Source organism: Coregonus lavaretus, assembly GCF_964263955.1.
Source record: "Coregonus lavaretus genome assembly, chromosome: 32".
Classification (NCBI taxonomy): Eukaryota; Metazoa; Chordata; class Actinopteri; order Salmoniformes; family Salmonidae; genus Coregonus; species Coregonus lavaretus.
In genome coordinates, this window is record NC_140019.1 from 36043619 (window position 1) to 36115707 (window position 72089).

At 42.8% G+C, this 72089-nt stretch overlaps 2 protein-coding genes across 6 annotated transcripts; one reads left to right on the forward strand and one right to left on the reverse strand.

The window, feature by feature from the left end:
- Positions 1-3976: 3976 nt before the first annotated feature.
- On the reverse strand, positions 3977-53905 carry LOC311107529 (proton-coupled amino acid transporter 1-like). Of its 4 annotated transcripts, none has more exons than XM_084150033.1 (13): positions 53838-53905; positions 52663-52770; positions 38549-38647; positions 35998-36148; positions 35615-35705; positions 34316-34404; positions 32900-32989; positions 32526-32610; positions 31351-31569; positions 27996-28094; positions 27658-27824; positions 22908-23077; positions 3977-7924 (listed from the first exon to the last, which is right to left on the reverse strand). In XM_084150033.1, exons 3-13 carry the CDS (start codon positions 38577-38579, stop codon positions 7650-7652), a joined length of 1467 nt encoding a protein of 488 aa, XP_084006159.1. In that variant the 5' UTR covers positions 38580-38647; positions 52663-52770; positions 53838-53905; the 3' UTR covers positions 3977-7649. The 4 variants fall into 4 exon arrangements, with proteins under 4 accessions (XP_084006159.1, XP_084006158.1, XP_084006160.1 ...); XM_084150032.1 differs by having other exon boundaries at positions 53772-53851; XM_084150034.1 differs by lacking the exon at positions 53838-53905 and having other exon boundaries at positions 35998-36124; positions 52663-53024.
- On the forward strand, positions 53280-59760 carry LOC311107530 (copper transport protein ATOX1-like). Of its 2 annotated transcripts, none has more exons than XM_084150036.1 (4): positions 53280-53605; positions 58140-58212; positions 58397-58553; positions 58692-59760. In XM_084150036.1, the coding sequence occupies exons 1-3, from the start codon at positions 53597-53599 to the stop codon at positions 58522-58524; spliced, it is 210 nt and encodes a 69-aa protein (XP_084006162.1). In that variant the 5' UTR covers positions 53280-53596; the 3' UTR covers positions 58525-58553; positions 58692-59760. The 2 variants fall into 2 exon arrangements, with proteins under 2 accessions (XP_084006162.1, XP_084006163.1); XM_084150037.1 differs by having other exon boundaries at positions 53493-53605; positions 58714-59323.
- The last annotated feature ends 12329 nt before the right edge of the window (positions 59761-72089 follow it).

The following is a 72089-nucleotide window of genomic DNA, read 5'->3' on the forward strand; positions in this document are numbered from 1 at the left end:
TTTGATGTTGTTATAATTTCTTTTCATTATAGTTTGATAAATTACAATTAAATCTGCTTCGATTCCATTTCAAATCAAAGTTGAAGAACAAGACTTTCTTCTTGAAGAAGATGCGTTAACTGAACAATAACAAATGCCTTTCGTGTATTCACTGACTGGAAGGACATTTAGCTTCAACTCAATGCAAGTTGTCGTTGATGGCCGGGGGGGGGGGGGGGGGGGGGGGGGGTCAAACTGTAGAACCCAGTTCCTACATTTTAATATAAAAATTGATTTTATCAAACAAAACTATGCTAGATTTTATCTCTGGGACCCTCAGGATGACAAATCAGAGGAAGATTACTGAATGTAAGTACATTATTTACCTTCAGAGGTGAATGTATCAAACCAGTTGCCGTGACAAAAGTGTTTTGTTGTTGTGCACTCTCCTCAAACAATAGCATGGTATGTTTTTGCTGTAATAGCTACTGTAAATTGGACACTACAGTAAGATGAACAGGAATTTAAGCTTTCTGCCCATATAAGACATGTCTATGTCCCGGAAAGTCACATATTGCATATTGAGCAGCAACCGTCCCGGTATTGGGACACCGATCCCTTAGAGGTTAAAGGATGAACTGAACATGGTTGAAGGAATTGTGGCCCCTAGAAACTCTTCTTCACAAGAGGATGGCGGGGACACAGAGGGGCATCCTTACCCGTTGGCGGTCACCCTACTGGCAACAGTCCTGATCATAACTATTCTGGGGAACCTGTTGTTCATCTTGTCTGTCTTCAGGAAGAGCAAACTCCTTTTGCAAGAAGCCTCCCAGTCTTATTTTCCCTATGTTGTTAGTATAAGACTAATTTATTATGTGTTTTTTCTGTGTTGTTAGTAGTACTACAGTACTGAGGTATCTGTGTTGTTAGTAGTACTACAGTACTGAGGTATCTGTGTTGTTAGTAGTACTACAGTACTGATGTATCTGTGTTGTTAGTAGTACTACAGTACTGAGGTATCTGTGTTGTTAGTAGTACTACAGTACTGAGGTATCTGTGTTGTTAGTAGTACTACAGTACAGATGGTAGCTGTGTTGTTAGTAGTACTACAGTACTGAGGTAGCTGTGTTGTTAGTAGTCCTACAGTACTGAGGTATCTGTTGTTAGTAGTACTACAGTACTGAGGTATCTGTGTTGTTAGTAGTACTACAGTACTGAGGTAGCTGTGTTGTTAGTAGTACTACAGTACTGAGGTATCTGTGTTGTTAGTAGTACTACAGTACTGAGGTATCTGTGTTGTTAGTAGTACTACAGTACTGAGGTATCTGTGTTGTTAGTAGTACTACAGTACTGAGGTATCTGTGTTGTTAGTAGTACTACAGTACTGAGGTATCTGTGTTGTTAGTAGTACTTTCCTCTATGCCTGCAGTAACTGCACTGGTTAAAGTGCCATAACTATATTCCAGTGGGTCAGAAGTTTACATACACTAAGTTGACTGTGCCTTTTAGAAGCTTCTGATAGGCTAATTGACATCATTTGAGTCAATTGGAGGTGTACCTGTAGCCTCCTGTAGCTCAGTTGGTAGAGCATGGCGTTTGCAACGCCAGGGTTGTGGGTTCGATTCCCACAGGGGGGCCAGTATGAAAAATGTATGCACTCACTCACTGTAAGTCGCTCTGGATAAGAGTGTCTGCTAAATGACTAAAAATGTGAAAATGTACCTGTGGATGTATTTCAAGGCCTACCTTCAAACTCAGTGCCTCTTTGCTTGAGATCATGGGAAAATCAAAAGAAATCAGCCAAGACCTCAGAAAAAACATTGCGGACCTTCACAAGTCTGGTTCATCCTTGGGAGCAATTTCCAAATGCCTGAAGGTACCATGTTCATCAGTACAAACAATAGTATGCAAGTATAAACACCATGGGACAACGCAGACGTCATACCTATCAGGAAGGAGACGTGTTCTGTCTCCTAGAGATGACTATGGTTTGCAACTGCACATGGGGACAAAGATCTTACTTTTTGGAGAAATGTCTTCTGTGTGGCCATAATGACCATCGTTATATTTGGAGGAAAAAGGGGGTTGGTTGCTTGCAAGCCGAAGAACACCATCCCAACCGTGAAGCACGGGGGTGGCAGCATCATGCTGTGGGGGTGCTTTGCTGCAGGAGGGACTGGTGCACTTCACAAAATAGATGGCATCATGAGGAAGGAAAATTATGTGGATATATTGAAGCAACATCTCAAGACATCAGTCAGGAAGTTAAAGCTTGGTCGCAAATGGGTCTTCCAAATGGACAATGACCCCAAGCATACTTCCAAAGTTGTGGCAAAATGGCTTAAGGACAACAAAGTCAAGGTATTGGAGTGGCCATCACAAAGCCCTGACCTCAATCCTATAGAACATTTGTGGGCAGAACTGAAAAAGCGTGTGCGAGCAAGGAGGCCTACAAACCTGACTCAGTTACACCAGCTCTGTCAGGAGGAATGGGCCAAAATTCACCCAACTTATTGTGGGAAGCTTGTGGAAGGCTACCCGAAACGTTTGACCCAAGTTAAACAATTTAAAGGCAATGCTACCAAATACTAATTGAGTGTATGTAAACATCTGACCCACTGGGAATGTGATGAAAGAAATAAAAGCTGAAATAAATCATTCTCTCTACTATTATTCTGACATTTCACATTCTTAAAATAAAGTGGTGATCCTAACTGACCTAAGACAGGGAATTTATACTAGGATTAAATGTCAGGAATTGTGAAATTTTAAATGTATTCGGCTAAGGTGTATGTAAACTTCCAACTTCAACTGTATCTGTATTCCCAGTCATGTGAAATCCATAGATTAAGTTCGAATGAATTTATTTCAATTAACTGATTTCCTGATATGAACTGTAACTCAGTAAAATCTTTGAAATTGTTGCATGTTGCATTTATATTTTTGTTCAGTGTAGTTATGGCACTTTAACCAGTGCAGTTACTGCAGGCATAGAGGAAACATGTTGTGCTGCTTCATAATTGCTCACCAGCTGCAGGTTCCCATACTGTCATCACCCATCATGACGTGTCGCAACAGGCAGAATTAAATGTGCTTCCTGAAGTGAGCGATCCCTGTTCATTACTGATCATGCCACTGCTATACATTAATTTACCGTACAGCACATCTGTGAATGAATGTATCAATGAGTTGAATTGGCCATTCAGTGTGAACTATGGCGAAGCATAGATATGACGATGCATTACTTCTGTAAAAGTGCTACTCTTTCTTGCACTGTGGACAATAATCAACCTACCAAGTTACACCCTTGGCAGCCCTCAGCTCAAAGCACACGCCAGACATCTGAGTACACTGTAGTTGTCAAAGTTGGCCTTAATTAACTCAGTTTTCAATTAAAGGAATAGATTTTCTAAACAAGACAATAAGGCTGCGTTTACACAGGCAGCCCAACGCTGTTCTTTAGTCACTAATTGGTGTTTTGACCAAACAGATACATTTGAAAACAATTGGTCAAATGATCAGAATTGGGCTGCCTGTGTAAACGCAGCCTAAGACACATCAACTACCCAGGCACACTGTAAATTACATTTACATTTACATTACAAAGTTATAGGGAGAGGGGAGCTATTTCACGGAGTTCTACCCCCTTGTTTTATAACCTTATTTGCCACAAGGCTGATTTCCTGGTGTTTATATAGTTTTTTTTATGTCCAACAATGAAAACGTTTTTAAAAAGTGAGAGAGACCAAAAATAAATTATGTATTATTTTTTGCTCAGAAGACTTGGGGGGCCAAATAAAACCACCCGCGGGCCGCAGTTGGGGAACCCTGATGTAGCTCATTTGAATAAGTTACGGAAGCAGTCACCCCAAACCACTCTCTCTATGGCACTCATCAGTTCAGTCAAAACAGGATTATTAAAACAGAAAGCATATTTAGAAGCCCCAACAACTTAAAGTGGAAAGCATTTTAGATAGTGAGGAAATATGCACATCTTTTCAATATACACACTAGCTTTTATTTTTTCTGAAATTACAGTACATGCAGTGACTCAAATGTACAATATCGCACTGGCTTAACAAACCCCAAGACAAGCTGTGATGATAGTTGAGATATTCATGATATGTAAATATTTATTTCCATTAAAAGACATGTTCCGGTACTTTGTTTCTTTTACTCCCGCTTTGGGCTGGATGTGTCAATGTGTCGTTCATACATGCATAATATATGAGCAGAATTACTGTCTTACCTCAATTAGCCATAAAATCCCTAGCTTGAAAGCGACTGTTTTCTGGAAACTGTACAGCGCCATTTACCCCCCCCACGTGGGCCAGCCCCGTAGCAATTAGAGTTTAAACCCCTCGCCATTTGAGTGACAGCTAGCAGGACACTCACACAGTAGAGTGAGGGAGAGAGAGAGAGAGCAATCATGTGGTGGGCAATATGACGTAGTACGCAATTTTCGGGGACCACTTTTGGCCAGAACTACTGGCTAACAAGTACGCAAAAGTACCGGAGAGTATCTTTAAGTGAGTTCTATAATGGGTAACCTCCTAGTCATCCCCCTGTAGCTAATTGCTAGAGAGACATCAAACTAGTGAACGAGACTGTATTGCGTCCCAAATGGCACCCTATTCCCTATATAGTGCACTACTTTTGACCAGGGCCCATTGGACTCTAGGTCAAAAGCAGTGCACTACGAAGGGACAGAGTGACATTTGGTACGCATCCCATATGATGAGTACAATTTTTAAGGGATGTAAACATCTGAATTTCCGTCAACACCACAACAAGCATCAAAACAAATCAAATAAAAAAAATGCGTATGTATAATTTCCAGAAGTGTGAACTTTTTCATTTAGGCTGTAATGAAATAAAAACAATGAAAAAAAAATAATTACACGTTCATGATCATGAAAAAAATACCTGTTATTAAATGCTCAGCAGTATTTTCTCATAGGAAACTCAGAATACTATATTTCATTTACAATAAAGTGCAAACAGCAATAGTTCAAACCTTCCATGATTCAAAGCTGGTCGAAGAAAGCAACAATCAGTTATTCCAATGCCATGTGATATCACCATGATATACAACCCACTCTAAACTGGGCCCATTCAGTCCAACCCACTCTAAACTGGGCCCATTCAGTCCAACCCACTCTAAACTGGGCCCATTCAGTCCAACCCACTCTAAACTGGGCCCATTCAGTCCAACCCACTCTAAACTGGGCCCATTCAGTCCAACCCACTCTAAACTGGGCCCATTCAGTCCAACCCACTCTAAACTGGGCCCATTCAGTCCAACCCACTCTAAACTGGGCCCATTCAGTCCAACCCACTCTAAACTGGGCCCATTCAGTCCAACCCACTCTAAACTGGGCCCATTCAGTCCAACCCACTCTAAACTGGGCCCATTCAGTCCAACCAACTCTAAACTGGGCCCATTCAGTCCAACCCACTCTAAACTGGGCCCATTCAGTCCAACCCACTCTAAACTGGGCCCATTCAGTCCAACCCACTCTAAACTGGGCCCATTCAGTCCAACCCACTCTAAACTGGGCCCATTCAGTCCAACCCACTCTAAACTGGGCCCATTCAGTCCAACCCACTCTAAACTGGGCCCATTCAGTCCAACCCACTCTAAACTGGGCCCATTCAGTCCAACCCACTCTAAACTGGGCCCATTCAGTCCAACCCACTCTAAACTGGGCCCATTCAGTCCAACCCACTCTAAACTGGGCCCATTCAGTCCAACCCACTCTAAACTGGGCCCATTCAGTCCAACCAACTCTAAACTGGGCCCATTCAGTCCAACCCACTCTAAACTGGGCCCATTCAGTCCAACCAACTCTAAACTGGGCCCACTCAGTCTAAAAACTCAAATAGTTGGTACAACCGAGACAAGTGATAAAACAAATGAAATAGCTGTTGTGATATCTGGAAGCTTTTAAATAAATAAAACAATGCTGCCTAAAAAGAATGGAGTAAATCCAGTGCCCAACTTGAGACAAATGTAATAAAATGAAAACACCTAAATAAATGACATCAACTGAGGAATAACAAATGGTATTAGCTCCACAATAATACACATAGTTTTGTATTATTTCTTTACAGTCCCTCAAGTTCATTAGTAGTTCATTAGTATTACAGTAGGTGGGGCCCCGTTTAGCTCAGTTGGTAGAGCATGGCGCTTGCAACGCCAGGGTTATGGGTTCGATTCCCACGGGGGGCCAGTATGAAAAATATATATATATAATGTATGCACTCACTAACTGTAAGTCGCTCTGGATAAGAGCATCTGCTAAATGACTAAAATGTAAATGTGATCCAGACAGCTTGACTTGAAAATGTAAATTATGCTTTTTAAACAAAAAGTTACCTTTCAACTATTAAATCTTGTCTCTCAATTTGTAGTTCGTAAACTGTATTCAATGTCAATATCATAGCTGTATGTGCAGGAGTAATGATGGTCATCAGACTATAGGTTGTTGTGTTCTGATAGTCATAGTAAACACTGTCAGTCATTTAACATTCTTTTGAAAATAGTCTAGTTACTCCCTGGTTAAAACATACATATTCCTCTTCATAAGGCCTATAAAATTATGATATCATTCAAAATGGCACTTAACTGTTATTTAAATTATATTATAAACTGGGTGGTTCGAGCTCTGAATGCTGATTGGCTGAAAGACGTGGTATGTCAGACCGTATACCACGGGTATGACAAAACATTTATTTTTACTGCTCTAATTACGTTGGTAACCAGTTTATAATAGCAATAAGGCACCTCGGGGGTTTGTGGTACATGGCCATTATACCACGGCTAAGGGCTGTATCCAGGCACTCCGCGTTGCATCGTGGATAAGAACAGCCCTTAGCCGTGGTATATTGGCCATATACCACACCCCCTCGTGCGTAATTGCTTAATTTTATCGCTTAAACAACTTTAACCACTTCCAGGATGTATTTCAACAGAACATCTGACAAGTACTTGTATTAGTACCTTGTTTTAACAATAATAATACATGTTACGAGAATGTGATTGCTCAATATTCAATGATTTGGTTAAACTATTCAACATAAAATAATAAAACATGTAAGATCGAAGGTGCGCTTGCGGCATGGCAGAGTTTAAAATTTAAAAGTAGGTAATAAAATTAAGAAGTTAAAAACATCGAAGCTCATGAGGCAGAGAGAGAATGGAGCCCACGGGGGGGCCAGTATGAAATAATGTATGCACTCACTAACTGTAAGTGGCTCTGGATAAGAGCGTCTGCTAAATGACTAAAATGTAAATGTAAAATGTAAGAATGTGTTCTCTACTTGGCTACACAGTTCCTGTAGAAATTAGTTGATTTCCACTTATATTCCATTACATAAATGCTCCACAGCGACCAATAACTACAACAGTAAGCAGACTCACAATATCAATACATGTGTATTCAATGGACAAAGGAGCAAGTGAGGAAAAAAAAAACATGTCTGAAGCCAGGGTGAGGACTTCTGTGTCTGATTGTTTGACAGCCGTGGAGGCTGGTGTCACTTTAAAATCGGAGGAAGGTACCATCCGTTCTACAATGAACCTATCCTCAGATTTCTCCACTCACCAGCCTCCACTGTTTGCCAGACCAACCACTGTTAAGATATCCTCCTCTTCCTCACTAGATCGCTCACTGGACCTGGAAGAAGTTCACATCCAGATTGTCATGTCTGCCGTTGCGTTTGATGATCTCTGTGATGGATATATAGGTGCCGGTAATGAAGCCCATGAAGCCAATGACAGAGATCAGGGAGTTCTTGACGATGACCCAGGGAGACAGACCTTCGTTGTGGTAGGTGAGGATCTGGAGGAGTGGTGGGAAGATGAGAGCCAGGAAACTGCTGCTGACGGACCCGACTAAAGAGATGACCAGGTCCAGCTGGGGGATCAATATGGCCAGGACACCTGGGGAGAGAGAGAGGGACAGAACCATTACATCACCTGGGGAGAGAGCGAAAAATCATAGCTTTCACCTGAATTCACCTGGTCAGTCTGTCATGGAAATATAGTAGGTGTTCCTAATGTTTTATACACTCAGTGTATATTTCCACATTATGAGGTTGGAATTATACTGTGAAATTGTGAAAATTCTGATAATGCCCTTTTAGTGTAAGAGCTGTTTGAAAAGACCATCTGAAAGTTCAGCCTGTTTTGGTTGGATGGAGTATTGGGCTTCCATGGTTACATCACCATTCAGTGAATTAGTTAATAGACCAATAAGAAAGAGTTCCAAACCTCTCTGCCAATAACAGCTAATTTTCAGTTTTCCCCTCCCCCTTAGGCCACTCCCAGACAGTCCTAGTAAAATTCTTGCTTGATTAATTGCTCTTTGCTAAGAAGTTATTTTTGTTTCTTTTTGACCATTTTAAATTTAAACAATCACAGTAAAAGGTACTTAATTATTCCCTACAAATGATTTGATGTTGAGATAAAAACAGCTGCATTGAACCTTTAAAGTCTGTTGTATAACAAGGGTCTCGAAACCACAGGAGGCTTTCCAGGCAATCGAACAAGACAAATTGTCCATGGAGGACAGGCTGATGTACTTAGTGTTGGCCTAATGTACAGAACACTATCCACAAAGCCTAACTGCTAAGTCAGATGGACCTCCTCGGAAAGAGAGAGAGAGGCTGTAGGAAGGATCATCAGACAGCTTCTAAAGGGATAAGAGAGAATGTTTGGAGCACACCAATGTATGACGTCCCAATAGACACCAAAAGAAAGAAAAAAAACTAAAATACAGGGAGTCATTTTCCATCAGCTTTCTAGAATGTTTGATTTCACTATGCCACTAAAACCCTAGTAATAGAACCCGAGCAGAGACCGTGGGTAAAAGGAAAGGCCTCATCAGGCATCCATCCACAATGATAACCTTCCGGCCCAAGGGTCCCTGACTGACTCTCTTCAGCAGACTTTGGACATCCTCCTTACAGAGGCACACATTTCCCAACAAATGTTCCCCCAGTAGCATAACTCCACTGAACAGCCTAATAGTACCTCAAACTACTACCAACATTCTTCAGGAGGATGACGTTGCCAGAAGAGGGCCTTGGAATAGTCTAAAAACGCTGCCCCCCGGGCCTTGGAATAGTCTAAAAACGCTGCCCCCCGGGCCTTGGAATAGTCTAAAAACGCTGCCCCCCGGGCCTTGGAATAGTCTAAAAACGCTGCCCCCCGGGCCTTGGAATAGTCTAAAAACGCTGCCCCCCGGGCCTTGGAATAGTCTAAAAACACTGCCCCCCGGGCCTTGGAATAGTCTAAAAACGCTGCCCCCCGGGCCTTGGAATAGTCTAAATCCCCTCTTCTTCACTACGAGGCCCCAAGCCTTGCCTTCTCTGGCTCCCCTTGGCCACTCAGCCACTGTACTGAGCCTAACCATGGCCACTCAGGAGAAAACATAGCCAATTGTAGCTCAAATGTCTCGATTAATGATGCTATGCCACTTCCTTTCAGGTATATTCTTTGAAACAGAAGCACTCTACAAAGCCAGAGGACTTTGATTTGCAAGTCTCTCTCTCCACAGTCAAATTTGATTGAACATGACTTCAGGTTATTTGGGATTAGAGGTGTGTTGGTTATTACAGGTGTGAATGCATTGCTTCTTGGTTTAATCAAGAGCAAATATTCAGCTAGTGACTGAGGTCATATTTAATTTGAGATAAATATTCTGGTGTTGTCTGTACTCAAAATATTTTATATGATTATGTTAATATGAACATGAAGCTGTAGCTAGATACTATTCAAACAGTTAGCCTACCAGATTCAAATTCTCACCAAATATGTTGTCTTCCCACAATCGAATACACACTTTATGAAGGTCTCAGCCTATAGAACACACGTTGCAAACATAATTTGAACTCCACACATATTTTGGAATTTCTGTGCATTCTTGACAATCAATATCCCAAAACACTTTTTTCCACGGTAGTCGAGATAGTCTCAGTTCGGTTTGCTTCGCGGGCTCTTTTGAGGGGTCGGAGTTCCTTTGGAGTGTTCACAATGCACAAAAACTGTCTGTAAGGGACCAAGTGTGAAAACACCCAAAAACATTTTAGCCTAGTTCATTTCAGTAAAAACAACAAGAAATTGAAATCACAGAGAAAGTGTCTTTTTTTTGCCGCTCTAAACATACAGTACCAGTCAAAAGTTTGGACACACCTACTAATTCCAGGGTTTTTCTTTATTTTTACTATTTTCTACATTGTAGAATAATAGTGAAGACATCAAAACTATGAAATAACACATATGGAATCAGATAGTAACCAAAACAAATGTTAAACAAATCAAAATATATTTTACATTCTTCAAAAGTAGCCACCCTTTGTCTTGCCACCTTTGCACACTCAAGAAAAACCCTTGAATGAGTAGGTTTGTCCAAACTTTTGACTGGTACTGTATATCAAAACTGTTGCTGAAGTAAAACTACAGAAAAATTCAATATTTGAACTAGGAACCAGGAATAATGGTTCTGTTCTGTGAAATCTGTGACCAGGATAATAAGCACTAGTTTATGTTGTGCCTGCAAACTGGGACATAACCTTCCTGTTCTGCAGGGTGACAACAGCCCAACAGGATCGCTCTTCTAAATGATCAAACTCTCAAAGGGAGGGAAGAATAAATCAAATGTTCGCTGCTCAGCGCTCGCTTATTGCCTGGTTTAATAAATAAATCCACATATTTATTGTGAAACCATGATTGAAATAAGTGCATGTACACATTTTAGGTACTATGGGTAGAATAGAGAAGAGGAAGGCAGAAGCAGAAACAGTTTGTGAATGAGGTTCAGAGACAGGTTCATTAGTGATTTTTATTTTGTAGTTATTTATTCAGAGCCTTCCATTCTCATTTTCTCTCAACACAAAGCTTTTAGTCAGGTTTATTCACGATACAGAGAAATCCCTTTTCTACAGCTACTCTACTCGTTACAGCTTGACTTTCAATCTACCATGGCTGAGAGAGAAAGAGCGCCTGAGAGAGCGAGAGGAGAAGAGCGGAGAAGCAGGGGTGAAAATCAGTTCAGGTCGCTTGCAATATGTACGTTTTTCAAATGCAGACACATTCTCTAAAAAATGGGCGAATAAGAGCCACACAGTAATCACAGTATCATCAACGGACACATGGAGGCCAGTAAATGCTTTTGAGATGCACCCAACCAACCAACACAACATATCATTTTCATCAGATCAGATGCACAGCTATTACTCACAACCTCAACACAGGAATGCCCATCCACAGTAGAACTGAGAACACTAGATAGGGTCACATGAGGGACCTTTTACCTTTATCTCCCCGGCATTCTCTGAACCTTCAGTGACCTTCCGTGTTCTTTAACCCAGGTGTCACTTTGAGCTTGGGGTATTTTCTCTTTGTGAGGGAGGAAGACGGGAACAAATGAGGAGGGATTGGGTTTGAGAGCAGAGGGTCTGTAGGGGGGGGTGACAGGGTCTGTGTGGACACTATCCTCCTCAGGCGGGTCGATCAGGCCCAGGATGGCAGTACGCCCCCTCTGGTCGCTTGCCATGGCTCTCTGCCCCGTGCTCTCAGACAAGGTAGAGGACTTAGGAGGCTCACGCAACGTCCTCTCCTTTTTCCATCAGGAGACACAGCAACAGACACGCTAGCCTCATCACCCTGGGGCCTGCAGCACAGAGGGGTTTAGGATCCTGGGATTCGTCGCTTTCCTCATCTGCCGTTTTACAACTCATCCATTTGTTCATTCATTAAAATGTGAAGATCCCTTCCAACATCTGCTTGCAGCACTACTTTGGCTGAGGCCTACAAACCCCAGTCATTTTGGACAACTTTAAGACAGAATGCATTAGGCAAACGTTGACAGCTGAAGACAAGAAGTATCATTATACATCCGTCCTTACTGTGTGAGTTAGATAAATGATTAAACACATGGATGCATAAATAAACAGTTTTGGCTACAAGAAGCAACAACCCACCAACAATTAGATCTCTATGATGCACTGGAGTAGAGAGCTCCCTTCAAACAAGAAATATAAGAATGAGGACTAGTGGTGGTGGGGTCCAGTGGTCCAGCCTACTGTTAGTGGTGGTGGGGTCCTGTGGTCCAGCCTACTGTTAGTGGTGGTGGGGTCCTGTGGTCCAGCCTACTGTTAGTGGTGGTGGGGGCCAGTGGTCCAGCCTACTGTTAGTGGTGGTGGGGGCCAGTGGTCCAGCCTTCTGCTAGTGGTGGTGGGGTCCAGCCTTCTGCTAGTGGTGGTGGGGTCCAGTGGTCCAGCCTACTGCTAGTGGTGGTGGGGTCCAGTGGTCCAGTCTATTGCTAGTGGTGGTGGGGTCCAGTGGTCCAGCCTACTGCTAGTGGTGGTGGGGTCCTGTGGTCCAGCCTACTGTTAGTGGTGGTGGGGTCCTGTGGTCCAGCCTACTGTTAGTGGTGGTGGGGGCCAGTGGTCCAGCCTACTGTTAGTGGTGGTGGGGTCCAGCCTACTGCTAGTGGTGGTGGGGTCCTGTGGTCCAGCCTACTGTTAGTGGTGGTGGGGTCCTGTGGTCCAGCCTACTGTTAGTGGTGGTGGGGTCCTGTGGTCCAGCCTACTGTTAGTGGTGGTGGGGTCCAGTGGTCCAGCCTACTGTTAGTGGTGGTGGGGTCCAGTGGTCCAGCCTACTGTTAGTGGTGGTGGGGGCCAGTGGTCCAGCCTTCTGCTAGTGGTGGTGGGGTCCTGTGGTCCAGCCTACTGCTAGTGGTGGTGGGGGCCAGTGGTCCAGCCTACTGCTAGTGGTGGTGGGGTCCTGTGGTCCAGCCTACTGCTAGTGGTGGTGGGGTCCAGTGGTCCAGCCTACTGTTAGTGGTGGTGGGGTCCAGTCTACTGTTAGTGGTGGTGGGGTCCAGTGGTCCAGCCTACTGCTAGTGGTGGTGGGGTCCTGTGGTCCAGCCTACTGTTAGTGGTGGTGGGGTCCAGTGGTCCAGCCTACTGCTAGTGGTGGTGGGGTCCAGTGGTCCAGCCTACTGTTAGTGGTGGTGGGGTCCAGTGGTCCAGCCTACTGCTAGTGGTGGTGGGGTCCAGTGGTCTAGCCTACTGCTAGTGGTGGTGGGGTCCAGTGGTCCAGTCTATTGCTAGTGGTGGTGGTGGCCAGTGGTCCAGCCTACTGTTAGTGGTGGTGGCCAGTGGTCCAGTCTACTGCTAGTGGTGGTGGGGTCCTGTGGTCCAGCCTACTGTTAGTGGTGGTGGGGGCCAGTGGTCCAGCCTACTGTTAGTGGTGGTGGCCAGTGGTCCAGTCTACTGCTAGTGGTGGTGGGGTCCTGTGGTCCAGCCTACTGTTAGTGGTGGTGGGGGCCAGTGGTCCAGCCTTCTGCTAGTGGTGGTGGGGTCCTGTGGTCCAGCCTACTGTTAGTGGTGGGGTCCAGTGGTCCAGCCTACTGCTAGTGGTGGTGGGGTCCAGTGGTCCAGCCTATTGCTAGTGGTGGTGGGGTCCTGTGGTCCAGCCTACTGTTAGTGGTGGTGGGGTCCAGTGGTCCAGCCTACTGCTAGTGGTGGTGGGGTCCAGTGGTCCAGCCTACTGCTAGTGGTGGTGGGGTCCTGTGGTCCAGCCTACTGTTAGTGGTGGTGGGGTCCTGTGGTCCAGCCTACTGCTAGTGGGGTCCTGTGGTCCAGCCTACTGTTAGTGGTGGTGGGGTCCAGCCTACTGTTAGTGGTGGTGGGGTCCAGTGGTCCAGCCTACTGCTAGTGGTGGTGGGGTCCAGTGGTCCAGTCTACTGTTAGTGGTGGTGGGGTCCAGTGGTCCAGCCTACTGTTAGTGGTGGTGGGGTCCTGTGGTCCAGCCTACTGCTAGTGGTGGTGGGGTCCAGTGGTCCAGTCTACTGCTAGTGGTGGTGGGGTCCTGTGGTCCAGCCTACTGTTAGTGGTGGTGGGGTCCTGTGGTCCAGCCTACTGCTAGTGGTGGTGGGGTCCTGTGGTCCAGCCTACTGCTAGTGGTGGTGGGGGCCAGTGGTCCAGCCTTCTGCTAGTGGTGGTGGGGTCCTGTGGTCCAGCCTACTGCTAGTGGTGGTGGGGTCCTGTGGTCCAGCCTACTGTTAGTGGTGGTGGGGTCCTGTGGTCCAGCCTACTGCTAGTGGTGGTGGGGTCCTGTGGTCCAGCCTACTGTTAGTGGTGGTGGGGTCCTGTGGTCCAGCCTACTGTTAGTGGTGGTGGGGTCCTGTGGTCCAGCCTACTGCTAGTGGTGGTGGGGTCCTGTGGTCCAGCCTACTGCTAGTGGTGGTGGGGGCCAGTGGTCCAGCCTTCTGCTAGTGGTGGTGGGGTCCTGTGGTCCAGCCTACTGTTAGTGGTGGTGGCCAGTGGTCCAGTCTATTGCTAGTGGTGGTGGGGTCCAGTGGTCCAGCCTACTTCAGTAGCCTAAACAAAGTTAATTTGAAGTCTTCAATCAGAATAGACGCAGTCTGAAATGACCATGGATCTGCGAGAATAAAAGCGTTGCTTCTTGACATTTTCCCACTGCTTTGACGTCACATCTGGCCATTCAGATATATCGACTGACCGTTCATTGAAAAAGAAGATTAAGAAAACAGTGCCATGAAGTTAAGTGCCATTTTTTATTAAAGAACAGAGCCTAAAGCTGAGAACATTGAGATAATGTGACTATCGTTCACATTGAGTACTTTTGATCATTGCATGGAAAATAACTGGTGTGTACCGTCATGCTTTAATGGACACTAGTGATTGGGTGGGGTTCACTGTTACAGCGCTTCAAAAACGAATGGAGCGATTCTTCTGGGATTTCAAAATTGAAATTTTTTAAAATCATAAATACTGTATCTGCTGCCTCCTCAAACTTCAAGACATCACAGTGTGTTCTTTATTATGTGCACAGGTTTAGAGTTAGTTAACTAAATCTACCTCAAACATGGGGGTTGGATGTGTACTATGCCTAAATGAGGTTAGACTATGGTGGTGACGTTTCAACGATCCCATTCAGAATACCAACTCAAAATGATAAAGTAGCCTAGTCTGGAGTTTCTGAGGTCCACTGACTAAAAATATAATTCGTGAAGTCACCTAATCTTAAAAAGGAAGAACTGATGTGGTGGCTCTTCAAGCTATATGACGTTGTAAAGGTCATTTAGAACATTCTCTGTGCCAGAAGGCATCGTCCTCCATTTTAAAGCATCGTCCTCTGGAAAGGACCAGTGATTGGACCTGTTTGCGGAACTATGATTAGGTGATGTAGATCCTATCCACATACAACACAAGGAGCAAGAGTCTGGACTCCCGAGTGGCGCAGCGGTCTAAGACACTGCATCTCAGTGCTTGAAGGGTCACTACAGACCCCCTGGTTCGATTCCAGGCTGTATCACAACCGGCCGTGATTGGGAGTCCCATAGGGCGGTGCACAATTGGCCCAGCGTCGTCCGGGTTTGGCCGGTGTAGGCCGTCATTGTAAATAAGAATTTGTTCTTAACTGACTTGCCTAGTTAAATAAATAAAAAATAAAAGTCTGAAGTTGGTCTGATAGCCACTACTAAACATTTAGTTCTAGAGATTGCTACTCATAGTCAGAGATTGTAGGTCAGCTGACTAAGTATCAATCCCAGATCTCACACCAAGCAACTGATCCTCAGTCTCAACTGTGTTGCATGCAGACAGAGTGATATTTTTTTTTTTTTTTTTTTAATGACACCATTTCCCCCCCAGATTTTGGTTGGGAAATTCTATAAGTGGCATCTCGGCTCCTAGGAGTCATGCTGCAACGGTTACAATGCTAATATCAGACAGACAGTCATTTTTGGTCCAACATTTTGCATGACTACACCTGCTGCCATTGAGCTATAATTAGGCTAGGGGCAATGCAAAGTTTGGCAACAGAAAGACGTCACAAACAGCACAAACCGTCATTCTGTTTCCAAACTTTGCATCTGCACTGTTCTTCCAAGTAAATGTGTTTTTGTCAAATGTTCTGTGGAAATTGTTAAAAGTAGTCTTTGTGCATAGAGTTGTATGGTTTGTTTAACTTTGCAATCATTGGTTTTTGTTTGACAGACATTTTAAAAGTGAAAAATCTGAGTTTCTGCTTCATTCAGTTACCGTGGAATTTCCCCTAGGTCAATGTTTGATGTGGAGCCTAACCATTTGGAACACACAACCTCTGTGCCTTGAACCTCCTTGTCTTTTGATTAACCAATAGGACCTTCAACCTACTACTTATTTAAAAAGCTGTGTATCCATGTAGCGCTTCATATCCTTTCTTCCTCTACTGGGCAGTGGAGTTGGTTTGATAGCCCCCCTCCTCAACACCTGGAGATTGCTGCTCATATTTTGAGAGATCGATATTGAAACAGCTGACCTACAATCACAGTCCTCAATCCATGCCACTGATCCTCAATCTCAAGTCAACAGGGTTACAGAGTGGTGGCGAATATTTGCAATAAATGGCTGACATTTTCCTGATTTTGGTGGGCCATTCTAGGCCTTTACGAAAAATCTGTGGCAATTTGGATTTCAACAGATACATTTGTAAAATATTTTATCATGGTACCTGTGAAACAATAGCTTGACAACATGTTTGAAAAAGTGCTCTCACTAAAAACAGAAGCTGAGAGCTCAGTCTCCATGCCAACAGAAAGGAGGAATTTACTCATTGTCTAGGCTTACACAACCTTCACCATCACTATACCTCACACAACCTTCTGCTATTCTACATTCACCATCACTTTACCTCACATAACCTTCTGCTATTCTACCTTCACCATCACTTTACCTCACATAACCTTCTGCTATTCTACCTTCACCATCACTTTACCTCACATAACCTTCTGCTATTCTACCTTCACCATCACTTTACCTCACATAACCTTCTGCTATTCTACCTTCACCATCACTTTACCTCACATAACCTTCTGCTATTCTACCTTCACCATCACTTTACCTCACATAACCTTCTGCTATTCTACCTTTACCTCACATAACCTCCTGCTATTCTACCTTCACCACTTTACATCACATAGCCTTTCTACCCATTCAGAGACAGGAGGCAGAGGAGATACCACACATCTCTGGTGGAAAACTGTCAGCGGCAACTCAAGTGTTACACAGAGAAATTGAAGGCCGTAGCCATACAGCACAACAACGACATGACAAAATAGCCACCTTTCACTGACGCAAGTGGCTTCCATCATGCTACAACAGTTACAATGCTAATATCAGACAGACAAACCGACTGTCAGTAAGCTTTGGTCCGACACAAGCAATCTACTCTCAATGAGAGAGAGCGATTAATGTGCCATTATTAAAAATGGCCTTTGTCAATACTGTTATGAATAGGTCTGACAGGTTTAATCTAGTAATCACACAAACCGGTTTTAACGTTCATAGACTTGATATCTGTCAAGCCTGATCAACACTGAGCTGAAAATGAGAGCGATGATGTTTATATATTTATAACTCCCTTTAATCCCTCCTGTCCTTCGATACACAGATGGATTGTAGCAGAAATGTGTCAAATAACACCTCTAGAGAGTGAAAAAATGTTATTCTGGGTTAAACATTACAACTCCTTACAGGACAAAGCACACTGCAAGCTATTGGACGAGGAGGAGAACCACAAGTTTCTGTGTTCAAATGGGGGAGAGAGAGAGAGACAGAGAGACAGTGATGTCTTGTGTTCAATATGGATCACTAATGGTTGTGTACCAAGCTTGTAATAGCACATTCTTTAGTAACACACACCTCACCTTAGTGTCAGCTGAATTTCACATTCTATTGAACCACATGTTCTCCAGCCCTGAGTCATATTCCACACATCCCTGTCCATCATCACATCAGGAAACAACATCATGTTCTAGGCTTATTTATCCACATCAGGAAACAACGTCATGTTCTAGGCTTATCCACATCAGAAAACAACGTCATGTTCTAGGCTTATTTATCCACATCAGAAAACAACATCATGTTCTAGACTTATCCACATCAGGAAACAACATGTTCTAGGCTTATTTATCCACATCAGAAAACAACATCATGTTCTAGGCTTATCCACATCAGGAAACAACATCATGTTCTAGGCTTATCCACATCAGAAAACAACGTCATGTTCTAGGCTTATCCACATCAGGAAACAACATCATGTACTAGACCAGCCAAACATTTTGTTACATAAAAGTCAATGTACATTTTTTTTGACTGCTTAAAAATATCAACCAGACGTATCCCCTGAACGCAGAAGTGAGAACAAACAAGATTAACTAACTCAAATCCCAATATGGGAGGTCCACCAAAGTCCCAATAATGTGCAATGGAGTGTTCACTGAGGATAGCTTGGGTTTTAGGAACAAAAAGGACGCTGAGAATGCATGTGTGAAGTTGCTGACACCTTCCTTGAAGGTAAACAAAAAGATGAGCTCAGGGAAAAGATCAAAACAGATCCCACTGTCAAATTCCACAGCAATGAGGAGAACTGAAATATTAGATGAAGATTTAACTTCACAACTTGATGAGGTCATTCAGAATGCACCATGCATTTCATTAGCTGTGGATGAATCAACAGATAACACTGATAATGCCCAGCTTCTGGTGTTGGTCAGATTTTATGACAAAACAAAGAAGGAATTCTGTGAGGAGCTGTTGGGCTTAACAAATCTAGAAGCACATACGCGGGGAGAGGATATCCATGAGGCCATCAAAGGGATGCTGACAAAAAGGGGGAATAGATCTGAAGTCGGTGGTCTCCATCACCACAGATGGAGCTCCAGCCCATGATAAGAAGAGGGAGGGGACTGGTTGCATGTTTGAAAGAGGACCACCCTGACCTGACATCATACCACTGCATCATCCATCAATCTGTCCTGTGTGCCAGTCTGGGAAAATAGTATTCTGAGGTCATGACAACGATGATAAAACTGATCAACTTTTTGAGAGCAACATCATGCCTACAACAGCGCCTGCTACGAGGCATTCTGACAGAGGCCAATGCCAGTTTTGATGACTTACTACTGCACAATAATGTCAGATGGCTCAGCAAAGGCAGGGTGGTTTGGGAACGCTTTTGGGCCATTCAAGAGGAAAATCAAAGCTTTCTTATCAGAGCAAAAGAGTGACAAGGCAACTCAGTTTTCTGAATTTTTTGGAAGATGAGAAGATGGAAACAGTTGCATTTTTGACCGACATGACATCACACCTTAAATCAACTGAATGTTAAGCTGCAGGGACGGGCCAACACAGCGTGTGTTATGATAACAGCAGTCTGGGCTTTCCAGAAGACAGTGGAGCTTTTCAAGAAATGATCTCCAAGTAGAACTTCCCTGATCTTCTGGCCCAAACGCAGGGAGGTAAAGATGCTCCCAACCAGGTTGATTCCATCCAGAAGCTGATGGAGAACTTCAAGGCTCGCTTTGATGACTTCACTGTTGGAAGAGAACTGCTGCTGCTCATCCAGAACCCTTTCTTGGTCACAAATGTGACAGAAGTTGTCAGAAGAAGCAAAACAGGTCTTCAGATGGGCAGATGTGGCATCACTGCAAATGGAGTTGATTGAGCTGCAACAAAATGGTGTCTTTGAAGGAGCAGGCTGGTGATTGTGACCCCCGTCACTTTCTGGGGAAAGATGGTGTGAATCAACCTTCTCCACAATGAACTTTATTAAAAACAAATACCGCACCAGGCTCACCAATGAACACCTGCACCAGTGTCTCAGAGTTGCTGTCACACCATTTGTGCCAAAGTTCAAAGCATTGGCAGGAGAGAAAGTGTAATTTCTCTCATTAATGCAGGGCAAGGCCCAGAGGGACTTATACATGAATATTGCATATATATATATATATATACACATATACATACACACACACATATAATTTTTATTTTTTTTGGTAAATTTTTTGTACATTTACATTTAAGTCATTTAGCAGACACTCTTATCCAGAGCGACTTACAGCATACACACACACACAACCGTTCAAAAGTTTGGGGTCACTTAGAAAATGTCCTTGTTTTCGAAAGAAAAGCCTTTTTTTGCCCATTAAAATAACATCAAATTGATCAGAAATACAGTGTAGACATTGTTAATGTTGTAAATGGCTATTGTAGCTGGAAACGGCTGATTTTTAATGGAATATCTACGTAGGCGTACAGAGGCCCATTATCAGCAACCATCAGTCCTGTGTTCCATTGTGTTTGCTAATCCAAGTTTATCATTTTAAAAGGCTAATTGATCACAGTGAAGAGGCAACTCCGGTCCACACACACACAGGTCCTCAACTGGCAGCTTCATTATATAGTACCCGCAAAACACCAGTCTCAACGTCAACAGTGAAGAGGTGACTCCGGGATGCTGACCTTCTAGGCAGAGTTGCAAAGAAAAAGCCATATCTCAGACTTGCCAATAAAAATAAAAGATTAAGATGGGGCAGTCTGAGATATGGCTTTTTCTTTGCAACTCTGCCTAGAAGGTCAGCATCCCGGAGTCGCCTCTTCACTGTTGACGTTGAGACTGGTGTTTTGCAGGTACTATTTAATGAAGCTGCCAGTTGAGGACCTGTGAGGCGTCTGTTTCTCAAACTAGACACTCTAATGTATTTGTCCTCTTGCTCAGTTGTGCACCGGGGCCTCCCACTCCTCTTTCTATTCTGGTTAGAGCCAGTTTGCGCTGTTCTGTGAAGGGAGTAGTACAAGATCTTCAGTTTCTTGGCAATTTCTCGCATGGAATAGCCTTCATTTCTCAGAACAAGAATAGACTGACGAGTTTCAGAAGAAAGTTCTTTGTTTCTGGCCATTTTGAGCCAGTAATCAAACCCACAATTGCTGATGCTCCAGATACTCAACTAGTCTCAAGAAGGCCAGTTTTATTTATTGCTTCTTTAAAATCAGCACAACAGTTTTCAGCTGTGCTAACATAATTGCAAAAGGGTTTTCTAATGATCAATTAGCCTTTTAAAATGATAAACTTGGATTAGCAAACACAACGTGCCATTGGAACACAGGACTGATGGTTGCTGATAATGGGCCTCTTAAAAATCAGCCGTTTCCAGCTACAATAGCCATTTACAACATTAACAATGTCTACACTGTATTTCGGATCAATTTGATGTTATTTTAATGGATTTCTTGTTATTAACTATTAATTGATTCCATTGCACCAGACAATCTCAATCAAGCACGGCTAAACTATCTATCTGAACTCAGGTGTGGATGGACCAGTGCCCAGGGGTCAGATAGGAATGACGTCACCTGTCAGGAGACACTGGGGCTCGAGACAGACAGACAGGCTCACAGGAAACACTGCCTGGGGTCTCTAGACAGACAGACGGGCTCACAGGAAACACTGCCTGGGGGCTCTAGACAGACAGACAGGCTCACAGGAAACACTGGGGCTCTAGACAGACAGACAGGCTCACAGGAGACACTGCCTGGGGGCTCTAGACAGACAGACAGGCTCACAGGAAACACTGCCTGGGGGCTCTAGACAGACAGACAGGCTCACAGGAAACACTGGGGCTCTAGACAGACAGACAGGCTCACAGGAAACACTGGGGCTCTAGACAGACAGACAGGCTCACAGGAGACACTGGGGCTCTAGACAGACAGACAGGCTCACAGGAGACACTGCCTGGGGGCTCTAGACAGACAGACAGGCTCACAGGAGACACTGCCTGGGGGCTCTAGACAGACAGACAGGCTCACAGGAGACACTGCCTGGGGGCTCTAGACAGACAGACAGGCTCACAGGAAACACTGCCTGGGGGCTCTAGACAGACAGACAGGCTCACAGGAAACACTGCCTGGGGGCTCTAGACAGACAGACAGGCTCACAGGAGACACTGCCTGGGGGCTCTAGACAGACAGACAGGCTCACAGGAGACACTGCCTGGGGGCTCTAGACAGACAGACAGGCTCACAGGAAACACTGCCTGGGGTCTCTAGACAGACAGACAGGCTCACAGGAAACACTGGGGCTCTAGACAGACAGACAGGCTCACAGGAAACACTGCCTGGGGTCTCTAGACAGACAGACAGGCTCACAGGAAACACTGGGGCTCTAGACAGACAGACAGGCTCACAGGAAACACTGCCTGGGGGCTCTAGACAGACAGACAGGCTCACAGGAAACACTGGGGCTCTAGACAGACAGACAGGCTCACAGGAGACACTGCCTGGGGGCTCTAGACAGACAGACAGGCTCACAGGAGACACTGCCTGGGGGCTCTAGACAGACAGACAGGCTCACAGGAAACACTGCCTGGGGGCTCTAGACAGACAGACAGGCTCACAGGAAACACTGCCTGGGGGCTCTAGACAGACAGACAGGCTCACAGGAAACACTGGGGCTCTAGACAGACAGACAGGCTCACAGGAGACACTGCCTGGGGGCTCTAGACAGACAGACAGGCTCACAGGAAACACTGCCTGGGGGCTCTAGACAGACAGACAGGCTCACAGGAAACACTGCCTGGGGGCTCTAGACAGACAGACAGGCTCACAGGAAACACTGCCTGGGGGCTCTAGACAGACAGACAGGCTCACAGGAAACACTGCCTGGGGGCTCTAGACAGACAGACAGGCTCACAGGAAACACTGCCTGGGGGCTCTAGACAGACAGACAGGCTCACAGGTGACATCAGATACAATTTGAACCCAGGTCCGCTACATTGGTGACATGCCAAGGGATGTCCCACTGACTAGGGCGGGGGTTGGCAACAGGCAGGGGTCGGCAATCTCTTACTGGGCTTAGTTGTGGTCAATTTGCAGTGTACAAATTATTCTAATTATGTTCAGCCCCTCCGACAATCCGCGCCGACAAAAATCGGCCTGCCTACCCCCGGCCTAGGGGCTTGAGACTCACAGGTGAAGTGATGTTTTCAGAGTAGACCCTAGCCAGATGGAATACACTGGGGATGGTAGACTGCCCTGGGGGCTTCAGACAGAAAGACAGACGTCATACTCACAGGTGAAGATGACGAGCACAGTGCGGATCAGGAGATCAACCGGCAGTTCCCATCTCTCTGAGACGCGGGATACCACCGGAGGAATCAGGATCTCAGCTGGCACATAGAACTGAAGGGCAAAGGTGATGTAGATACCGAAACAGTAGAGCAGCTTTACAATCTGATACATCCTAGAGACAGAGAGAGACAGAGACAGAGACAGAGACAGAGACGAGGAGAGGAGAGGAGAGGTTAAAGTCAAAGTAAAGGCAGACACACAACCACAATTGGTTTAAGTCTTATTGATGACTGAATTTCAAGTTCCTGAGGAGAGACACTTCATTATATTAATTAATGAGTAAATCAGTAATAATACAGTGGTTCCTCAATTAAAAAGTTCTGAGCTTATGCCGCTACACTTGGTGGTAGATGGTGGCAGATTGTGGTAAATTGCGTCATTGCACCACACTATCACAAGGGGGCGTTAGAACGCTGATTATGCTTTTGGTTTCTCTCCCATGGAAAAAAAAAAAATAGAAAGAATTCTAAATGTCAAACTGGCTTTATTTACCAGGGTGGAAAAACTGATAGCACCTCTATATCAAAAAGTGAGTTTCTGAAACATGGAGTCCTTCTTTGCTGATGCGAGGGCGGCAGGTAGCTTAGTGGTTAAGAGCGTTGTGCCAGTAACCGAAAGGTCGCTGATTCTAATCCCCGAGCCGACTAGGTGAAAAATCTGTCGATGTGCCCTTGAGCAAGGCACTTAACCCTAATTGCTCCTGTTAGTCGCTCTGGATAAGAGCGTCTACTAAATGACGTAAATGTAAATCTGCTAAATGACTAAATATTAATGTAATGTGAAGAAGAAACTGAATGGACACGGACAGAAAAAGGTTGCCCATATTTTCAAAACCTGAGCTATTTAATTTACTTTTAATTTATTTATTAAATGTACTAGTTTACTTAGGCAATTTTATGTATTTGTTTAGGCTTGGCCTATTTAGTAGGCTATTTTGCAGCATAAAGCTATATGTGTCAGCATAAAGCTGAGTGACTCACTCATTCGTGGCTTTGGATCAAAATAAATAAGTACCAACATTCTTTCTGATCGTCTTTAAGAAAGACATGTTTTGACCAAGTTAATCTGCTCATGTTGTGCGTCTGTGTGTGTGTTCAATTATTTGTGACACCGTGGTTATACAATGAAGAATGTAAATGAAATAAATCAAATAAATCCTATTCATAATGAATAATCAGATTTGTGTTGTGAGCTGTAATATTTCCAATGTTTTTTTTTTCACAATATTTTTTGGGGGACAATACAAAACATGCATACAAATGACATCAGACAAACATCAACTACAGTTGAAGTCGGAAGTTTTCATACACCTTAGCCAACTACATTTAAACTCAGTTTTTCACAATTCCTGACATTTAATCCTAGTAAATATTCCCTGTCTTATGTCAGTTAGGATCACCACTTTATTTTAAGAATGTGAAATGTCAGAATAATAGTAGAGAGAATTATTTATTTCAGCTTTTATTTCTTTCATCACATTCCCAGTGGGTCAGAAGTTTACATACACTCAATTAGTATTTGGTAGCATTGCCTTTAAATTGTTTAACTTGGGTCAAACGCTTCGGGTAGCCTTCCACAAGCTTCCCACAATAAGTTGGGTGAATTTTGGCCCATTCCTCCTGACAGAGCTGGTGTAACTGAGTCAGGTTTGTAGGCCTACTTGCTCGCACACACTTTTTCAGTTCTGCCCACAAATGTTCTATAGGATTGAGGTCTCCAATACCTTGACTTTGTTGTCCTTAAGCCATTTAGCCACAACTTTGGAAGTATGCTTGGGGTGGTCATTGTCCATTTGGAAGACCCATTTGCGACCAAGCTTTAACTTCCTGACTGATGTTTTGAGATGTTGCTTCAATATATCCAGATAATTGTCCTTCCTCATGATGCCATCTATTTTGTGAAGTGCACCAGCCCCTCCTGCAGCAAAGCACCCCCACAGCATGATGCTGCCACCCCCATGCTTCACGGTTTGAATGGTGTTCTTCAGCTTGCAAGCAACCCCCTTTTTCCTCCAAACATAACGATGGTCATTATGGCCAAAGAGTTATATTATTGTTTCATCAGACCAGAGGACATTTCTCCAAAAAGTACGATCTTTGTCCCCATGTGCAGTTGCAAACCGTAGTCTGGCTTTTTTATGGCGGTTTTGGAGCAGTGGCTTCTTCCTTGCTGAGCGGCCTTTCAGGTTATGTCGATATAGGACTTGTTTTTACTGTGGATATAGATACTTTTGTACCGGTTTCCTCCAGCATCTTCACAAGTTCCTTTGCTGTTGTTCTGGGATTGATTTGCACTTTTCGCACCAAACTACGTTCATCTCCAGGAGACAGAAAGGGTCTCCTTCCTGAGCGGTATGACGTCTGCGTTGTCCCATGGTGTTTATACTTGCGTACTATTGTTTGTACAGATGAACATGGTGCCTTCAGGCGTTTGGAAATTGCTCCCAAGGATGAACCAGACTTGTGGAGGTCTACAATTTTTCTTTCTGAGGTCTTGGCTGATTTCTTTTGATTTTCCCATGATGTCAAGCAAAGAGGCACTGAGTTTGAAGGTAGGCCTTGAAATACATCCACAGGTACACCTCCAATTGACTCAAATTATGTCAATTAGCCTATCAGAAGCTTCTAAAGCCATGCCATTTTCTGGAATTTTCCAAGCTGTTTAAAAAGGCACAGTCAACTTAGTGTATGTAAACTTCTGACCCACTGGAATTTTGATACAGTGAATTATAAGTGAAATAATTTGTAAACAATTGTTGTAAAAATTACTTGTGTCATGCACAAAGTAGCCAAAACTATAGTTTGTTAACAAGAAATGTGTGGAGTGGTTGAAAAAACGAGTTTTAATGACTCCAACCTAAGTGTATGTAAACTTCCGACTTCAACTGTACATCACACCTGCTCACACCCCCATCTCCAGCGCCCGCATCACTTTCTGCCACATGGACTCAAACTGCACCGTTGTTTCTCTCTGTCGCCCATGCACTTTCAACATTTAGATAATATAGCATTTTACCTTTTCATTGTGTTAATGATGGAGGATTGGTTGATTTCAAGTTTAAGTATATGTTTTTTTAAGATGATTGACAAGAAAAGTATTATCCAACCCATCGGGTATCTCACTTCACCCTCATATACCATGTCTTGAAATATGCTGACAGATTAAAAAATGTCCATTGTAATACTGACAGCCAACTTTCAAACTACACCCATAACTTTTGGACTTTATAACATTCCCAGAAGGCATGGATTATTATAACCTAATGAAAAATGTAAATGGTAATCTAATTTAAATTTACTGCGGGCCTAAGACCTATGGGTTTAACCTTCTGAATAAATGATTATATTGAAGAGAGAAGGCGCCTCGTATGAGTTCCGAGAGCCGATCCGTTACCCAACAGAATAACGAATCGATTTAGCCTAATTGTTGTCATGACAGCAGGCTTTTATTCCCCTTTCCCTGCATGTGTATTCAACATTTGGCTAAACAGAAACCATGCAATGAATTAAGAACGATACATTTATATTTTCACAAAGCCTTCAAATATTAGCCAACAAATAAAGCTACTAAAACAGTAACTTCAAAAACAGTCCATTCATCACTCCGATTTCTTCAAATTGCTGTGCAGGAAAAGGGATGTCATCCACCTGGTCGCAGGTTCCAGCTGGCTTCTCTCTTGACTCCACAAATCCATCTGTAGGTGACGCTTCATCCTTTGGAACCACACCATTACCAGATGAAGAGCAGGTTGTTTGCTTGCCTCCAAGGCGAGTGTGGCCTCATTGAAGCGATAGATCCACAAGTATTCTTTCACAGTAGCTGGCCTTATGTTATCTCAATTTTTTGAGCTGGGAACTGTCCCACTCCGTGGTGGATAGCACCCTCTCCACGAGCACCCACTCTTTGTTTATGTAATGGACTGTAAGGCACAAGTATCCTATTTTCAGAAAATCGTCATCCAAGTGCAATTGCGCCATTGTATTTACCAAAGTTCTCTCTCAACTCAAGGACCACCCGCCAGCTGATTTTTTTGCCTGATGCAGGACTCTAGTGCGATAGGAGAGAGACTCTCGGACAGAAGCATTCACACAAGGTGTGAAAAATCCCCCAATTTGTGCCACAGTTTAGACAACAGATAGATGCTGCGGTCAGTCAGAGTTGAGTCCTATTGTAAAGTGTAGCCTAATGGCCAAAATGGGCTAACTTGCAATATATTGAAGGCTTAAGTCCTCTAAAGTTTTACATTTCAAACTCATTAATCACAGACATGATTTTCTCTAACAAAAAAAAGGTATCAATCCCTAAAAATGTCAATTTATTATAATCCACATAATAATTCAAACGAAATGAGCTGTAGCGAGAGAGACTGGGTATGCTAAAGACTATCAGAAAGAATGTGTCTTCAACCCTGCATTATAGTATAACTTATTTTGAACGAAAGCCACAAATGAGTGTCACTCAGCCCTATGCTGAAAAATATAGCTGTCCACGGTTCTGGAACAATCTTCAGTGCGCCATTGAATTGGTGCCTTTCCCTATATGTTGCTATGTGCACCATCTCTTCAGTGTCTATGTGATTCTATACAGCACCATCTCTTCAGTATCTATGTGATTCTATACAGCACCATCTCTTCAGTATCTATGTGATTCTATACAGCACCATCTCTTCAGTATATTGTAAGAAAAACTCACCAGCAGTTGGGTAGGTTGAGGGTGACACTTCCCCCTATGGCCTCTCCAAAGGTGATGTACCCTACGGTCCCCAAGCTGATGTAGAGGAAGGTGACGATGCCCATTCCCAGATATAGAACCCTACTGAAACTCTGAGGCATCTGCATCTTATTCTCCAGGGGCAGGACCTGAGACACGGAGAGGATCATCATCAGGTAACACTTTACACCTATGAAACGACACAGTACTAACTGTAGTAACATTGTAATAACATGCAATTATGTCATTCTGAACATGCAATTACATGTTAATGTTTTGTAGCGTATTGTTGAAAGTGTAGATGAACAGTAATACATTACCACGCCTATCCCCTCGAATGCAAAGATGGCCGTTCCAAAGAAGAGAGGGTAGTCTTTGGCATGACCCACCTTCGGCAGGTTGATATGATTTGGGATGTTCTGGAAATCAAAACAGAAAAAATGGTTGAAACTCAAGTACAGTAATGCAATTGAATAAAAATAATTAGCAGTTAACATAATTAGCAGTTAACATAATTAGCAGTTAACATAATAGGGCGCTGGTCAACCACGAGCCACCAGAACAGCTTCAATTCGCCTTGGCCTTAGATTCTACAAGTGTCTAGATCTCTATTGGAGGGAAGTGACACCATTATTTGGTGTTTTGTTGATGTGGTGGACACACCCCTGCAGTTCCCCCAAGGCGGGGGGCCCCCCAACTTTTGTAGTTTCTGGGGGGGGGGGCCGCCCAGATAGAATATGAACACGTCATGAGCCATGTATGTTTTTTTTTTTTTATTATTATAGGAAATTAGCTTTTAAAACTGTAACATTCTTTCAGCCTCAAGGCAAAATGTGTAAAATAGCATAAGATTAGCTTGACAAATGCTAATTTTACTCAATATGTTCTTCTGAAATATGAACACGGAAATACTACACATTTTGAATTCTTATTATGGTGGCAATTTGACACAATCATGGTCTTGAATTGGACTCGCATTTTTCTGGTCTTGGGCTTCACTCGTTCTCGAACCCCTCGTCCCCCCTCCCGGTCTTCACTCGTTCTCGAACCCCTCGTCCCCCCTCCCGGTCTTCACTCGTTCTCGAACCCCTCGTCCCCCCTCCCGGTCTTCACTCGATCTCGAACCCCTCGTCCCCCCTCCCGGTCTTGACTCGGACTCGATTTGCTCCAGTCTAGGTCTTGAATCTGCCGCCACTATTTTAATGATTGGATGTTTTATTTTGGAGCTCTGCATCTATGCATGTACAGTTGAAGTCGGAAGTTTACATACACTTAGGTTGGAGTCATTAAAACTAGTTTTTTCAACCACTCCACACATTTTTTGTTAACAAACTATATAGTTTTGGCAAGTCGGTCAGGACATCTAGTTTGTGCATGACACAATACATTTTTCCAACAATTGTTTTCAGACAGATTATTTCACTTATAATTCACTGTATCACAATTCCAATGGGTCAGAAGTGTACATACACTAAGTTGACTGTGCCTTTAAACAGCTTGTAAAATTCCAGAAAATGATGTCATGGCTTTAGAAGCTTCTGATAGGCTAATTGACATCATTTGAGTCAATTGGAGGTGTACCTGTGGATGTATTTCAAGGCCTACCTTCAAACTCAGTGCCTCTTTGCTTGACATCATGGGAAAATCAAAAGAAATCAGCCAAGACCTCAGAAAAAAAAATGGTAGACCTCCACAAGTCTGGTTCATCCAAAATTTCCAAAAGCCTGAAGGTACCACGTTCATCTGTACAAACAATAGTACGCAAGTATAAACACCATGGGACCACGCAGCCGTCATACCTCTCAGGAAGGAGACGTGTTCTGTCTCCTAGAGATGAACGTACTTTGGTGCGAAAAGTGCAAATCAATCCCAGAACAACAGCAAAGGACCTTGTGAAGATGCTGGAGGAAACAGGTACAAAAGTATCTATATCCACACTAAAACGAGTCCTATATCGACATAACCTGAAAGGCCGATCAGCAAGGAAGAAGCCACTGCTCCAAAACCGCCATAAAAAAGCCAGACTACGGTTTGCAACTGCACATGGGGACAAAGATCGTACTTTTTGGAGAAATGTCCTCTGGTCTGATGAAACAAAAATAGAACTGTTTGGCCATAATGACCATTGTTATGTTTGGAGGAAAAAGGGGGTTGCTTGCAAGCCGAAGAACACCATCCCAACCGTGAAGTATGGGGGTGGCAGCATCATGCTGTGGGGGTGCTTTGCTGCAGGAGGGACTGGTGCACTTCACAAAATAGATGGCATCATGAGGAAGGACAATTATCTGGATATATTGAAGCAACATCTCAAGACATCAGTCAGGAAGTTAAAGCTTGGTCGCAAATGGGTCTTCCAAATGGACAATGACCCCAAGCATTGTTCCAAAGTTGTGGCAAAATGGCTTAAGGACAACAAAGTCAAGGTATTGGAGTGGCCATCACAAAGCCCTGACCTCAATCCTATAGAACATTTGTGGGCAGAACTGAAAAAGTGTGTGCGAGCAAGGAGGCCTACAAACCTGACTCAGTTACACCAGCTCTGTCAGGAGGAATGGGCCAAAATTCACCCAACTTATTGTGGGAAGCTTGTGGAAGGCTACCCGAAGCGTTTGACCCAAGTTAATCAATTTAAAGGCAATGCTACCAAATACTAATGAGTGTATGTAAACTTCTGACCCACTGGGAATGTGATGAAAGAAATAAAAGCTGAAATAAATAATTCTCTCTACTATTATTCTGACAGTTCACATTCTTAAAATAAAGTGGTGATCCTAACTGACCTAAAACAGGGAATTTATACTAGGATTAAATGTCAGGAATTGTGAAATGTATTTGTTTAAAATGTATTTGGCTAAGGTGTACCTAAACTTCTGACTTCAACTGTATTATGTATTGATTGTGATTCAGCTGATAAAAAGGGATGACCCCGGGCCATGGGCTGGGGTGCATTCATTAGTGCACACTGTACCAAAATGTTTTGCAACAGAAAACATTTTGCATTGAAAAGTATCGTTTATTGGACAAGTTCATGTTAGTCCCCCAGAAGATACAGTCCTGCAGTACCTACCGTGAAGCAGTAGATAGTGCTGCAGTACCTACCATGAAGCAGTAGATAGTCCTGCAGTACCTACCGTGAAGCAGTAGATAGTCCTGCAGTACCTACCGTGAAGCAGTAGATAGTGCTGCAGTACCTACCGTGAAGCAGTAGATAGTGCTGCAGTACCTACCGTGAAGCAGTAGATAGTCCTGCAGTACCTACCGTGAAGCAGTAGATAGTCCTGCAGTACCTACCATGAAGCAGTAGATAGTCCTGCAGTACCTACCGTGAAGCAGTAGATAGTGCTGCAGTACATACCATGAAGCAGTAGATAGTACTGCAGTACCTACCATGAAGCAGTAGATAGTGCTGCAGTACCTACCATGAAGCAGTAGATAGTCCTGCAGTACCTACCGTGAAGCAGTAGATAGTGCTGCAGTACCTACCATGAAGCAGTAGATAGTCCTGCAGTACCTACCATGAAGCAGTAGATAGTCCTGCAGTACCTACCATGAAGCAGTAGATAGTCCTGCAGTACCTACCATGAAGCAGTAGATAGTCCTGCAGTACCTACCATGAAGCAGTAGATAGTGCTGCAGTACATACCATGAAGCAGTAGATAGTGCTGCAGTACCTACCGTGAAGCAGTAGAAGTAGATGAGGACCAGGCTAGTACACATGGCCAGGTTGGCTACCAGAGAGAGAGGGGCCAGGTACTTCAGGTTGGGGGTGAACACCAGGAGTATAACGGCTGGCAGGAAACACAACATGTAGAGACGGGAGTCGAAGCTGGGGACGGTGACTGCCGTCTGGTTGTTGTGACAGCTCATGGTTGTCCCGTTAGAAGACTCCACCACCTGAAGGAAGAATGCCACAGAACAATGAACACAAGTTAAGGTATTCTTTTCACACTATCGTGGCAACCTAAACTGTACTGTACTGTGCTGGATCTGGCATGTTCTTCACATTAACCTTTCCAGCACAGTTCAAACAACTGTGGTTATAGGACAAAAGAGGACTGAACAGTATAGCTGAGTAACAGCATGAGCAGAAGATCACTCCAGGCAGTGATGATAACATCCAAACTGCTGCTACTGCTCAGGAAGAAGCAAACAGTACCACCTAGCAGTGTGAAACAGTACCACAGTACTAGCCAACAGTACAACAGTACCAGCCAACAGTACCACAGTACCACCCAACAGTACCACAGTACCAGCCAACAGTACCACAGTACCAGCCAACAGTACCACCCAACAGTACCAGCCAACAGTACCACAGTACCAGCCAACAGTACCACAGTACCAGCCAACAGTACCAGCCAACAGTACCACAGTACCAGCCAACAGTACCACAGTACCAGCCAACAGTACCAGCCAACAGTACCACAGTACCAGCCAACAGTACCACAGTACCAGCCAACAGTACCACAGTACCAGCCAACAGTACCAGCCAACAGTACCACAGTACCAGCCAACAGTACCACAGTACTAGCCAACAGTACCACAGTACCAGCCAACAGTACCACCCAACAGTACCAGCCAACAGTACCACAATACCAGCCAACAGTACCACAGTACCAGCCAACAGTACCACAGTACTAGCCAACAGTACCAGCCAACAGTACCACAGTACCAGCCAACAGTACCACAGTACCAGCCAACAGTACCACAGTACCACCCAACAGTACCACAGTACCACCCAACAGTACCAGCCAACAGTACCATAGTACCAGCCAACAGTACCACAGTACTAGCCAACAGTACCACCTAGTGGTGTGAAACAGTACTAGCCAACATGACGACATGACCCCTACCTGTTTGATGTTGTCACTGAGAAAGACGAAGTAAACGCAGCAGAAACCCAGCTGGGTGATGATCAGAAACACGTTCACTATCCGCCTGAAGGAAGACAGGGACAAGGACACAAATCAACATCTGTTCTAAACATTAGAGGGGACTGGAAACACATGCCAGATATTACACCAAACACCGTGAGGAGTTGAAAACTCTTAATGAATAAAGGTCAAAACACAAGTCATAATATAGAAGAGGGAGTTTGACTTGCTATTAAAGAACACATTTCATGATTCATAACCTGTATGTTCTTCTACTGTAGACACATTATTATATACACACATTCTAACATACATACATACATACATACATACATACATACATACATATTTACCTCCCCCATATTGAGTGCCTTCTCAGCCACGAGACATTCTCCATACCATACTGCACAGCATCACCATAGTCCAGAAAGGGCTTGTTCAACCTTGAACAGAGGGAACATCACTCAGAAAGGGCTTGTTCAACCTAGAACAGAGGGAACATCACTCAGAAAGGGCTTGTTCAACCTAGAACAGAGGGAACATCACTCAGAAAGGGCTTGTTCACCCTAGAACATCACTCAGAAAGGGCTTGTTCACCCTAGAACATCACTCAGAAAGGGCTTGTTCACCCTAGAACAAATGAAACATCACTCAGGGCCCGGATTCACAGAGCCTCGGGGTAGGAGTGCGGATCTAGGATCTATCCTGTCCATGTAATCTTATTCATTACGGTCTAAAAGGCTAAACTGAATACGGGCCCAGATCTCAACGACCATACGGGCCCAGATCTCAACGACCATACGGGCCCAGATCTCAACGACCATACGGGCCCAGATCTCAACGACCATACTGGCCCAGATCTCAACGACCATACGGGCCCAGATCTCAACGACCATACGGGCCCAGATCTCAACGACCATACTGGCCCAGATCTCAACGACCATACGGGCCCAGATCTCAACGACCATATAACTTGAAAACACCCCGTCAACAAAATGACCATACATGGCGTTTACCCCATGTTCACTAAATGTGACACTATTACTTCAGCTGATGTGAGGAATCTGACAGACATGTTCCTGTCATGACAGTGGTAGGGGACATTACTAACCCATGTTGGATCGTCTAATAGAGAACAGGGTTGTGAACAGGGTTGTGAACAATGGATGTAGAGTATATATAAATATAAATATAAAAATAAAAATATAAATATAATATATAAATATAAATATAATATATATAAATATATATATATATAAATATGAGTATCCTACAGAAATGAAATGTAGGGTGCATTAACATCGTGCTCATTAGGTTTGGTTTGCTGGTATTCCGAAATACAAAAATGGTTTTCACTTCTCCTACAATGGAAACTAACCGCACCAGATCAACAACATACCTTGTAGTCTGAACACACCCTAAGGGTGCTACTAGAAGACAGTGGACTGATGACTGGCTTGGTTTGTTTCATTAAACAGTCCTTCTTTATCCAATACTAGGCTTGATGGCATAGCTGCATTGTGGTGACTTTGACTTAGGCTAATCTATGAACTGAACACATTTAACCATTCCCGTTTCCAGGACAACGTGAGAGATTTCCTCAGACATCAAATACAAAAAAAAGGGAAGTGTATAATGTGAAAGTACTGTACTTCTCTTCTTGATGCGTGACTCAAACTAGTTGTACAACAGAATCCACAACAATACGATCTGTTTATGGAACAACTGAGAGGTGCTGCAGACAAACGGTGTGAGAAGGCTCCACTTACTTGGCACTGAGGTGGTGGGAACATTTTACAAGCAGGTTCATACAGTGGACTGCTATTATCCCCATGGCAAACAGACTCAGAGGCCCTAACTGGAAAGGAAGAGAGAAGACAGTCTTATTGGGTATAGTCACATTGTGATCATTTCATTCCCCTCGCACTGCACTTGCAGAATAAATGTATTAGCCACGGATATCTAGAACAGATCAAAGTAAGATCGTTTAAATAATGATAAAGGTTTTGAACAATTAAATAAAATGGTGGTTTGGGCAGAGTGACTGTTCTAGGCCCGAGTCTGCTTGAACAGGTATTTGGTTATCAGTTATGTGGTCACTTCATTGGTAACTGTTTCCTATTCACAAGGCCTGCTATCCGGACAGCCAGAGGTACCGATGTTCCCCTCCTAACCCTAACCACAAGGCCTGCGTTCCGGACAGCCAGAGGTACCGATGTTCCCCTCCTAACCCTAACCCTAACCCTTACCACAAGGCCTGCGTTCCGGACAGCCAGAGGTACCGATGTTCCCCTCCTAACCCTAACCCTTACCACAAGGCCTGCGTTCCTGACAGCCAGAGGTACCGATGTTCCCCTCCTAACCCTAACCCTTACCACAAGGCCTGCGTTCCTGACAGCCAGAGGTACCGATGTTCCCCTCCTAACCCTAACCCTTACCACAAGGCCTGCGTTCCTGACAGCCAGAGGTACCGATGTTCCCCTCCTAACCCTAACCCTTACCACAAGGCCTGCGTTCCGGACAGCCAGAGGTACCGATGTTCCCCTCCTAACCCTAACCCTTACCACAAGGCCTGCGTTCCGGACAGCCAGAGGTACCGATGTTCCCCTCCTAACCCTAACCCTTACCACAAGGCCTGCGTTCCGGACAGCCAGAGGTACCGATGTTCCCCTCCTAACCCTAACCCTTACCACAAGGCCTGCGTTCCGGACAGCCAGAGGTACCGATGTTCCCCTCCTAACCCTAACCCTTACCACAAGGCCTGCGTTCCGGACAGCCAGAGGTACCGATGTTCCCCTCCTAACCCTAACCCTTACCACAAGGCCTGCGTTCCGGACAGCCAGAGGTACCGATGTTCCCCTCCTAACCCTAACCCTTACCACAAGGCCTGCGTTCCGGACAGCCAGAGGTACCGATGTTCCCCTCCTAACCCTAACCCTTACCACAAGGCCTGCGTTCCTGACAGCCAGAGGTACCGATGTTCCCCTCCTAACCCTAACCCTTACCACAAGGCCTGCGTTCCGGACAGCCAGAGGTACCGATGTTCCCCTCCTAACCCTAACCCTTACCACAAGGCCTGCGTTCCGGACAGCCAGAGGTAGGCCAAGCAGCCCTGTTCCGATGTTCCCCTTCAAGAGGTGGATCAGGGTCTGGAAAAAACTACAAAAACATAACAAATAAAACATGATCAGTGTCAAATCACATCACTCAATAATGCAATAATGGCATCAAACAATTATGAACGCAGGCTCTCACACGCTCTCATATACTCAGCTCTTTGTATTCGGCCTGAGGAAGGTCTCAGGATGGAAACTTTGCTGCTAGGGATTTACTTTGTAAATAAATAAATAAAAGTGACCATTTCAATACAATAGAGTTGCGCTCTTTGATTTTGTATGATGAAGAGCTGGAATGAAAACATTTATGCATGTAACATAAAAATCATCCTTACGAAGTCCCAGTTCGACCTCCAATTCTCTCGTACTGAGAATCAGGTCCGGAGGGAAGAGGTGGAGCAGGACAGAGAACATCTGCCTCAGAGGTGCTCGCTGATATCCTGGAGAGAACTGGACCTGGGCCTGGGCCTGGGCCTGGACCTGGGCCTGCAATACGGGGACACACAGCCAGTCTGCATTAAGCTGCCAGGTAACTACAAGTGTTGCTACTACAGTTACATGGGCACAAAGGGCAACTTCAATAATACCTCATTCAAATCACAAAAAATACAAAAATCCCCCAGTCAGAAGAATGTCTTAATTAAGACAGATTCTGCTACATTAGTCTTGGCTGTGTGTAGGTAGCATGTTGTACTACACAGAATCCCCACAGAAGGACCCGAGACATAACCATAATCAGTCTGCTAGGCTGGGCCCTGGTTTGTTGACACAAACAAAAGCACAGTGTTATTGTTGTTAGCTAATGATCATCCACAAACAATACACTTATTGGCTACTTCTCATCCAAAGAAAACACTGCATGGAAAGTCATGAAAGACTGAGAAAATATCCTCCATATGTGGAAAAATGTTGTGATCCTACTAAAAATCACTCTGTACATGAGTTTCCTGGATATGTTCACTAGGCAAATGCTGTGGGTAGAAATGAATAGACCGGATCTCATTCCTTCTTCTACATGTCAGAGAATAATTTTTGTCCTACATAATACAGTGCATTTGGAAAAGTATTCAGACCCCTTGACATTTAACATTTTGTTACGTTACAGCCTTTTTCTAAAATGGATTATATCGTTTTTTCCCCCCTCATCAATCTACACACAATACCCCATAATGACAAAGCAAAAACAGTTACTATTTTATTTTAGCAAATGTATTAAAAATACAAAACTGAAATATGACATGTACATAAGTATTCAGACCCTTTACTTTGTTGGCACCTTTGGCAGCGATTACAGCCTCGAGTCTTCTTGAGTATTACGCTACAAGCTTGGCACACCTGTATTTGGGGAGTTTCTCCCATTCCTCTCTGCAGATCCTCTCAAGCTCTGTCAGGTTGGATGGGGAGCGTCGCTGCACAGCTATTTTCAGGTCTCTCCAGAGATGTTCGATCGGGTTCAAGTCTGGGCTCTGGCTGGGCCACTCAAGGACATTCAGAGACTTGCCCCGAAGCCATTCCTGCGTTGTCTTGGCTGTGTGCTTAGGGTCGTTGTCCTGTTGGAAGGTGAACCTTCGCCCCAGTCTGAGGTCCTGAGCACTCTGGGGGAGGTTTTCAACAAGGATCTCTCTGTACTTTGCTCCGTTCATCTTTCTCTCGATCCTGACTAGTCTCCCAGTCCCTGCCACTGAAACACATACCCACAAAATTATGCTGCAACCACCACCATGCTTCACCGTAGGGATGGTGCCAGGTTTGACGCTTGGCATTCAGGCCAAAGAGTTTAAATCTTGGTTTCATCAGACCAGAGAATCTTGTTTCTCATGGTCAGAGTCCTTTAGGTGCCTTTTGGCAAACTCCAAGCGGGCTGTCATGTGCCTTTTACTGAGGAGTGGTTTCCATCTGGCCACTCTACCATTAAGGCCTGATTGGTGGAGTGCTGCAGAGATGGTTAACCTTCTGGAAGGTTCTCCCATCTCTACAGAGGAACTCTGGAGCTCTGTCAGAGTGACCATCGGGTTCTTGGTCACCTCCCTGACCAAGGCCCTTCTCCCTCGATTGCTCAGTTTGGCCGGGCGGCCAGCTCTAGGAAGAGTCTTGGTGGTTCTGAACTTCTTCCATTTAAGAATGATGGAGGCCACTGTGTTCCTGGGGACCTTCAATGCTGCAGAAATGTTTTGGTACCCTTCCCCAGATATGTGCCTCGACACAATCCTGTCTCGGAGCTCTACGGACAATTCCTTCGACCTCATGGCTTGGTCTTTGCTCTGACATGCACTGTCAACTGTGGGACCTTATATAGACAGGTGTGTGCCTTTCCAAATCATGTCCAATCAATTGAATTTACCACAGGTGGACTCCAATCAAATTATAGAAACATCAAGGATGATCAATAGAAACAGGATGCACCTGAGCTCAATTTCAAGTCTCGTAGCAAAGGGTCTGAATACTTATGTTAATAAGGTATATTTTTTACATTTCTAAAAACCTGTTTTCGCTTCGTCATTATGGGCTATTGTGTGTAGATTGATGAGGAAAAAAGTATACTTCATCCATTTTAGAATAAGGCTGTAACGTAACAAAATGTGGAAAAAGTCAAGGGGTCTGAACACTTTCTGAATGCACTGTATACTGCTATCTGCACGTTCCACAACGTTGTGCCCTGTTGAACGTAGCCCAGGGCCCATAATTATAAAGCTTCTCAAAGTAGGAGTACTAATCTAGCGTCAGGTCTCCTGTCCATATAAACATATTCCTTATGATCTAAAAGACCAGATCAGTGCTCCTACTCATATGGAGAAACTGATACCAGACGAGCAGTCCTACTCAGACATTTTATGAATACAGGTCCTGTTCTGACTAAATAGGGCCTTGGAGTTTCAAATTAAATACCGTCTTGGCGATTGTCAGTGTTGGAGGTCATGGTTGGTCCGCTGGCGTTGGGTGGATCCTCCTGCTGCCCTCCTCTCTCTGATTCCTCCTACAGAGCCACTGTGGTAACGACAATGTAATGGTAGTTCATTCCATGCTATACACGTCTACCAGATACCAGACCTCAAGCACCAGCAGTGTACTTATCTGGAGAAACCTAGAAATGCTGGGAGTTGAGGATTGTTCTATGCTATTAATGCTGACAGCAACTTGTTCAATGTTATTACTGCATAGTAGTGTGGTCACAATACCAACATTTTACACTAATCAACAAAATACACTACCGTTCAAAAGTCACTTAGAAATGTCCTTGTTTTCCATGAAAAACATAGTGAGGGAAAAAAATTATTTGATCCCAGTGGTCCTCTGTAGCTCAGCTGGTAGAGCACGGCGCTTGTAACGCCAAGGTAGTGGGTTCGATCCCCGGGACCACCCATACACAAAAAATGTATGCATACATGACTGTAAGTCGCTTTGGATAAAAGCGTCTGCTAAATGGCTTATTATTATTATTATTATTATTATTATTATTATTATTATCATCCCCTGCTGATTTTGTACGTTTGTAAATCAATTTATAACATTTTTGACAAGCGTTCTTCTGGATTTTTTTGTTGTTATTCTGTCTCTCACTGTTCAAATAAACCTACCATTAAAATTATAGACTGATCATTTCTTTGTCAGTGGGCAAACGTACAAAATCAGCAGGGGATCAAATACTTTTTTCCCCTCACTGTACATGAAATGAGTTTGAATAGGAAATGTAGCAAAATGCATAGGAAATGTAGTCATTGACAAGGGTATAAATAATTATTTTTAATATCAATAATAAATTGTGTCCTTCAAACTTTGCTTTCGTCAAGGAATCCTCCATTTGCAGCAATTACAGCCTTGCAGACCTTGACATTCTAGTTGTCAAATTTGTTGAGGTAATCTGAAGAGATTTCACTCCATGCTTCCTGAAGCACCTCCCACAAGTTGGATTGGCTTGATGGGCACTTCTTACGTACCATACGGTCAAGCTGCTCCCACAACAGCTCAATAGGGTTGAGATCCGGTGACTGTGCTGGCCACTCCATTATAGACAGAATACCAGCTGACTGCTTCTTCCCTAAATAGTTATTGCATAGTTTGGAGCTGTGCTTTGGGTCATTGTCCTGTTGTAGGAGGAAATTGGCTCCAATCAAGTGCTGTCCACAGGGTATGGCATGGCGTTGAAAAATGGAGTGATAGCCTTCCTTCTTCAAGATCCCTTTTACCCTGTACAAATCTCCCACTTTACCACCACCAAAGCACCCCCAGAGCATCACATTGCCTCCACCATGCTTGACAGATTGCATCAAGCACTCCTTCAGCATCTTTTCATTTGGTCTGCGTCTCACAAATGTTCTTCTTTGTGATCCGAACACCTCAAACTTCGATTTGTCTGTCCATAAAAAAAAAAAATCCAATCTTCCTCTGTCCAGTGTCTGTGTTCTTTTGCCCATCTTAATCTTTTCTTTTTATTGGCCAGTCTGAGATATGGCTTTTTCTTTGCAACTCTGCCTAGAAGGTCAGCATCCCGGAGTCGCCTCTTCACTGTTGACGTTGAGACTGGTGTTCTGCGGGTACTATGTAATGAAGCTGCCAGTTGAGGACCTGTGAGGCGTCTGTTTCTCAAACTAGACACTAATGTATTTGTCCTTTTGCTCAGTTGTGCACCGGGGCCTCCCACTCCTCTTTCTATTCTGGTTAGAGCCAGTTTGCGCTGTTCTGTGAAGGGAGTAGTACAAGATCTTCAGTTTCTTGGCAATTTCTCGCATGGAATAGCCTTAATTTCTCAGAACAAGAATAGACTGACGAGTTTCAGAAGAAAGTTATTTGTTTCTGGCCATTTTGAGCCTGTAATCAAACCCACAATTGCTGATGCTCCAGATACTCAACTAGTCTCAAGAACGCCAGTTTATTTGCTTCTTTAAATCAGCACAACCGTTTTCAGCTGTGCGAACATAATTGCAAAAAGGGTTTTCTAATGATCAATTAGCCTTTTAAAATACTAAACTTGGATTAGCAAACAAAGTGCCATTGGAACACAGGACTGATGGTTGCTGATAATGGGCCTCTGTACGCCTATGTAGATATTCCATTAAAAATCAGCCGTTTCCAGCTACAATAGCCATTTACAACATTAACAAGGTCTACACTGTATTTCTGATCAATTTGATGTTATTTTAAAATGGACAAAAAAAAAATTGCTTTTCTTTCGAAAACAAGGACATTTCTAAGTCACCCCAAACTTTTGAACTGTAGTATACATGTAAAGTGTTGGTCCCATATGCATAAAAAGCTTCTCTCAAATTTGTTTACATCCCTGTTAGTGAGCATTTCTCCTTAACCAAAACAATCCATCCACCTGACAGGTGTGGCATATCAAGAAGCTGATTAAACAGCATGATCATTACAAAGGTGCACCTTGTGCTGGGGACAATAAAAGGCCACTCTAAAATGTGCAGTTGTGTCACACAACACAATGCCACAGATGTCTCAAGTTTTGAGGGAGCGTGCAATTGGCATGCTGACTGCAGGAATGTCCACCAGAGCTGTTGCCAGAGAATGTAATGTTCATTTCTCTACCATAAGCTGCTTTCAACATTGTTTTAGAGAATTTGGCTGTACGTCCAACCGGCTTCGCAACCGCAGACCACGTGTAACCATGCCAGCCCAGGACCTCCACATCCGGCTTCTTCACCTGCGGAATCGTCTGAGACCAGCCAACCGGACAGCTGATGAAACTGTGGGTTTGCACAACCAAATACTTTCTGCACAAACTGTCAAAAACCATCTCAAGGAAGCTCATCTGCATGCTCGTCGTCCTCACAGGGTCTTGACCTGACTGCAGTCCGGCGTCGTAACTGACGTCAATGGGCAAATGCTCACCTTCGATGGCCACTGGCACGCCGGACAAGTGTGCTCTTCGTGGATGAATCCCGGATATCAACTGTAACATGGCGTCATGTGGGCCAGCGGTTTGCTGATGTCAACGTTATGAACAGAGTGCCCCATGGTGGCGGTGGGGTTATGGTATGGGGCAGGCATAAGCTACGGACAACGAACACAATTGCATTTTATCAATGGTAATTACCGTGACGAGATCCATTGTCGTGCCATTCATCCACCACCATCACCTCATGTTTCAGAATGATAATGCACGGCCCCATGTCGCAAGGATCTGTAAACAATTCCCGGAAGCTGATAATGTCCCAGTTCTTCCATGGCCTGCATACTCTGCAGACATGTCACCCATTGAGCATGTTTGGGATGCTCTGGAATGATGTGTACAAACAGCGTGTTCCAGTTCCCGCCAATATCTAGCAACTTCGCACAGACATTGAAGAGGAGTGGGACAATATTCCACAGGCCACAATCAACTCTATGCGAAGGAGATGGGTCGCGCTGCATGAGGCCAATGGTGGTCACACCAGATACGGACTGGTTTTATGATCCATGCCTACCTTTTTTATAAGGTATCGGTGACCAACAGATGCATATCTGTATTCCCAGTCATGTGAAATCCATAGATTAGGGCCTAATGAATGTATTTATATTGACTGATTTCCTTATATGAACTGAAAGGCAGTAAAAAAAAAAAAAAGGTTGCATTTATATTTTTGTTCAGTGTACTAACGATAGAGTAGTATCGTGATACCAGGAGATATATATATTTTTTGATCAGTGGCCTAGTGTCCTGATTGCCTCGTATGCTTGTTCATTACACGCATGTGCTACGCAAAAAAACCGGTCACTGAAATTCACACTTCTACTCAATACAACATATTGAATTTAACGTCACACTGTTCAGTGTATAATAGAATAATGCATAGAATGGCTAATTTGCTCATTTTTGCAAAGGCCTGTGATTTGGCTGGAGGAATGTGAGGAAGGAATATACATGCATAATGACCTGCATGTCACTGTGTCATTAAGGGGAAAACACTGCATGAAACCTTCTACTCTTCAGTTAACACACACACACACACACACACACACACTACCCCTCCTTTCCTCACACACTGTCTCCCTCTCTCGCTCTCACCCACAAACACACTGCTCCCAACTTTTTAAAACGTTAGGCACCAAACAGAATTTAAAAGAGCAGCAGAAATAAACAGATGTTTTCTAGTTGAGTCTTCCATTAGGCCTGTATGAATCACATCTCATGAGTAGCAGACCCTTTTCATTACTTCCTGGACCAATCAGATGTGCCTAGACCTACTGTCAAGTTACCAGGCTGTTAGCCATCTGGGTAACATGACTGAACAACGTTGTACGTTATCAAACCAATAATTAGCGACACGGGATTAGTTTTTAAAAAATGGCCTGCAACATGGTTTGTGAAAATATATAAAATGCGTGCGAATCGCAATAAATAAATAAAAAAAGGCATCTCCTACAATAGGGGTCATATTTCTTTAACCATTTAGGCTCGAGACGAGCAGTTCTCTTTGCTGTAAAGCTGCAAGGATGGCGGAGTGAGGGCTGGTAGGGAATGGGACTGCCTGCTGGCTGACGACGGCTGACGATGGCTGAGTGAGGGCTGGTAGGGAATGGGACTGCCTGCTGGCTGACGACGGCTGACGATGGCTGAGTGAGGGCTGGTAGGGAATGGGACTGCCTGCTGGCTGACGACGGCTGACGATGGCTGAGTGAGGGCTGGTAGGGAATGGGACTGCCTGCTGGCTGACGACGGCTGACGATGGCTGAGTGAGGGCTGGTAGGGAATGGGACTGCCTGCTGGCTGACGACGGCTGACGATGGCTGACGACGGCTGACGATGGCTGACGATGGCTGCCACACATGATATGCACATGAAAGTGAAGTGGATATTATTGGACCTGTGCATACAAGAGACTAGAGGCTGTTGCTTAAAAACCAAAAACGGACTTTATAAACATATTATTATACCAGGCGCCAGCAGGTTCTTTAGATAGGTAAGGCTGAAAAAGTTGGTAGTATCAGATGAAAAAGGTACTACGGTATTCTAACATGTTGTTCATAAGTATCATGACGTTTTTGTACCGTGATATTACCGTTGTGCTGGTATACCATGCAACACTACTGCAAAGTCAGACCCTGACAGTGATTAGTTCAATGTTATTACTGCACAGTCAGAGATACTGACTGCCTCTGACCAACAACCTTGAAAATGACCATTGCTGTTCTGAAAAGGCAACGAGGCAGGCTATATTCTGTTCTCCTGTTCTGAAAAGGCAACGAGGCAGGCTATATTCTGTTCTCCTGTTCTGAAATGGCAACGAGGCAGGCTATATTCTGTTCTCCTTTTCTGAAATGGCAACGAGGCAGGCTACATTCTTCCCTCCTGTTCTGAAAAGGCAACGAGGCTGGCTACATTCTGCCCTCCTGTTCTGAAAAGGCAACGAGGCAGGCTATATTCTGTTCTCCTGTCCTGAAATGGCAACGAGGCAGGCTATATTCTGTTCTCCTGTTCTGAAATGGCAACGAGGCAGGCTATATTCTGTTCTCCTGTTCTGAAATGGCAACGAGGCAGGCTACATTCTGTTCTCCTTTTCTGAAATGGCAACGAGGCAGGCTACATTCTGCCCTCCTGTCCTGAAAAGGCAACGAGGCAGGCTATATTCTGTTCTCCTGTCCTGAAAAGGCAACGAGGCAGGCTATATTCTGTTCTCCTGTCCTGAAAAGGCAACGAGGCAGGCTATATTCTGTTCTCCTTTTCTGAAATGGCAACGAGGCAGGCTATATTCTGTTCTCCTAAAAGTGTGACTTTCAATATTTGGTTGTCTCTTTCGTGTGACAACATCCCAGGGCTTTGTTTCACTTCAATTTCTTTGTCAACACATGTAGGCCTTTGTACACACGTACCGATCCGTCCGTTCCCTCCCTCAGGGGAGTGAGTGACAGTAAGTTATTAGCAGTACAATGTGCTACCATGTGTTGGCTATTACATCTAATCAATAGACTATTTGTAGACAAATCAAGTACAGTTGTCTTTTTTCCCCCTTGTCGGAGGAACATAGAAAATGATCTTGCATTTTAGATACAGTTGAAGTCTGAAGTTTACGTACACCTTAGCCAAATACATTTAAACTCTGTTTTTCACAATTCCTGACAATTAATCCCAGTAAAATTCCCTGTTTTAGGTCAGTTAGGATCACAACTTTATTTTAAGAATGTGAAATGTCAGAATAATAGTAGAGAGAGTGATTTATTTCAGCTTTTATTTCTTTCATCACATTCCCATTGGGTCAGAAGTTTACATACACTCAATTAGTATTTGGTAGCATTGCCTTTAAAATTGTTTAACTTGGGTCAAACGTGTCGGGTAGCCTTCCACAAGCTTCCCACAATAAGTTGGGTGAATTTTGGCCCATTCCTCCTGACAGAGCTGGTGTAACTGAGTCAGGTTTGTAGGCCTCCTTGCTCACACACGCTTTTTCAGTTGTGCCCACACATTTTCTATAGGATTGAGGTCAAGGCTTTGTGATGGCCACTCCAATACCTTGACTTTGTTGTCCTTAAGCCATTTTGCCACAACTTTGGAAGTATGCTTGGGGTCATTGTCCATTTGGAAGACCCATTTGCGACCAAGCTTTAACTTCCTGACTCATGTCTTGAGATGTTGCTTCAATATATCCAAATAATTTTCCTTCCTCATGACGTACTTTTTGGAGAAATGTCCTCTGGTCTGATGAAACAAAAATAGAACTGTTTGCCAATAATGACCATCGTTATGTTTGGAGGAAAAAGGGGTTGGCTTGCAAGCTGAAGAACACCATCCCAACCGTGAAGCACGGGGGTGGCAGCATCATGCTGTGGGGGTGCATTGCTGCAGGAGGGACTGGTGCACTTCACAAAATAGATGGCATCATGAGGAAGGACAATTATCTGGATATATTGAAGCAACATCTCAAGACATGAGTCAGGAAGTTAAAGCTTGGTCGCAAATGGGTCTTCCAAATGGACAATGACCCCAAGCATACTTCCAAAGTTGTGGCAAAATGGCTTAAGGACAACAAAGTCAAGGTATTGGAGTGGCCATCACAAAGCCTTGACCTCAATCCTATAGAAAATATGTGGGCACAACTGAAAAAGCGTGTGTGAGCAAGTAGGCCTACAAACCTGACTCAGTTACACCAGCTCTGTCAGGAGGAATGGGCCAAAATTCACCCAACTTATTGTGGGAAGCTTGTGGAAGGCTACCCGAAACATTTGACCCAAGTTAAACAATTCAAAGGCAATGCTACCAAATACTAATTGAGTGTATGTAAACTTCTGACCCAATGGGAATGTGATGAAAGAAATAAAAGCTGAAATAAATCACTCTACTATTATTCTGACATTTCACATTCTTAAAATAAAGTGGTGATCCTAACTGACCTAAGACAGGGAATATTTACTAGGATTAAATGTCAGGAATTGTGAAGAACTGAGTTTAAATGTATTTGGCTAAGGTGTATGTAAACTTCAGACTTCAACTGTAGCTAGGAGACGATACCATTCTGGGAAGTAGCTAGTAGATTATATTCATAGATCCAAACCTTTGACCTCTAACCTGTCGGTGTCATGAAGTAATTCAATTTGCTGAATGTTGTCAGTATTGTTTGTTGCAAGTTATGATGAAATGCAAATAAGCAAATCTCTTCTGACATGGAAAATGCACAGTTCTACAGATGATGCAATTTAACACAGAACTAGACCTTATATTGACTCGCTCTTATATAGACAGTTTAGAGGTTCAGCTCTGGGCTAGGCTCAATATATACACAAAAGCATGTGGACACCCCTTCAAATCAGTGGATTCAGCTATTTCAGCCACACCCGTTGCTGACATGTATAAAATCGAGCACACAGTCATGCAATCACCATAGACAAACATTGGCAGAAGAAGGGCCTTTCTGAAGAGCTCAGTGACATTCAACGTGGCACCGTCATAAGATGCCACATTTCCAACAAGTCAGTTCGTCAAATGTCTGCCCTGCTAGAGCTGCTCCGGTCAACTGTAAGTGCTGTTATTGTGAAGTGGAAACGTCTAGGAGCAACAACGGCTCAGCAGCGAAGTGGTAGGCCACACAAGCTCACAGAACGGGACCACCGAGTGCTGAAGTGCGTAAAAATCATCTGTCCTCAGAAGCAACGTCAGCACGAGAACTGTTCGTCGGGAGCTTCATGAAATGGGTTTCCATGGCCGAGCAGCTGCACACAAGCCTAAGATCACCATGCGCAATGCCAAGCGTCGGCTGGAGTGGCGTAAAGCTCGCCGCCATTGGACACTGGAGCAGCGGAAACGCGTTCTCTGGAGTGATGAATCACGCTTCACCATCTGGCAGTCCGACGGACGAATCTGTGTTTGGCGGATGCCAGGAGAACGCTACATGCCCCAATGCTTACTGCCAACTGTAAAGTTTGGTGGGAGAGGAATAATGGCCTGGGGCTGTTATTCATGGTTCGGGCTAGGCCCCTTAGTTCCAGTGAAGGGAAATCTTAACGCTACAGCATACAATGTCATTCTAGACGATTCTGTGCTTCCAACTTGTGGCAACAGTTTGGGGAAGGCCCTTTCCTGTTTCAGCAGGACAATGCCCCCGTGCACAAAGCAAGGTCCATACAGAAATGGTTTGTCGAGATCAGTGTGGAAGAACTTGACTGGCCTGCACAGAGCCCTGACCTCAACCCCATCGAACACCTTTGGGATGAATTGGAACGCAGACTGCGAGCCAGGCCTAATCACCCAACATCAGTGCCTGACCTCACTAGTGCTCGAGGCTGAATGGAAACAAGTCCCCCCAGCAATGTTCCAACATCTAGCGGAAAGCCTACCCAGAAGAGTGGAGGCTGTTATAGCAGCAAAAGGGGGGACCAACTCCAAATTAATGCCCATGATATTGGAATGAGATGTTCGACAAGCAGGTGTATTTTGGACAGATTTAGGGGAGAGTGAGACCTCTAGCTTTGCCTCTTCCTCTCTGATATGATGCATGCCTACAAGGAATGGACATTTTTCATTACATGCAACAATAACAAGCCTATGGTCTTCCAGTTCAAAAGGCTACAGCCTACTATTGAACATGCAACTTCTGCAATGAAGCCGCTAATAAAACGTAAATTTCAAAAATTTTGCCAAAATGCAATTCGCGGAAAACACCGTTCTAAACCTAAAGCGGGCAGTTGTGATAGAGATTATAATCTCCGTTAGAATTTTAGAAAGAGCGGGAATATAATAGCAACAGCTATCATGGGCTGCTAATATGACAAGGATTGTGCCTTTGGCTTCTGGACAACGAAATAAAATTGACATGAAAACCAATAGAACAGGAGAGAAATGCTGGTTAATGGCATGAGGAAGTCTTTATAAAATAATTGCCTCCACGTTTCTATGGATGGATTATCGCAAGGCTACTTTGAAGTAAGGTCAGACACGCCTCATTATTTGAAGTAAAGTAAAACGTTCAGGTTTCAAACAATTATACTGCCTCAAACTCACATTGCAAAGTGGTGGGTGACGCGCTGATAGTGAACGGTAGGCAGGCTATAGCCTATGCATCCGAATGCCGAATTGGAGGCGCGCTTTAATAAACGAGTTGAAATTGAGAAATAAAAATAGCTCCTTTTAAATCGTGGCCACCAAAGTTTAAATCACGATTGCATTTAGAATTGTTATTTGATGCGCAATATCTGGGCTTACAAAAGCAGGATTCCCTCCAGTAGCCTACAGACTATTTGAAGAGCTACTCTCCCGCTGTCTGACTGTCACGCCTCCTCTCCTGGTTCGGGCAGGCTTCGGAGGTCGTTTTCACCGGCCTTCTAGCCACTGCCGCTCCTCATCTCATCATTCCATTTGTTTTGTCTTGTTTATTACACACACACACACACACACACACACACACCTGGTTCATATCCCCTCATCAGTACCTGTATAAAGTGTTCCCTCTGCCCCCTTGTCTTTGTGTGTGATTGTTTATTGTGGAGGACATTGAAGCTCCGTGTATTTTTGCATCGCCGGGATATCTCCCCGTGTGCCTTGTATTTTCCAGTGCACCCGTTTTTGCGCACTGGCGTGTTTTTTTTACGCATTACTGCGCAACTCTGTATTTTCGGAATAAAGCCTGTTATTCTGTGATTTACCCTCCTGCGCCTGACTCCCAACATCACCTCATCACACTGACAGGTGGTAGGCTATTCCGCTCCTCACGTGCCAATTTAATTCCACAAAATTATGCAAATTGCCTATAGACCGATAAACATGACCGGTCAAATGTATTTTCGGCGACTAACGGTTAACAGCATCCCTAGTCTGGAACTCTATTGGAGGCATGAGCACCATTCTTCCACAAGAACTTCCATCAGTGTGTTTTGTTGGCAGGTTGATGTTTATTGTCATGAGTCTTGTCCTGGAGGCAGAACTGAGGGGTTTCCGCTAGATGTACCAGCTGCAAAATAAAAAGTCTATATTGTAATAACTCATGAAATGAGCGTTTTGGTCTTAATTTAAGGTTAGGGTTAGGCATTAGGGTTAGCAGTGTGGTTAATGTTAGGATTAAGGTTAGGTATAAAAATCAGATTTTATGACAACTCTGCAGACCTGCCTCCAGGGCAAGACTCGTGACAATAAATGACAACCTGCGTTTTGTTCATTGTGGTGGAAAACGCTGTCTCGATGCCGCTCCAGAATCTCCCATTTGTGTTCAATGGGGTTGAGAGTAGGGCTGGACGATATGGCCTAAACATATATTTTCAAATGTATAGGCGATTCACAATATATACAGTATATTTTTTAATGTCTCCTCTAAATAAAGCTTTGTTGTACAATTAAAATGTCAAATATAATGCATTTCAAACAGTCAGCAATAATCTAATGAATTCAGGGCTTGTGAAATGTACCTAGGCTAAATATAAGCCTTTCACAACCATAAGACCCACTAATAATTTAATCAAAATAGTTGAACATGCTTTTTTGCAATAATTACTGATCTGGCTTTCAAGTGTGTCTATGAAAATGCCATTTTTGTTACAAATTTTACCTGAACCATGCATAATCCACATTCACTAATAATGACTAACTTCTTGTAGCAGGCATTATAGAAAATTAACACAGGTCTCAAACAAACAATCTCTCAAGCACAAGCCCCCGTTCTAGTGAGTAGCCAGCTAATCTTTTATATATTTCAAGTTTAACCAACTTGGATCTATTTGCCAGTTAACAAGGCAGAACAGTTGAATTCTGTCCACCCTTCTGTCCATCTCCAACTGTTTGAACAGCATGCTAGCCTGTCCACTTTGTTCAGATGTTGAAATCAAGTGGCCTACCACATTTCTCAGAATGAGAACGAGTTGCCAAATCCTTATATAACTGTGTTTTATGCTTATTGCACATTTATAAAAATAGACTAGACAGCTAGTATAACAGTCTGTGGCTAAAATGCTGCTTGCAGTACATGTTACCGCAATGCCGTGCATGACAAACTGAGGATTACTTTTCCAGAATCAATGTTCATTGATACTCCCGTTTTAGTAGTGCCCACAATTTGAGCAGTTGAGATATAAAAAGGGTATCGATAGAAAGGTTAACTTCTCCTCTATTACAGTAAAATTATGTCTCAAGGGTGGGACTAAAAATAAAAACAAGATTACTAATGTAAAATATACTGTGTCCGTAAAATGTATATAGGTTCAGAACTTTTTTTTTTAAAACATCACAGCACAGTTGAAAAATATGGCAAATATAAATGAAAACTGGATGGTCTTCAGAGATAGATGCAAGGGGTTGAGGGTAGCTGAAGGATGGGACTAAAAACAAACAAAAGATAACTATTGTAAAATATACTGTGTCCTTAAAATGTATATAGTATGTATAAACTGGCTATAGAAGCCTAAGAGTTGTTGTCCATTAGTTTACTCCAATTAGGAGAGGTAGAGTTAGGGAAAAATAAAGGGAATATATATCAGTCCAAAGTTTGGACACACCTACTCATTCTAGGGTTTTTTATTTCTTACTATTTTCTACATTGTAGAATAATAGTGAAGACATCAAAACTATGAAATAACACATATGGAATCATGTAGTAACCAAAAAAGGTGTTAACCAAATCAAAATATATTTTATATTTGAGATTCTAAGTAGCCACCCTTTGCCTTGATGACAGCGTTGCACACGACAACGCCTCTTCCCCCTCAGGAGGCTGAAAAGATTCAGCATGAGCCTTTAGATCATTAAAATGTTATACAACTGCACCATTGAGAGCATCTTGACTGGCTGCATCACCGCTTGGTATGGCAACTGCTTGGCATCCGTCCGAAAGGCGCTACAGAAGGTAGTTCGTACGGCCCAGTACATCACTGGTGCCAAGCTTCCTGCCATCCAGGACCTCTATACCAGGTGGTGTCAGAGGAAGGCCCTAAAATTTGTCAAAGACTCCAGCCACCCTAGTCATAGACTGTTCTCTCTGCTACCGCATGGCAAGTGGTACCAATGCACCAAGTCTGGAACCAACAGGACCCTGAATAGCTTCTACCCCTGGGTCATAAGACTGCTACATAGTTACTTAAGTAGTTAACCAATATGTACCCAGACTATCTGCATTGACCATTTTTGCACCAACTCTTTTGACTCAAAAACATACGCTGCCGTTACTGTTTATTATCTATCCTGTTGCCTAGTCACTTTATCTCTACCTATATGTACATATCTACCTCAATTACCTCATAGCCCTGCACATCGACTCTGTACTGGTACCCTGTGTATATAGCCAAGTTAATCGTTACTCATTGTGTATTTATTCCTCCTATTATCATTTCTCATTTCTCTCTCTGCATTTCTTTAACTCTACATTGATGAAAAAGGACCAGTAAGTAAGCGTTTCACTGTTAGTCTACACCTGTTGTTTACGAAGCATGTGGCAAATAAAATGTGATGATTTGATTTTGTGACGGGCAGGGGCTTGGTGAGTGTTTAAACAGAGGAAAAGGCCAAAAGCTCTCAAAATAAGCCTCATGCTTTTCTATGGGCTTATTTTGGACCTAAGCTTGTCATCTGCCCTCCCGCCTTTGGGATAATGACTCCCATTGTTAGGGCAGAGACACGAACATCATTATATATAGGATGTCTGGTGTAAATGGGAAGATGCACACAGCACAGGGGGAGTGAAGGAGTTGACACCAAAAAGAAAACATGAAGCAGGCATAAACACTCATAAAACATCAAAAGAGAACTTGATTCTTGCAATACAGGCATTTGGAATATCTTGCAAAAACATTAATTAGATATATATTGGCCAGTCCTAGATGAGATCTGGTGACACACACACATCTTTATATATATAAAACTGCATGGAAATGCCACTAGCCCTAGCTTTACATCTGAATATAAACATGCCTGGATTTGCCTAAAATGTTGAAGAAACTGGCACATTATGTCAGACCTCATTATTCCTTTATCTGGACACATTAATGAATCAATCAATTAACAGAATTACCCCCCCAAAGGGCTTTGGCACAGTAGCTGTCAGTTAGTTACTGTAGCTACCTACCCACAGCTATCCACTTATTGTACTAGCTGACCAAAAAAGCTATAGGTGTGGAAATGTATGCACTCACTAACTGTAAGTCGCACTGGATAAGAGCGTCTGCTAAATGACTAAAATGTAAAAAAAATTATAAACGTTAGCTAGGTACGGTACTTTAGACCAACAAGGCTATGGCCTCCCCTTAACAATAAATATTGCAGTTAAGAGTGTAGGATAACTGCACTTATTCAGCAATTACTGCGTCCAAAATACCACAGTCGACTGCAGTTAGCTAGCTACTACACTTTTGCTGCAGTTTCAAAACTGCGATCTTTTTTGTAAGGTCTCAAAGCCATAATCAGAAACCATTCTGTTGGAGCTGTATTCGTCAGCCAAACTAGCCTATATCAAGTTACAACAGAATTGTTTGATCACATTTTACAACTACACCACCTCCAGCTGGATAGTTGACAAAACATCAATCAATTTGTTTTGCATGCTCCAATCCTGGCTAATTAGCTAGCTAGGTAGTTATCTAATGATTCATTCACGATAACTCACCTGTAAAGCGGTGATTCCTGCCTCGGTAGTCTTTACATCAAAGGAGTTCGCTGGAGGGGCATCTCTTGGCAGAGCAGTAATTTTCCTACCATCCACGTCGATATTGTACTGGATGTGAGAGGAAGAATCAATTTCTGGTTCAATACAAGTGAACTGCTAATGCCAGCTATTTCAAGACCACTTCCGACACACAGGGCGTTTGGTCACATGATCTGAAAGATGGCGCATGTCAGCTGATCGAATGTTGGCTACTTGATATTGTAGCTAGCTAGCTGTCTTGTTAAGCAAACTATCTATTTCCATCAAAACTAGCTAAATCAATTATCGTTAGTGTGAAATGATGCCGATTGTCTGGCGTGAAACATCACCACAGACATTGAATTGGCCAAGTTGATACAATCGTGCGCGCTGCGTGTTCGCCCATGGCGCAAACTGGGCTAGTCTTTTTTTTATTATTATTATCTGAAATAAATAAAATGCGCGGAAGAATCTATTGTTATTGTGACACCACCTGTGACTTTTTCGCGGTCTCTGTCATTGTTTCATATTTGGTTAAAAAAAAGAATTCCAAAACGTTCCAAACAGAATGCAAAAAAACTACTTCCGCATTCCGGTGTGACATGTTAAGGGATCTGGAGGAGTTACATGCAGCAAAATAGTTATGGGAAAAAAACGACCCAAAATAATGTAATTGTAAAGTGTTCTGCAAACTACTATATTAGTCAGTACAATTGTGCTCTCATCCCACCAACTTTATACATATGAATGTTGCCTCAAATGCAAAGTTACCTTCACCAATATCTAGCAAAGTGTTGATGGTCCCTAACTTTGATGTATCTAGCTAGAAAGCCGGGCAGCAACACATTCACTACCGAGTTAGTCGTGCAAGCTTTGAAAGAGGCGAAAGTCCATTTAGATTGCGCTCAACCACAACATGACGACAGTAAGTTATTGAATAAATTCGCACATTATTGTTACATAACTTAGTAGCTAGCAGGTGCTGAGATTGCAGTGCTTTGATACATATACAGCCTGAAACGAATGCCTGCAAAATCGTGTAAATGTTCCTTACAAGCCAGAATGTTTAATACAATTATATTTAAACGTACTCTACCGGTTGTCTGTGCGGTTTGTCCATAAGACAAAATATCCACAGGAAAGTATAACTTGTTTACCTGAAACAGTATCTGTGTGTTAGAGCGCTAACGCCCAGAAAGCTCAGATTCAAACGCCCATTCACCAGCTCTGCAAGCGTAATACTGTCCAAATACGTTCGATAATCACCAAATATGGAGTTTCGCTGGATATATACTTACAAAAAAGGTCTAAATAAAAATGTACACTAAACAAAAATAGAAAGCAACAATTTCAAAGATTTTGCTGAGTTCATGTAAGGAAATCATTAAGTTGAAATAAATTCATTAAACCCTAATCTATGGATTTCACATGACTCGGCAGGGGCGCAGCCATGAGTGGGCCTGGGAGGGCATAGGCCCACCCACTTGGGAGCCAGGACCAGCCAAAGAGAATTAGTTTTTCCCCACAAAAGGGCTTTATTATAGACAGAAATACTCCTGGCGGTAGAATCAAGGAGAATTGGAATATTGTCCAAAATAATGGAAAGCGGAGCAAAGTAGTGTACAGTGCTGAGAATGTCTCTTCGTATCTTGTATGAGTACGGTTATTAAATGAGGAGCAGCTGATCGTATTACCAATCTTGAGGAATCCAAACTGGTGGAGAGAGTGCTGGGTAGAGTGAAGGCTGTGAGGATCACGAGAGTCGGGCTGGTTTAGATTTTTTTGTGCTTTCTGAGGATCAGAAGGAACGTGTGTTACGTCTCACCCGATTTGATACGTTTGACGTGTCGCGTGTCTCTCTTCGGAATCAGGGCACCCCTCAAGGGGGTAATATCTGGAGTCTTGTGGGAAGTCAATGTTGATTGATTGATGCACGTCGGATAAATAATATTTTTGTGCGTATGGAACATTTCTGGGATCTTTTATTTCAGCTGATGAAACATGGGACCAACACTTTACATGTTGTGTTTATATTTTTGTTCAGTGTACAAGCAACTGAAAAAAAATGCCTATTTGGCGCCTATTCAGCTGTTGTAGACTTCCGACATGTGTGTGGCAGTAACGAGTGATTGGAGGTGCCGAATAGGCATTTTTTCGGTTGTTTGTACATTTTTATTTAGACCTTTTTTAGAAGTACATACCGGCCTTAAGGGAGTAAATGAAGATAGTTGCTCAGTGAGAATCCATATTTGGTGATCAAAAGTATTTGAACATAACTCTTGCAGAGCTAGTGAATGGGAGTTTGAATCTGAGCTTTCTGAGTCTCTAACACACAGATACTGGTTCAGGTAAACTATAAAAACACTGTTTTTGAATTGAATATTTTTTTTGAAGATTGAAATCCACTTGAAACAGATTTTTAATTAAAAGTTCACACAAAAGTGTGGAATGTTCTCTATCCTCCGGTTATTCAGAATATACTATTTTTGTTGTCATGGCATGCTTGGTTCAATAGCTATTGATGAGAGAACCGAATATCCAATATAAAACTAATTTTACCTTGGTGCCTAACAAACCATATATATTTGGGTCGGCAGGTAGCTTAGTGGTTAGTGCCAGTAACCGAAAGGTCGCTGGTTCTAATCCCCGAGCTGACTAGGTGAAAAATCTGTCAATGTGCCCTTGAGCAAGGCACTTAACCCTAATTGCTCCTGTAAATCGCTCTGGATAAGAGCGTCTGCTAAATGACTAAAATGTAAAATGTAGAGTACCACAGTATGAGTCACAATACCCATAAAACCTAGCGGTCAAACAGGGAAATGGTTCCAATCATTTTTCCACCATTCATTTTTCCTATAGGGGATTTTAGAAACCTTAAAATAAGGGCTGTGTTTTGTGTAGGCTTACCCTGGTGTGATGTTTTGATAACCATGCAAATATCTTTAGGACAAGGTGACTTTTATAAATATATTCGCCTGTATTTACCCCCCCAAAATGAAATGCTAATGTGGCTATTATAAAGAACTACAAATGCCAAGATGATCTGGACGAGACTGCCACATCGAGGCAAAGGTATTAATCTCTGGATTAACTATCTAATGTTAGCTAAATGTAGTAATGAATAAATTGGTTACATTTCTTTAAATGGACAATTCTGTGAACTGTCTTGTGCACGTTTTAAATTGACACAATACCTGTTAGCAAAGCTGTCAGCTAGAGATGATGTGCAGGAGCCTGCTGGGATTTGTAGTTTTGCATGATGTCTACTTTTATGCTAATTAGCATGTTCGAATCTGAGAGTAAATAGAGCCGAACATATTGATAAGAGTCACCTTGTCCAAGAGAGATTTACATGGTTATCAATACGTCACGCCAGGGTAAGCCTACACGAAACACAGCCCTTATTTTAAGTGTTTCTAAAATCCCTTATGGGAAAAATGAATGGTAGAAAAACGATTGGAACCATTTCCCTGTTTGACCGCTAGATTTTATGGGTATTATGACACTTCCACTGTGGGGCTATATAGGTACAATGAGGGAAAAAAGTATTTGATCCCCTGCTGATTTTGTATGTTTGCCCACTGACAAAGACATGATCAGTCTATAATTTTAATGGTAGGTTTATTTGAAGAGTGAGAGACACAATAACAACCCAAAAATCCAGAAAAAAATCAGAAATGTTATAAATTGATTTGCATTTTAATGAGGGAAATAAGTATTTGACCCCTCTGCAAAACATGACTTAGTACTTGGTGGCAAAACCCTTGTTGGCAATCAGAGGTCAGATGTTTCTTGTAGTTGGCCACCAGGTTTGCACACATCTCAGGAGGGATTTTGTCCCACTCCTCTTTGCAGATCTTCTCCAAGTCATTAAGGTTTCGAGCCTGACGTTTGGCAACTCAAAACCTTCAGCTCCCTCCACAGATTTTCTATGGGATTAAGGTCTGGAGACTGGCTATGTCACTCCAGGACCTTAATGTGCTTCTTCTTGAGCCACTCCTTTGTTGCCTTGGCCGTGTGTTTTAGGTCATTGTCATGCTGGAATACCCATCCACGACCCATTTTCAATGCCCTGGCTGAATGGAAGGAGGTTCTCACCCAAGATTTGACGGTACATGGCCCCGTCCATCGTCCCTTTGATGCAGTGAAGTTGTCCTGTCCCCTTAGCAGAAAAACACTCCCAAAGCATAATGTTTCCACCTCCATGTTTGACGGTGGGGATGGTGTTCTTGGGGTCATAGGCAGCATTCCTCCTCCTCCAAACACGGTGAGTTGAGTTGATGCCAAATAACTCGATTTTGGTCTCATCTGACCACAACACTTTCACCCAGTTCTCCTCTGAATCATTCAGATGTTCATTGGCAAACTTCAGACGGCCCTGTATATGTGCTTTCTTGAGCAGGGGGACCTTGTGGGCGCTGCAGGATTTCAGTCCTTCACGGCGTAGTGTGTTACCAATTGTTTTCTTGGTGACTATGGTCCCAGCTGCCTTGAGATCATTGACAAGATCCTCCCGTGTAGTTCTGGGCTGATTCCTCACCGTTCTCATGATCATTGCAACTCCACGAGGTGAGATCTTGCATGGAGCCCCAGGCTGAGGGAGATTGACAGTTCTTTTGTGTTTCTTCCATTTGCGAATAATCGCACCAACTGTTGTCACCTTCTCAACAAGCTGCTTGGCGATGGTCTTGTAGCCCATTCCAGCCTTGTGTAGGTCTACAATCTTGTCCCTGACATCCTTGGAGAGATCTTTGGTCTTGGCCATGGTGGAGAGTTTGGAATCTGATTGATTGATTGCTTCTGTGGACAGGTGTCTTTTATACAGGTAACAAGCTGAGATTAGGAGCACTCCCTTTAAGAGTGTGTTCCTAATCTCAGCTTGTTACCTGTATAAAATACACCTGGGAGCCATAAATCTTTCTGATTGAGAGGGGGTCAAATACTTATTTCCCTCATTAAAATGCAAATCAATTGCTAACATTTTTTCATGCGTTTTTCAGGATTTTTGTTGTTGTTATTCTGTCTCTCACTGTTCAAATAAACCTACCTTTTAAAATTATAGACTGATCATGTCTTTGTCAGTGGGCAAATGTACAAAATCAGCAGGGGATCAAATACTTTTTTCCCTCACTGTAAACAATACTTTCCTGTGGATATTTTGTCTCGAATTTCAAGTGGCTGAAGAACAAATTAAAATGCACAGACAACCGATGTAGAGTAAGTTTTAAATGTAATTTTATTCAACATTCTGGCTTGTAAGGAACATTTACATGATTTTGCAGGCATTAGTTTCAGGCTGTATATGCAAATTGGTGTATTACAGCCTGATGAATCAGACTAATACATAGCTAGCTAGCTTAGCTAGTCATTGCTTGCTAACTGGTTAGCTGTCCCATACTAGCATGAGAATGACACATGACCCCCTGGAATATGAATCAGTTTGTGAATTATTCCCACAGAAGCACGAATTCTTTGTGGACATGACATGTTTGGGATGCTCTGGTGCTGTCACCCGAGTCCTCAATAAACTGGGTGAGTAGCTACATTTCACAGCAGATCCAGCTTTCTGGAACATATGTTAAACAACACACACACACACACTTTGTTGAGAATGGTGTGCATTGGTTTAGCTACATTCAGCAATTATAGATTACTTCTGTCATATTGACTGGCTTGCCTGAAAAAAATATTTTCCTGTCTTATTTGTTGGCGTAAGGTGGTGTCCAATTTGAGATCGACCTCCCCAACAAGAAGGTTTTCATTGAGTCTGACAAGGATACGGATGTGCTTCTGGAAACACTGAAGAAGACTGGAAAGGCAGCCAACTACATTGGCCCCAAGTGAAGAATCATCCTCTTTCCTTTATAGAACAGGTGAACTCTCTCTCTCTCTAAATATATATTAAGTGACAATCAATTAAATATCGACCAAACTTCCATCCATCCCTACTTTTCTCTTCTCCCCATTGCAACCTGTTTTAGCCTAATCGTGTTCTTGTTTCTGTGTGTTAGCTGTTGGTTGGTTGATATGAAGGATGACCAATGAGAAGAAAGAACCTTGCTGGCATGTCTTCATGGACCTCTGGAATGAGCTCGCTCTGCCAAGTTGTCCACTTTCAGTTATTTAAACATAATTATTGATGCGTCCCAAATGTCACCATAAGGGTCCAGTTCCAACGTAGGGCACTATATGTAAGGGAAAGGGGGGACAACTGAATGCATTCAGCTGAAATGTGTCTTCCGCATTAAACCCAAACCCCTCTGAATCAGAGAGGTGCGGAGGGCTGCCTTAATCGACATCCACGTCATCGTCGCCTGGGGAACAGTGGGTGAACTGCCTTGCTCAGGGGCAGAACGACAGATTGTTTACCTCATATAGGGAATAGAGTGCCGTTTGGGACACACCCACTATGAATATCCCGTATGATTGATGCGCATAATTAAATAGAGCATGTACCTCTATGGGTTAATGTTAGTCCTACTGCAGGTAAGTTAAAATCATGTAAGATCGCCGTCTCTGTTTCGTCTTAATAAAAGCAATTATTGTTATTCACCTTGATTTGGGACAGTTGGGGGGAAAACGGCAATCATCCTGTATTACGTTTTCCTGTCACTGTCTAGATATAATTCATGTTTACCCACATGTCAAATAAAAAAAGGTGATTCTAGGCACCTGTCCTCTTATTTTTTATTTTGATACATAGGACGGCCTTCCGTAGAAGGTTTGACTAAAGAGCTGTTTGTTATCCCTTGAAAATATTGCTAATTTGTAAATGCAATAAAAAAAAAGGGGGCAGCATACAAGTTTTAGAACTTCCTATAATATTTTCGATGAGTCACATATCCACTTAAACATTATTTTAGTGTGGAGATGTCTTGCCAGATATTATGATGTTACATGTTGAAACTGCCACTTGGTGGTAGTGTTTGTTTTTGGTTTAATTTGACAGGAGGATCTGTCCCTTTCAGCAATTCCATGGAATTAGACTTCAGTGTCTTGCACAATGACGTGTACCTTCAGCCATGCAAATGCAAACATCAACAGTTTTAATCAAAGATAAATAATTGAGCTGCAATTAGTAGATTGGGGTTTGTAAATTATATTATAGCTTTTTCATGTACAAATTCTGAAGGGGCGAGAGCTATGTGTAGTTTATTAGAAAACAAAATAATGAAATGTGCATTTTAAAGAAGACATGGTATGGGACACGGTATATACTGTCTCTGAGACAGTGTGACAGGCTAACCTTCCCCTAGCCCTGTGTAAGTTGGTACAAACCGAATGGGACCTTCCACAGGTCCCAGGATGACGGACACTACCAATGCATAAAAGAGGGTGGCACAGCAGATGTAGAAAGACCACCCAAGATATCTGAACATCAGTGGTGACTGCTCTTCGACGGGCACCAGGAAGACGATTACAGGACTGGCACACAGGACCACTGGCAGGGATAAAACAAAAAACGATGAAAACCGGAACCATCTTTGGTAATACATTGACAGAGAGAAAATACAATGCAGAATGATTCTTTTAAAACATGAAGGTTAAAAACCTTCAAGTAACAAATACATCTGGTGAATAAAAGCTGATCTTCAATCCCGATCACACAGAAATTCCCACCAAGCATGTATTGCAGCCTACAGAAATCAGCATGCTCATAAACTACCAAGTATTTTCGGACTTCCTAGGCATATGTAACCTGGAATACAAACTGATGCTCCATTTAACCATACGGAACATATCTGTTTGGATTAATATCAGTCTGGATTCCACACGCTGTCATATGCTCTAATGCAGTGACACATCCTTTAATGTCCACAGCAGCTACTTGAGACGTATTTCATAGGCTACCTGAGACAATATTGAGGAGTAGTGCAGCGATGGCTCTCCCACCACTGTTGAGAGCTGGTCTGATAGTGAAGAGAGCAGCGAAGGAGAGAGCACTGGAGCCAGAGAGGAAGATCCAAGACAAACTATATGTACCTGATAATGAATCAAAATAGGTACTCGTATGTATCTGACATTCATGCCATCATCTTAGCCTATGTTGTCATTTGTACACACAGTAGTAGGCAGTCAGTCAGCCATTTTAGGTTATTGGGTTATTTAGAGAGAAACATCCACCATTTTAAAAAGAGACTAGGCCTGAAGTTTTAATATACTGTAATTGTAGTTATATACTGCAATTTGAGGTATACACTGTAATTGTAGTTATATACTGTAATTGAGGTCATATACTTTAATTGTAGTGCTACATTGAGCTGTTGTTGTTCTCTAGGATGAAACAGGTGTGTACATCAATGTAGTAAAGTTGAATGAACAGCCCACATTTGTGACATCTTCTGAGTGGGAGACTGCTGCCTGATGTAACAAAGCTTTGAGTTTGATGACAGTGTATCACACTGCTACCAACATACTGTCACACTGGCCCAATTGTTGTGTTGTACAGTGGTTTGGAATAGCACTGGATGCGTCCCAAATAGCACCCTATTCCCCATCTAGTGTAGTGCCCTATGGGCCCTGGTCAAAAGTAGTGCACTATAATGGGAATATGGTGCCATTAGGGATGTAGCCCTTCTGCAAAAGGACATAATGTAACAGCAGTTTTGCTCAGCCGTCCATCCTGGAAACGTGGTGCAACTCAGAACTGGTTGTGTCCAATGACAGCCTTGGATCTTTGTGTTCCTGCTTTCTGAATGTGATGTGTATTCTGTTCTATCAATGATATCAGGTGTATTCTGTTCTATCAATGTTATCATGTGTATTCTGTTCTATCAATGTTATCATGTGTATTATGTTATATCAATGATATCATGTGTATTCTGTTTTATCAATGATATCATGTGTATTCTGTTATATCAATGATATCATGTGTATTCTGTTCTATCAATGTTATCATGTGTATTCTGTTCTATCAATGTTATCATGTGTATTATGTTATATCAATGATATCATGTGTATTCTGTTTTATCAATGATATCATGTGTATTCTGTTATATCAATGATATCATGTGTATTCTGTTTTATCAATGATATCATGTGTATTCTGTTTTATCAATGATATCATGTGTATTCTGTTCTATCAATGATATCATGTGTATTCTGTTATATCAATGATATCATGTGTATTCTGTTATATCAATGATATCATGTGTATCGCATCGGAGACTCATGGGCGGCGCACAATTGGCCCAGCGTCGTCCAGGGTAGGGGAGGGAATGGCCGGCAGGGATGTAGCTCAGTTGATAGAGCATGGCGTTTGCAACGCCAGGGTTGTGGGTTCGTTTCCCACGGGGGGCCAGTATAAAAAAAATATATATATGTATTCACTAACTGTAAGTCGCTCTGGATAAGAGCGTCTGCTAAATGACTAAAATGTAAATGTAATTAATGAGCTATGATTGAATAAAAGGCTGTTCAATAAAGTGTCTCAACAGCTTGGAGAGGAAATCCTAGGGAGGGACAGTAAATCCACTGTGAACCAGGGCAACCCTCCTCTCACTAACCTGTCTGACCAGCTAGGCATCCTCCTCTCACTAACCTGTCTGACCAGCTAGGCATCCTCCTCTCACTAACCTGTCTGACCAGCTAGGCATCCTCCTCTCACTAACCTGTCTGACCAGCTAGGCATCCTCCTCTCACTAACCTGTCTGACCAGCTAGGCATCCTCCTCTCACTAACCTGTCTGACCAGCTAGGCATCCTCCTGCGGGGAGGGAAATGGAATGCATTGGAGACAGATATTAAAGCCACAATCTATAATTCATTGATCAACCAAACAGCAGCTTTGCCTCTTTAAATACCATTTTATGGTATGATTGAAGGTGCACAAAATGAAGTAAATTAATACTTAGTAATACTTTTTAAACAACATAAATCCAGTCCCAGCTGCAGGATACTGTGAGGCCTGTCTTTTTAAACGAATACCATGAATCAAAGAGCATTTTTTGTGGAGCTGCAGCAATGTTGGACATCACAACAGCTCTGGCTTGTTTTGGCGTGCTCACAGCAGTGATTTTCTATGTATTCCCAAGTTGAATGTCTCCACTGGGCAGGGAGGGATGATAGTCCTGCTGATAGCATGGAGCAGGGAGACTGATCACAGATCAGTGGTTTGTTTTGACTTCCTCCTTCTCTACAATCAGGGCTCCATATAAAAACGCCAGCTCTCTCATCTGCAGACATGACGACATTTATAGACACAGAGAAATTTAGAGAGACGGAGACATTCACGTCATTTAGCAGACGCTCTTATCCAGAGCGACTTACAGGAGCAATTAGGGTTAAGTGCCTTGCTCAAGGGCACATCGACAGATTTTTCACCTAGTCGGCTCAGGGATTAGAACCAGCGACCTTTCGGTTACTGGCACAACGCTCTTAACCACTAAGCTACCTGCCGCCACATTTAGAGAGACAGAGATATTTAAAGAGACAGAGACATTTACAGACACAGAGACATTTACAGACACAGAGACATTTACAGAGACAGACACATTTAGAGACATATAGACATTTAGAGAGACAGAGACATTTAGAGACAGAGACCCGTGTAGCTCAGTTGGTAGAGCATGGCGCTTGCAACGCCAGGGTTGTGGGTTCGATTCCCACGGGGGGGCCAGTATAAAAAATTTAAACATGTATGCACTCACTAACTGTAAGTCGCTCTGGATAAGAGCGTCTGCTAAATGACTAAAATGTAAATGTAGAGACATTAGATTCAATTACATTTTGAAGGAAATTATGAAAATACATTTTTTGGTGTCTAAACTCTGACTTTACACAGCCAACAATGGAATGCAATGGAGCCGGATATTAAAGCCAGAATCTATAATTAGTTTATCAACCAAACAGCAGCTTTGCCTCTTTAAATACCATTTCATAGTATGATTGAAGGTGCACAAAATGAAGTAAATGAATACTTAGTAATACTTTTTAAACAACATAAATCCAGTCCCAGCTGCAGCTGATGAATACTGTGAGGCCTGTCTTTTTAAACAAATACCAAGAATCAAAGAGCATTTTTTGTGTGGAGCTGCAGCAATGTTGGACATCACAACAGCTCTGGCTTGTTTTGGCGTGCTCACAGCAGTGATTTTCTTTGTATTTCCAAGTTGAATGTCTCCACTGGGCAGGGAGGGATGATAGTCCTGCTGATAGCATGGAGCAGGGAGACTGATCACAGATCAGTGGTTTGTTTTGACTTCCTCCTTCTCTACAATCAGGGCTCCATATAAAAACGCCAGCTCTCTCATCTGCAGACATGACACAGAGATGGAGACAGTCACAGATACAGAGACATTTAGAGACACAGAGAGAGAGACATTTAGAGAGACAGAGACATTTAGAGAGACAGAGACATTTAGAGACGTAGAGACATTTACAGACACAGAGACATTTAGAGACACAGAGACATTTACAGACACAGAGACATTTAGAGACAGAGACATTTAGAGACACAGAGACATTTAGAGACATAGAGACATTTAGAGAGACAGAGACATTTACAGACACTGAGACATTTACAGACACAGAGACATTTACAGACACAGATACATTTACAGACAGAGACATTTAGAGACATAGAGACATTTAGAGAGACAGAGACATTTACAGACAGAGAGACATTTACAGACACAAAGACATTTAGAGACAGAGACATTTAGAGACATAGAGACATTTAGAGAGACAGAGACATTTAGAGACAGAGACATTTAGAGACATAAAGACATTTAGAGAGACAGAGACATTTACAGACACAGAGACATTTACAGACACAAAGACATTTAGAGACAGAGACATTTAGAGACATAGAGACATTTAGAGAGACAGAGACATTTAGAGACATAGAGACATTTAGAGAGACAGAGACATTTAGAGAGACAGATACATTTAGAGAGACAGAGACATTTAGAGACATAGAGACATTTACAGACATAGAGACATTTACAGACAGAGACATTTAGAGAGACATTTAGAGACATAGAGACATTTAGAGAGACAGAGACAGATACATTCAGAGAGACAGAGGCATTTAGAGAGACAGACATTTAGAGAGACAGTGACATTCAGAGAGACAGAGACATTTAGAGAGAGAGACATTTAGAGAGATAGAGCATTTAGAGAGACAGAGACATAGAGACATTTAGAGACATAGAGACATTTAGAGAGACGGAGACATTTACAGACACAGAGACATTTAGAGAGACAGAGACATAGAGACATTTACAGACATAGAGACATTTAGAGAGACAGAGACATTTAGAGACATAGAGACATTTAGAGAGACAGAGACATTTAGAGAGACAGATACATTTAGAGAGACAGAGACATTTAGAGACATAGAGACATTTACAGACATAGAGACATTTACAGACAGAGACATTTAGAGAGACATTTAGAGACATAGAGACATTTAGAGAGACAGAGACAGATACATTCAGAGAGACAGAGGCATTTAGAGAGACAGACATTTAGAGAGACAGTGACATTCAGAGAGACAGAGACATTTAGAGAGAGAGACATTTAGAGAGATAGAGCATTTAGAGAGACAGAGACATAGAGACATTTAGAGACATAGAGACATTTAGAGAGACGGAGACATTTACAGACACAGAGACATTTAGAGAGACAGAGACATAGAGACATTTACAGACATAGAGACATTTAGAGAGACAGAGACATTTAGAGACATAGAGACATTTAGAGAGACAGAGACATTTAGAGAGACAGAGACCCATGTAGCTCAGTTGGTAGAGCATGGCGCTTGCAACGCCAGGGTTGTGGGTTCGATTCCCACGGGGGGCCCGTATAAAAATAAAAAATAAAAAAATGTATGCACTCACTAACTGCAAGTCACTCTGGATAAGAGCGTCTGCTAAATGACTAAAATGTAGAGACATTTAGAGAGACAGAGACATTTAGAGACAAAGAGACATAGACATCTATAGATACAGAGACAGACTGCTCTACTGCTCAAACAGAACACAATATCAGACTCAGCCACTATCAGAGCCTCATAGAAAGAAGACTACAGACACAAGACACAGACTATCCTCTCATGCTCATGCAGACACTAACATAACAGACACATAACCCTTATCGGTTTCAATAAAAAATGACTAGGCTCTAGGAAGAACCCAAAATGGACGATGTGTTTAGTTGAGAGACATGTTCTGAGATTGAAAAACATTGGAGTCATCCTAAAGGGGAATTAAGAACACTGCCAGCAGGACGGAAGCAGACTGGATAATGTAGTACTGCATGATTTGATCATAAAGAGTAGAAATGTGCACTCATTTTAAAGCCACGTGGACACACCTCTTCAATGAAATGACTTAAACTGTGTGAAATTTAGGCAGGGCAGGCCCACAGCCCAACCGGTAAGAACAACTCATAAGACACTGCTTTGTAGCAGAAGGGAAACGTGCTATGAAAGAACGTGCAGGAAGGCATGTGCATACATGCACGCAATACAGATAGGGAGCAAGAAAAAATTCACAGTGTATCAGCTGAATGGTGTTTCGAAGATGCATTCAGCTGTCTGTTTCTGAGGACATGGGCATGAGGACACTACAGCAGAGACAGCTGAAGCGCTTCAATGTCATTTCTAATAAACTCTTGATTTCAGGGTCAGATTGCTTGTTCTTACTTAGATCCATGGTTGTCTTATCATATCAAAGACTGAAACTGGCTTGGGCCATTTGTTTTTGTCTTCAAACACAGTGAAAAGAGCCAGGGTTGAACAGAGTTTAAACTAAACATTAGTGTTTTTGCAAGATAAGGATTGATTGATTGTAGTACTCTGAATTTAATGAAAGTTCAGTTTAGCCGCTCTCAGAGACAAAGGAAGTGGGCGGAGCAATAAAAGAGCGGTAAAACTGAAGAGGACTATATAAGATGGAGGGAGACCGTAAGGGGGGTGCCACTCTGCAGACTGGTATCGGCTTTGTTGAAAACTTTAATAAAGTCATTTCTTGATGCAACAAAAACTCTGTAAGACCTTATTTGTAATAAAGTATAGTGGTTATTTTCCACAACATAATTGGCGACCACAAAGGGACCTGTTTAAAGAGATCTTTGATTGCTTTACCGTCGGAGAAAGTTTGAGCGACTCAAACACGTAGACGTACGTGGGGGGTGAGAGACAGTACATAGAGCGTGTGGTAGAAAAGGTTAAGCATTATGGTCCTCTGTAGCTCAGCTGGTAGAGCACGGCGCTTGTAACGCCAAGGTAGTGGGTTCGATCCCCGGGATCACCCATACACAAAAAAAAAAAAATATGCATGCATGACTGTAAGTCGCTTTGGATAAAAGCGTCTGCTAAATGGCATATTATTATTATAATAGCTATCTATCATTTCAGAAGCAGAGGTGATATAGTCAAGGAATGTTAGCATATTAGGGGGAAAATATAATTCATTTGGTTAAGTCGTTAGATCTGTCGCCAAATCAATGAATGTAGGTTTGACTCGTTGACTGCTAAGTTATACGTTGAGCGTGTGAGATCTGTGTCCTTCAAAGCTATTTTGTGATAAATGTGGTATGTGCAAGATACTAGAAATACAGACCATTTAGAATTGGAATAACGGAGGATTTACTTGTCATTCCAATAAAGCATAGATTCTGCATTACTGACTAAAATCTAGATTTTCTGATTATAGTCCAATTACGTTTATGGGTTGCTTAGCTTGATAGAACAGTCAGTGTTCATTTTGTGTTATAAGACTGAACGATTTAGCAGCTGGCTGATTTCAAATTGAATGACTCCGGTATTCAACCGGAATAGGGGGGGGGGTAAGATAGTTAGTTATTTTCTGTGGCGCCGAATTAAATTTTTACAGTTTGGTCAGATGCTCTTATCCAGAGCGACTTATAGGAGCGGTTAGGGTTGGGTGCCTTGCTCGGGGGCAAATCGGCAGATTTTTCTCCTGGTCGGCTCTGAGATTAGAACCGGCGACCTTTCCGTTGCTGGCACAGCGCTCTTGACCACTAGGCTACCTGCCGCCCGAATTAGTTGATAATTTGAAAACTACTGAGAATATAATTGGAATTTGGAATAGTGAATTGAATATGGATGTGAATTAAATGTATGCTTGTCAACGATAGCAAGTATTTGTTTTATTAATTAGAGCGTAATCAGAAAGGACAGTTACAGAAATTGAATAGCGGACTGGCAATTGCGATAGAGCTGAGGCCGTGATTTGAATTGATAACAAAGGAAAGCAATTTAATAGGGAAGTTAGAATTTCAACGGTGAATTGTATGGGTAGACAGAGGAAAGTAATGTATTTTAATAATATGAATGCAAAAATACTATTAGGTATTGGTGGTTTGGGAATAGACTTTACTAATGCCATGTTTTAGTTCGCGTGTAAAAGAGAGACACTAGCAAGTACAAATCGAGCTGTAAGGGAGATTATTAATAGAAATCTAGATAGGAGAATTTAGAATAGGGAGTAGCAGTCCAGATATAAACAAGGAAAGGGGAGAGTTGAAAGCCAAGGTTTGGGAATAAATGCCGAGACGAAGATTAGAAAGAGAACCACGGGAAAACAGATACAAAAGTTCAGATACGGGGAAAATAGAGTACGTTAGTACAACGGGAGGGTTTTTGAAAAATAGAGTAACGAGGATATTGATCGGGGAAAGTAGGGTGTGGTCTAGCGACCTAGAACCAATAGGGTGCTGGGAAAATAGCTAGGGACAGGAAAAGTATCCAGGGCTATTTTATAGGTTTGGGATAAGACAAGGGAACAAAGAATAAGAATAATATTAGAAGAGAGAGAAAGAGAGAAATCATGGAGAGGAAGAATGAACCAAAAAAAGGCTGGTTCAACTACACTACCACCATCCACAGAAGGGGGGCAGTATTCTCAGGTCACAGGTCTAGTCTCAATAAAAGGGAATGTAGAGATAGAAGAAGAGGAAAAAGGAAGCAGCAGGTTTCCACACCAGGAAGAGGAGAACAATCACATTTAGATATAGACTGTTATGAAAGACTGAGGGGGGATGTTAACAGAGCTGGAAAATTATGGGATAGGTGATGAGGAAGGTGAAGAATTTAGACAGTATGCTGACTCTGATCAAGGACAGAGTGAGACAGAGGGACTAACATCAGAATCACGCAAGGAATTGTGCGACCATATTATCCACGCAATGGAGAAATACAGGAGGGATGAACGGAAATTGGCGAAGCAGTGTAGAGAGATTCTGAGAAAACTGGGACAGTTGCAGCTGGAAGAGCTGACAAGAAAGGACAAAAAGAAAACACAAACTACACCTCCAAGAAGGTCAACAGATACCGCTTCAGCAGCAAGGCCAAAGACCTCCTGCCTTACCAGTAGTGAATGTGTACACACAACAATCCCCTGGACAGCGGCAAAACAAGAATAATGAAAAGAGACACAAGAATCAATGGTACCAACCACAGCATCAAACACACCAGAGTGGTGGACCAAGAAGACCAGGCGTCTGCTGGGGTTGCAATGAATCGGGGCATATGAGAAGGAATTGTCTTACAAAGCCAACGAGGCAAGAGATTCCGACGTCACAAAGCATGTTGGGCATGATTGAGTGGTAGCAGTGTGGCTAGGGAAAAGCCTAGGGGTTTAAATCTTATGGGATTTTATTTCGTTTTATGTGCACTGGATTGTGGAATTCACCGGAGAAGGGAGCAGTCACGAGTGATGTTCTTGAGGGTTGTCTGAAAGGAGGGATCAGGAGATGTGGCAAGAGAGTGAACATTTCGAATTTAGGTTGTGTGGACTGATTAAGAGGTATCAAAATGGAAACTAACTAAATGTGTACTTTTTCTTCCAGGAAAAAGGGAGGAGTGATTCTCTCTTCTTAGAAATATTTTCTGAGACTATAAATAAGGCCTGGCCATTTTGTAATTTAAAAAAAAAATGTATTTTTTATTTTTACTATATGGTGTACAAATAACCACAAACAAACCACTTAGTATGAAATGTTAGCTGTATAGGATTTTATTTGTATTTTAGGTTTTTTCACGGGATGGAAGTGAAATATCTTAAAGGGGCATACACATGTAATTTGGGCTTTTATTTACTGAGGGATAAGTAAATACGTGTGATTTATTTTGAAAAGAGCTGTACTAAAGACATACTGTACACTCGGGATACAACATTTATTAAATGTTTTGACGGTTGTTAATGAGTAGTATACTATTTGATGGAACAATTAATTGAATGATTTCAATGACCTCTGCCATCTGTCCTGGCTTTATAGTGTGGCCTGATCACCCACACTGTAAATCTTGGAGGCATGTTGAATTGGGGGTTGATTATAATAAGGAATTGTGAAGAAGTATATAATTTGGCATTAATCCTATATATTATCCCAAAAATGACAAGGATGAAGTGAGAGAGTTAGTCTTGAAGGAGAGATATCCTTGAATAATGTTATGGAATGAAATTGGGTTAAGATATCATCAAGGGTTGTCATTTTCAGTTCAGTTATTATTTTTGGTTTAACAAGCAGTGTTGTTGTTGTTTTGTTTTTTGAACACATGAATCACGATGGGATGCAGGTGTCCAAAGGGGGGAAGTTGTTAACGATTTTGTTTTTTGGGCTTACAGGTGTTTTAATGATTTTTGGGTTTACAGGGGTTTTAATGGGTTTTAATGGTTTTTAATATTTTTAATGGTTTTGTGGTAAGATATGCAAATTGTATCAAGGATATGAGCAGTAGTAATAATGTGTTATGAGTTAGGTTAAATCTTTTTTGTTTTTGTGAAAGGAGGCAGGGTGCAGAGGAGTTATGTCTATGAAATGAGTGGACTACAACGAGCTGGAAGGAGGTGTGCTTCATAATCTCAAGGCTTCTCCTGATGGATGAGAGGACATAAGTAGCATACTGTGTCTCACCTAACCTAACAATGTTCTTAAGATTTTTTTCCCATGGGTGAAGGGAACTCTGCCCAACGGAGTAGGAGAATCTGAGTATTTTCTGCGCCCTGGAGACTATGTGATGGTAAAAGACTACGGAAGAAAGAGTTGGAAAAGACCCTATGTGGAGGGGCCTGTACCAGGTGTTGTTGGCTACCTCAATGATGGTAAAAGTGGTGGAGACAGATACTTAGATCCATGTTTCCCACTATAGGAGTGTTCCAAACCCAGAAGAGGAAGATGGCCCCGCCATTGGGTAGCATTGTTGTCTTTTGTGTGTGTCTGTGCTTGTGTGTCCTTGCAGCAGTAACTCCGAGCTTCCTTATGGGTAGGCTGGTAGAAGGACACTCTTCGCAGACCGAGGTCGATGGATTGAGAGGGACTCTGGCTGATCCGGAGACCCTAGTGACGGAAGAAGGTTAACAGCTAAAGTGACCATACATCGTTGTCCAGGTTACACCAACGGAGGTACGGATAGTGGGGAGTGTGACCTGGTATCATCTAAACCATTGTACCAGAGTGAGGGAACTGATGACTGAGAGATGAGAGAGCTGAGGATGCTGGCGAGAATCAGATGGGGGAGGAGGGCAATTACTGAGCTACGTGTTCTTGCTGATTCCCTCGGCGGAGGGGCAGACCACCGAGACCTTCGAGACTTTTCGAGACCTTCAAGACCTTCTATATCTTCGAGATATTCCAGACATTCAAGACATTCAAGACGCACCAGATATCCCCATCATTGATTTCTCTGCACTTGACTAGTTCCCTGAGAATAAGGGGAATGGGGTACTGATAATAGTAAAGAGCAGAAGAACAAGACATAGAAGGGATATAGACAGGATTAGAATGTATATTCCTGCACAGGCAGGAACCATAACTAAAATACAGAAAGGGATCACTATTAAAATACAAGGGTTAAATGGTTATTGGTGTGGGAGGAACCAGCACAAGGAGTATGGGGAAATCACATGGGGTAACGGTGACCTTAATATAATAAAAGAAAAAGACAGATGGATCATAGACATAAGGATAACAGTTCAAGACTTAGATAAACAATTTGATGTAGTACTTCGTGTTAGAGTTCCAGGGGGAAGTGTTGTTGGAGTAGTTATTCCTTGGGAAAGTGCACTAAACCCTGTACATGTTAGAACCATACCAAATACAGAAGAAAGGGAATGGAAGGAGCCGTTAAACAATGATTGGTATAGATGAGTACAATATATTACATTACAATTAAATAAAGAAAATAGTCTAATATGCACCACATCTCCGTTTAAAGAATTAACAGTAGTTCAAAATCTTCACAGTTACCAGGACTGTGTGCTAGGATTCAATCACAACTTTTGTAATATTTAGGAAATTCTAACTATAAACAATTTTATGATCAACCAGGATGAGGAGAGAAGTGTATGCAATTGTTAGAATAGGAACAAGGAAAAGGGAAACACCAGAGTAATATCAAATAGACTATGAGGAAATATAGGAATGTTACAATAAAACAAT

Excerpts from the sequence above, each read along its gene's own strand:
- LOC311107530 (XM_084150036.1), top strand. Across the intron at positions 58,213-58,396 it reads CCGAGTCCTCAATAAACTGG|GTGGTGTCCAATTTGAGATC; the intron begins GTGAGTAGCTAC and ends TGTTGGCGTAAG.
- LOC311107529 (XM_084150033.1), bottom strand. The coding sequence starts at position 38,579 with ATGACCTCCAACACTGACAATCGCCAAGACG. Across the intron at positions 35,706-35,997 it reads GGAGGTCGAACTGGGACTTC|TTTTTTCCAGACCCTGATCC; the intron begins GTAAGGATGATT and ends ATGTTTTTGTAG. Across the intron at positions 28,095-31,350 it reads TCTACTTCTACTGCTTCACG|AACATCCCAAATCATATCAA; the intron begins GTAGGTACTGCA and ends TTTGATTTCCAG.